The sequence below is a fragment of the Mustela putorius genome, unplaced genomic scaffold (genome assembly GCF_011764305.1).
Source record: "Mustela putorius furo isolate JIRA1106 unplaced genomic scaffold, ASM1176430v1.1 tig00000228_pilon_pilon_pilon, whole genome shotgun sequence".
Classification (NCBI taxonomy): Eukaryota; Metazoa; Chordata; class Mammalia; order Carnivora; family Mustelidae; genus Mustela; species Mustela putorius.
The window spans coordinates 447,430-519,518 of record NW_025421322.1 but is presented as its reverse complement, the minus strand read 5'-3'; the positions used below and the strand labels follow the sequence as shown (position 1 = coordinate 519,518).

Genomic DNA, 72,089 nt, shown 5'->3' with positions numbered 1-72,089 from the left:
AAGGTGGAGAAAAGGCAAATACTGGGAGTGTGGGATCCAAAGTACAACCTGGTGATGAGTTGTCTGGGTTTTCTCTTAGTTTCACATATACCAGACTTATAACTGAAGAACCCAGCAGCCTACAAAGGCCAGCGGGAGCAAAGATTTAAAAATCCCCAATAAAAACCTGTTCTCTCAAAGTCCAGGAAAAGGGCATTTTAACAGAACTAAAAACTTTTAGACAGTAATCACTTACTCCAGTGAAAAATCACAGGAGAGAGGGCCTGGGTGTCTCAGTCAGTAAAGCGTCTGACTCTTGATTTCAGATCAAGCCATGATCTCAGGGTTGTGAGATCAAGCCCTGCATTGGGCTCCACACTGGACATAGAGCCTGCTTAAGATTTTCTCTCTCCCTTTTCTTCTGCCTCCCCCAAAAACACAGGAGAAATGGTGATTGGACTCCCACCCACAGCAGTAAAGAAGGGAGCAGGAGCCCAGAATTCCTGCTTCACCAGGCTTTATCAAAGGACTCCAACTGCACATCACCCCTGCCGCCCACACACATGTGCACATATATGTGCGCACGCATGCACACACACACACTCCAACTGCACATCACCCCTGCCGCCCCCACACATGTGTACATACATGCGCGCACGCGTGCACACACACACACTCCAACTGCACATCACCCCTGCCGCCCACACACATGTGCACATACATGCGCGCACGCGTGCACACACACACGCACTCCAACTGCACATCACCCCTGCCGCCCCCACACATGTGCACATACATGCGCGCACACGTGCACACACACACGCACTCCAACTGCACATCACCCCTGCCGCCCCCACACATGTGCACATACATGCGCGCACACGTGCACACACACACACACACTCCAACTGCACATCACCCCTGCCGCCCCCACACATGTGCACATACATGCGCGCACGCATGCGCACACACACACACCAACTGCACATCACCCCTGCCACCCCCACACATGTGCACATACATGCGCGCACGCATGCGCGCACACACACACACACAAACATATGCTGGGGAGCTATCAGAGCAGACCATGGAAAGCAGGCACTTTATCCCCACGTGACAGTAACAAGGCCTCTGACACCACAGTGTCAGTGGAGACCACATGGGGAATCTGAATTCTACCCACAGACAGCAGTAATAAAGTGCTCCTCCCCCTCCCTGCTAGAGTGGTGTCAAAGGAGGCCTAGTAGAGAGTCAGGACTTTCACCACTGTCCAGGGGTAATGAAGCCCCCTTCCTGTGGTATCAACAGTTAACAAGGCACTTCTGGCCCTCCCAGCAAGGACGGTGTGTATTAGTAGGATCAGCACTCCCATCCCTACCCAGCAGTAAGCAGGAGTCCTTTCCTTCTCCAGTGTGAACAGAGGTCAAGTGGTGAATGTGGCCTCCAACCCCTCTCAGTGGCCCCCCCTCCCTGAACCTGGCAGTAACAAGGCAGTGCTCCTCCCTTCCTCTGTCAGATTGGCATCAGAACAGCCAGTTAAAACAGGAAGTTTAAGTAAGATCAGAGCCTCATAACATAATGTCCAAAATGTCCAGTTTTCAACTGAAAACCACTTGCATGCCAAATATTAGAAAAATATCAGGAGACAAAAGATCATCAATAGAGTCCATCACTAAAATGACAGAAATGTTAGGATTATCTGAAAAAGGTTCTAAAGGAGCCATCTGAAGATGCTTCACAAAGCAATTACAAACATGCTTGAAACATGAAAAAATGGAAAGTTCGATTAAGGAAATAGAGTCCCAGTACAGAAATAGAAGGTAAAAAGAACCAAATGGATACTTCAGGACTTAAAAACACAATAACAAAAGTTAACTCAGTGGATGCGGTGATACAGGGGCCAGAGAAAAAGGAGATCTGTGAGCTGGAATATACAGCAGTAGAAATTGCCCAATCTGAATAATAAAGAGAAAATAGAAAAAAGAAAGAAAGAAAACCAATAAAAGCTCAGGGACCTGTGGGCTCATACCAAAAAATCTAACATTTCTATCATCCAAATCCCAGTACAAGAGGAGAAACAGAGCAAAGCTGAAAAAATACCTGTGGAAATAATGGCTGAAAACTTTCCAAATTTGAGAAAAGACATAAACCTACAGATTCAAGATGTGAGTGAATCACAAACAGGATAAACCAAAGAAATCCATACCAACTCAACAGAGTTATACAAAAACAACCTGAATGATAGCAAATTTCCTGTCAGAAACTATGAAGGCCAGAAGAAAATGGGGCATTTTGCAAGTGATGAAATGAAAAAACTGACAACCCAGAATTCAATGTCCAGTGAAAATACTCTTCAAAAGTCAAAGGAAAATCAAGATATTATCAGCTGAAGAAAAACTAAATGAATTTGTCACCAGCAGACTTCTTAAGAGAATGGCTAAAGAAATGCATAAGGAAAGAATCCTAGAATATTGGGAAGAAAGATAGAATAATAGAAAGAGTAAAAGTTAAAAGTAAACCTATTTCCTTCTCCTCTTAAGCTCCTGAATTATGTTTGATGGTTGAAGTGAAAATTATAACACTGACTGTTGTGCCTCTAAATGTATGTAGATGGAGGGGGCACCTGAGTGGCTCAGTCAGTTAACCAGCTGACTCTTGATCTCAGCTCACTCAGGTCTTGATCTCAGGATCATGAGTTCAAGCTCCACATTGGGTTCCACACTGGGCATGGAGCCTACTTTAAAAAATGTATGTATGTAGAGAAAATATTTAAAATAATTTATAAGTAGGGGAAGACAAAAGGATGTTAAGGGATTTAAGTTTTCTATACTTGAACTGATAAAATATTAACACCATTAGACTATAATCAATTATGCATATAAAGTAATAGCTAGAGCAACCATTAAAAAAGCTACAAAGAGATATACCCCAAACATTATAGTCCTAGGAGAATGTACAAAATAATATTAAAATAAAAATTAAAGTTAAAAAAACCCTCTATAAATAAATAAAAATAGAATTCCAAAAATTGTTCAATTAATCCACAAAAAAATAAACAAGAAAAATAAACAGGAGAATAAGAAATAGAATAAATATAGAACAAAAAATAATATGACAGATTTAAATCCTAATATCAATAATTATATTAAATATAAATGATCTAATCAAAACCACAAGATACCCCCTTATATTTGTCAGAATGGACTAGGATCAAGCATTGGTAAGGATGTGGAGAAAAGGGAACCTTCAAGCACTGGTGGGGGGAATGTAAATTCGGGCAGCCCCTGTGGTAAACAATATGGGGGTTCCTCGAAAAATTAAAAATATGATACCATATGATCTAATACTTCTCCTACTAGGTATTTACCTGAGGAAAACAAAACATTAATTCAGAAAGATATATGCACCCCGATGTTTACCCTAGCATTATATACAATAGCCAAGATATGGAAGCAACCCAAATATTTATCAATAGATGAATGGATAAGAAGATGTGGTATATACATTCGACGGAGTATTACTCAACCATAAAAAAGAATGAGATCTTCCCAGTATGCAACAACATGAATGGACCCAGGAGGTATTATGCTAAGTAAAATAAGTCAGAGGAAGACGAATACTATATAATTTTACTTCCATGTGGAATCTAAAAAAACAAAACAAAACAAAATAAAAACAGAAACAGAATCATAAATACAGGGAACAAACTAGTGGTTTCCAGAGGAGGAGTTGGAGCCAGGTTGGGGAAATCGGTGAAGGGGATTAAGAGTTACAAACTTCAAGTACAGCACAGGGAATAGTGTCAGTAATATCATAATAACATTGTATGGTGACAGATCGTAACTACACTTATCATGGTGAGCATAGCATAATATAAAGAATTGTCAAGTCATGATGTTGTAACCTGAAACTTAAAGAACACTGTATGTCAAGTATCCTTCAGTAAATAAACAAAAATAATTTAAAAATGTAAATGATCTAAATCCATCAGTTGAAAGACAGAGATTAGCAGAAGGGATTAGAAAACAGGACCTCCCCCCACCCAAAAAAAAGAAAAGAAAAGAAAACAGGGCCCAACTGAATGCTGTCTATAAGAAACTCACTTATTCTTTTTCTTCCATATTGAATTGATATTGATTTCAGGACATGCCATGTCAAAATAAAACCAAAGAGTCAACACTCACTTTTAACAATGATATTGTATTCTACAAAAGCACTTTACAACTCCATCCCATCTCTGAGTATAATGTGCTGGTATGTGGGCTCATGATTATCTGCAAGCATTTCTCTATTCAGACCCATAATCCAGGCTCTCTCTGAATATTACAAGGAGCTAATAAGTGGGAATTAGAGAAGGAAGAGGAAAGAGAGGGGAATAAGGTTCTTCCAGTTAAAGGTTTTGTTGCAATGAGGGGATAAAGAAGTATGATTTATTTTTTGGTGTCTTTTCATCTCTATACCTTGCTAAGTAATGTTTACAATGTATATTCAGCAGGCTTTTCCTGAGCTGTAACTCAGAAATTTTTTTCCTGCAAACAATGTATTTACAAATGTGTTTATTAACTTACACAGCCATCTCACAATAACTAGTAAAGATTAAAATTGTGCACTCTTAGTATATTTGTTTACAGTGTTTTAAGGGAAATATATATTGCCATGGTGATGAAGCTCTAAACAGACTGGACAAAACATCTAGAAATTGAAAGTAGTTTAAAAAAAAACAGGCAAAGAAATAAATATCACCAAAGAAAAAAGATTAATTGGAGCTTAAATATAAAACTAAATCATTGGTTAATTAACCAAACGATATGGACCTACTAAAAAGCAAAACCAGACTGAAAGACCCAACATTTTTTAAAAAATGCTAAAAAACAAGGCATAGATCTGCCTAATATTGAGTTTTATTTCCATTCTCTCCTTTCCTTCTTCTATGTGTGTTCTTCCAGATCTGCCTCTAGGGGCTTTTAAGAAAACTGTTTCTATTTTCAATTTGACCTCAAATGTCCTGAGCAAAGTATTTGCTATTCTGCTAGATTCTTTTGTTGGTAAACATTAGATATCATTATTTCTACTGGTTATTATAAGAAACTCACTTACATATAACTATATAGGTAGGTTCAAAGCAAAAAGAGAGAAAAAGACATATCATGCAAACATCAATCGAAAGAAAGCAGAAATGGCTATAATAATATCAATAAAGTATACTTTTGAGTGAAGAAATTTACCTGCATTAGGCTTATTACATAAAGACAAAAGGATTAATCTACCAAGGAAATGTAGCAATCTTAAATATGATGGAGGCACCAAAGAGTGAGCTATAAAATGTATGAAGCAAAAAATGCTAGAATTAAAAGGAGCGGATAAATCCACAGTTAGAGATGAAGACTCCAGTAGCCCCTCTCTCTGCAATTGACAGAACAGCTAGACATAGACTCAGCAAGGATATAGAACATCATCCAGTAACAGGATTTAACTGATATTTATAGAACACTTTGCCCCAAAATAGCAGAATACATAGTCTTTTCAATTTCCTGTGGAATAAATGCCAAGATAAGGCTATAATCAGATTTCATAATTTAAAAAACTATATTAATCAGACCTATTTGCCCTGTAAATTTTTAGATATAACCTTGGGTTTATATTGGAATTAGTTTATGAAAAGCGATGATTTGAAATTTTATTTCACTTTCATTATAAATTGATGTTGGCTGCGCCTTATCCTTCACAACTGAGCACTCCATTCTTCCCTTCTCAAATAGGGGCAGCAACCTGAGACAGGGGAGGCACTCACTGTAAGCAAGTCAAAATTATGAAAATCTGGATTTACAAAGATGTTTTTTCACATTCACAGATGTTTTCATTAAAGATTGTCCAAAATATTGCTTTACTATTTAAGCGTAAATTCTCTTTCCTAAGTAATACCATGTACATTCTACTTCTTTTATTTGTGTGTTCATTTGTTAATTTATTAGAGAGTGCAAGAGAGCGTGAAGGGGGAGGGAGGCAGAGAGACTATCTCAAGCAGGCTCCAGGCTCAGTGTGAAGCCCGAGGCGGGGCTCAGTCTTACGAACCCTGAGATCATGGCCTGAGCCAAAATCAAGAGTTGGACACCCACATGGCTGAGCCACCCAGGTGCCCCTGTACATTCTACTTCTATAGGCAATTCCCACATTAATTAAAGCACCTGTACAGTGGCTAGGACAAAAGTTGGTCATTCACCTTCTCTGGGCCAACAAAGTCCTAGTCACACACTTGATCACCATGATCACACAGCGGCAAGATGATGGTTGGGCCTTTTTTTACTCAGCAAAGGATGTGGCATCTCATTCCTTCAAGCTTTCAGTCACTCTGTTGACCATATTGTTGTGGTTATGAATGACAGAAATTCAACTCAGACTTGCATAAGCAAAAGGGAGGAATTTACTAGAAGGCTCATAAAGCCAAACTGTTGGCAGCACAAGGCATACCGTGGCATCATAGACATCTTTGCTTACTCAGCTCGTAAGAGAGCATCCAGTTTGCTGAATGACTAACTAATACATTTTTTTCTTTTTCTTTTTTAACAAAACTCCCTGGGCATCCTCACTGTAGACAGTGAGGAGTTGAAACCACCAATGGATTCAGTGATGTGCATGAAGTAGTGACTGGTGTAGCACAGGAAATTGCTCATGTTCACCAGGGAGAATGAAGAGTCCTATCCCTAGGATAGGGTCACACCTACCATTTAACTACATTCTCTACTCTCTAGTGTGGTTTCCTTGGTTCAGGGAAGATAAAACTCCAAACAGGAAGTATCAATCAATCTAAATAGTTAAATTATGACTACATAGCAAATGAGTTATGTCCCAGAAATATCATTAGAAAAAAAAAAATCCCATCTGGGGAGTTTGCATCAAGATTGAAAAATTTAAAAATCAACACACACTCAAGGACCTTTCTCCTCCCTTGAACAAAGATAGGAAAAAAATGAAGAGCCAAGTAACTTTTTTTCCCATTTAATTATGGGAGAAAATTTACCAGTGACAAGAAAATGCCCTTTGTCCCAGAAAACAATGTATCCACGCACTAGGCATTCTGGAAGAACCAAGCCCAGGCCTCTCTTTGGACTGCTCTGTGGTCAGGACAGGAGAGTAGCCTTTCCACGAAGCGGTCATCCCTTAGATTTGTGCCTGCCCCAATTTCCTCTTCTCTCCTGCTTCTCCAACCCCCTAAGTGTATCTTCTAGGAACATTCCATGAGCCAAGAGCAGTGCAGCTGCACTGATGATTAGCAGCAATAGTAACTCTTTCTCTGGAGGGAGCAAAATAAGTATCTTGTCTTTGACCTCCAGTTCTCACCAGGACCCAGCTGGGTGGATCCCTCAGAGCCCATAGGCACACACTGCCTGCCATAATTCTGCCTGTGACATTCAGGCAGCACAAGATAAATCTCATCTACTGCTCATCCATTCTCTCTCTCTCTCTCTCTCTCTTACACACACACACACACACCAAGGCACGCACATTAAAAAGTCAGAATAGGAGCTTACCCCCCCCGAACTAGTTTAAGAGGTGAGCTGTATGGGGCGTGTTCAGTCCATATGAACCCATAAACATGACAGGAATGGCAGGTGCCACAAGCTTCTCCTCACATAACCAATAAATGGAAACTGGTCCCACTCCCGCCAAAGACCGTGCCTTGAGTGGGGAAAATGGTCCTTATGGACACCAGCTCCATCCATACCACATGAATCATGACATTTTATTTAAATGATTATTAGTTTGGATGCAGCTAAATTATTAGTCTGCCTCACATTCCTGGGTCAAGCCCAGGACCTACCATGCCATTTCTCTTATGACAGTTCACATCTGAGCTAACACTTCAGGAAACAGAAGAAAAATCCTATTTTCTTTTGTACCTGTCCAAAACAAACAAACAAAAAAGGCCGAGATGATTTAGAACTGTGTAATACGTTGAAAGTCACTGCCCAATTCTCAAAGAGTCTCTTTTTTTTTAACCGAAGGGAGTTAGAACATTTCTTTAAAAAGTGACCTCCTTCAATTGATTTAAAATACCCTTCAGATTCAAATTGGAAATTGACTGTCTGCCCAACATGGCTGGCGGTATTGGTTCAGTTAGGCAACCATCTGTGGATCTTGCATTTCATGTGGGTTTATGTGAAAATCAAAACACAAAAATACTAAGAGAAATTGTGAGAGAAATGTTTTTTTTATAATCTTCCAGTGGGCAAGGAATATAAAAAATTAAAGGATAAACAAATGGTTTTTAAATACATAAAAAGATGTTCAAATTCATCCATAATAAGAGAAAGGCAAATGAAAATATAGGTAGAAGTGATAGAATTCTATAAATCCTGTATTCCATTCTACCCTGGAAATCTTATAAATATTGGCAAAGGTTATTATGCTGGCTTTTCATAGAACATTCCATGGGATGTGGCCTACACCACTTTCTTTGGTTATTCAAGGAAAGGTGGACTTCAGAAGGCTGAGGGCCTTAGGTGTAATTTAGATTATAATTGCAAAATAAGAGAACATTTCTAGTAAATTGATGTTCTATAGAATAAAAATTAAGAATATTTTTCTAGTATCTTTTTATATTGTATTACTAAGCTAATATGCAGACTAAGAAACAGCATATAGAATATAACAATTTTGTATATTTTGTATGCTAAGGAAAAAATGGAAGAACATAGATCAAAATGTTAATGGTGGTCATCTCTTACCTAGTAAAATTATAGTTGATTTTTAAAATACTCCTTCCCAGAAAAGAGTACATGATACCTTTCTCCAACCCAAGACTCAAACAGGTTTCTCACAACCACATGGAATAATTTACAAAGAATGGAGGAAGTGTCTTTATGTTGATTGAGAACTTTCTCAACTTGTTTTCGACTTAGGAGATTAATATAGGATAGAACCACTGCAACAAGAAATTAATATAAGATGTAGTGTAATAGCTTCTCAAATCATTAATGTTGACTTCCTAAGAAATCTTTGTAGCACCAGTAAAAGGGATCCTGTGGTTTTAAACAGCTCTTGAACTTGCTCTCTGAGAAATTTAATCTGTAGGCCTGTGTTTAAACACACAGGATATTGTTATATAACTAAGCAGCTGGGAAGATTAATAGTGATTAAAAATAAAAAGGGAAAACACACAGTACACCAAGGCAGGACTGTTTAATGAGAAAAGGGTAACTGGAAGGAAAATAGTATTTGTACAGGGTAATGAAAAGTCAGCCCACAGACGTATCAAATAAGAATAAAGACATTTTGTCTCATATTCGACTCAAAAGGTACTGCTTATCCAAAGAAATGATTACATTGGAATTAATGGAAATACTATCCATGAGCATATACACTAAATACATGTATTATGGACCATTTGTGAAGTATTTATTTTCAAATTTCATGCCTATTCTTAAAAGCCAAACACCTGAATGTGCCTGTGATTCCTCCTTCCTTCCTCACCCCTCCTTTGCAGGGGTGCCCAACAACCTCGTTTCTTGAACGCCGTGGGCACTGCCCAGCCACCACACCGTCAACACACCTTTCCTGTTCGGCCTGCACATGTGAGCCCCAACGTGTTCACATTTCCTCAGAGCCCAGCCCCCCACCTCACACGACAGCACATCCATTCAGATACAGAGATGCAAGGAGCAGCATCAGGATTTCTGGGAGGTTCCGGGGATGAGTAGAAAGACGATTAACACATTGTCATGCACTCAAACAACTTCAGCTGAGCGAGGGACCCACATATCAGCCATAGTTACAAGCCAGTTGGCTTTGGTGGAGAAAGGGGGGCCATGCTTGGGAAGCCAGCCTCAGACTGGTGACCACTTGTTCTGGACCCACCGCCCACAAATTCTCTAGCAAACGTGAGTGCTTCGAGTGAACGAGAGTAACATGGATGGGTGAGTCAGGCCGGCTGTGGGACGCCCCGCCAGGGCTGAGGCCAGATGGAGAGCATACGTTCTGTCCAGAGCCACTCAATGTCTCCATCCTTTTCAGATGCCAAGCTTGCAAAATAAAATCAACCTGCAGGCCTCTTGGGGTTCAGGCTGCCCATGTGGGACTTCTGTATAATACTGACCCATCATTTAAATGTTTAGTACATCTAAGTCCTTGTTCTAGGAACTTTACGTGTGTTAATTCATGGACTCCCCACGACCATTGAGACTGATGTTATGTTTTGTCCATTTGATAAACAGACCGACTGAGGCACTGGAGGCTCCGTGTCCCTTGCTGCGGTTGCACGGCTAGTCAGATGGTGGAGTGGGGTTCTGACACCAGCCAGCCTCAGGGCCCACGCCCTTAAAAGAAGTGCTCGCAGGCACTCTGCCGCTCTGTATCTAGGCTTTTAACATTTCTTAATTCAGCTTATCATAGTTAATGATTTGGTGAGCCAAATATTATTCCATTTTGTTGTTGAACAAACTCTTTCACCTGGTGTACAGAGTTTTGATGGAAAAAATTCATGTCCATCTACCCACAGTTTCATAAACATAGTAACACTTTCTGCTTATCGCCATCTTTCTGATCTGAAGGGTCCTGATACTGTGTTCCCCAAAGAAGAAAGCAGGCCCAGGGAAGGGTCTGGTGCTTAAAGGATTCCCTCACTCTCCAGCTCCTCCCCCTCATTCCAACCCACTGCCAATATCCTTCCCAATTCTGGGGATTAGTGGTTTCTTGCTCAGTCTTCCTTACAGGTACACACAGGACAATGCTTTCTTTTCAATAGCTGCGTCATGTTTACAACTCTGTGGATCTTTCTGGACGTGGTAATCTGTTATTAGGCCAGTGTCTTCAGAGAAATTCTATTTATGTGAGTTAAAACAAATCCAAGGGCACTTAGGGATTTGGTAAAACAGGCAAAATATAAACTCCCAACTCCTTGATCTTCATTCAAGTGTTTCAGTAGACAAGGGGATGTGGCCACATTTTATTCACAGACTTTTCTAAGAACTCTGGACATTACATTGTGTTTTTACTTATGTTAAAGCCAAAATATTAGGAGTCTTACTATAGGCGATCCTTTTTGCCTCCTGGCCTTTGTTCCTACTGCTCCCTCAGCCTGGACCTCTCTACAGCTACAGCCCCTCCCCAAACTCTGGCTCCTACCCAACCTTCCTAACATTCCTCACATGCCATGTCCCCTGACCTCCAAGGTGGTGACATGTCTCCTCTGTATATACCCCGTGCCTAGCACTCAGTATCTATTTCAGTTGCCTATTTATTTCTCTCTCACCTAATGTATAGTTGGAACTATACTTTTTAACCTAATTCACACCTAAAATGCATACAGTCATACTTACTTCGGAAAAAGGTTGTGCCCTTGAGCTTTTAAATTTGGCGGTTTATTTTACAATCTCAAGAATGGTAAGAATACATGGGTTGTGGGCTTTGGCATTGAAAGAATGTGGGTTTGGCATCCAACTCCAGTTCTAACGGTGATGTGACCTTGAACTTAACATCCATGAGGCAGTTTTATCCTTTGGAAAATTAACTTACTTCTCTGTGAGGGTTAATGCATAAGGGTGCAGAGCTGTTCAAATTCACGCTCAGCTGAGTTGTATTTCTCAAGAGGAATTTAATTTTGTGAAAAAGAGATATTTAATCAAAAAGAGAGGAAGAATATTGCCAGTTGGGTAGGAATTACTCAAATGTATTTTGATTTGCAACTTTACCTACACTGAGATGAATCTATAATTTATATTTAACATGTAATCTGTTGCTTTCCACCTATTCAATACCAAAATACATTAAATGGTCTGAAAATGTATCAGACTCCTTTAAAATGCTCAAATAAAATGAAATTTGAAAAATGAAAAAGAATGTTGGCACCATCTAAGGGAGTGTCTTTTCTGCCATGAAGTTAATTGTATAGTAAATGTCACTAAGACCCCACTTTAATCTTTAGAGATTGGAAACATCAGTTCATCCAAATTTCTAAGCATCAAACTTAAAACAGCTCAGAGAGTATTTTGAAATTATTTACTTAGGGGTGCCTGGGTGGCTCAGGGGGTTAAAGCCTCTGCCTTCGGCTCTGGTCATGATCCCAGGGTCCTGGGATTGAGCCCCCAATTGGGCTCTCTGCTCAGCGGGGAGCCTGCTTCCTCCTCTCTCTCTCTGCCTGCCTCTCTGCCTGCTTGTGATCTCTATCTGTCAAATTAAAAAAAAAAAAAGTTATTTACTTAATAGTAAATTGGCTTCTGAGCAAGTAAAGAATCCAGTAATCCACTTCATGTTTAAACCCTGCTTTTTAAGACCCTTGGACAGGAACCCAGATGCTCAGTAGCTGATTGCTGCCAGATTTAACCTGCAAAGACAAACAGACAATGCTTACCAACGAAGAATGTCACTAATGAACTCAACTCAGATCCCAAGAGGAAATGGGGTCCCATTTCCTTGTACTTGCCTCATTTAGATAAGCTAAAAGTTTCTCTAAAGCCACAGAATTAAACAAGAGGATATTCCTTCAGCATCCGTTATCAACTAAGAGTGTATGAACGTATACAAGCACAGTGCACATTCTCACAGGTCCACGTTCACTAATCTCTCATTTCTCTACTTGCTCTAAGTCAGAAGCCATTCTAGGTGCTGTGGGACCCCAAGATGCATGCACAGTTTTGCCCTCAAGCAGCTCCCAGTTTGAGTTTCATTTGCAAAAATGCAGTATTTTAAGCTATCACTAATTCACCATTCAAGTGGGCACTAACTCGAACCGAAGGCTTAGGAGAGAGGAGATGGGGCAACAGAACACCAGAGGCGTGAGTGGGCAGCAGACAGGACCACTAACAGGGCAGGGAAAGGAAACAGCCATAATCCTGGTGTTGGCAGTCAGAGACTCAGCATCGAGGTGCCCTCGCCCCCCAGCAACGTCTCATTGGTCTGTGAGCCACGTACCCCCAGGGCAGTTCTGCCAACTACCAGCAGTGCACACAGTTGAGTTTTTTTGCAGTGAGTATGTACTTGATGATTGGCAATTTTTTATTTACCAAAAAAAAAATCCTTATTTCTTTTTAAATATCAAATGAGAACACTGATGAAAGTATATAGCACAGAGCTTATCACTGGTTAGCTCAGCTAGTATAACTAGTTTTTAAAAATGTCATATCCCCCCTTAAAAAGATGTTACTTAATTGAGATGGGGAGAGAGAGAGTGAGCATGAGTGCGGGAGGGGCAGAGGGAGAGGGAGAAGCAGACTGAGCAGGAAGCCCCACCTGGGACTCAATCGCAGGACCCTGAGATCACTACCTGAGCCGAAGGTAGACACTTAACCGACTGAGCCACCCAGGCACCACATAGTATCCCCTTTGTGAATGCTCAATACAATTTCGGTAATACACTTTACATTAGCGCAGATTTTGTTAATACCGTTTTGGTCATGATCATGATAATGCCGAAGGACAGTAAAGCAGCAGGGTTAACAAAACAAAGCTTTCAAGTCAGCCAGACCTAAAGTCAAATTCTAGCTTTGGACAGCCATCTACCTTACGTTAAGAAGTTATTTTCTCATCATGGGTAAATTTGCAGAGTTGGGAAGATGAAATGTTTGGGATATGAAGCCATTAACATAGTGACTGACATTCCTCAATATTCACTTCACTCTCCGTGACCCGGAAGGAAAGGTATTTCCTCGCTGGACTGGCCCCGCTGAGTGTGGCTGTTCCACAGCCAGACAATGGTCACCTGAGCTCCCGGCCGGCCTCCAAGAGGGAGGAAGGGAGGAGGCGGGCCTGCTTCCTGCCCCCTGGTGGCTGAAGGGCAGCCTGCAGGCTCAGGACAGCTAAAACCACAGGCCCTCCAGGGCTCCGACTTGACAGAGCGCGCAGCACAATGGGTCTGGGCTGCTGGGGACAGAGGGGGTGCCCCTGGCAGGATCTGAGCAGCATCGAGGTGCCCTCGCCCCCCAGCAACGTCTCATCGGTCTGTGAGCCACGTACCCCCAACCTAAAAATCCGCTTTCTCGTCAAGTAAACAGTCAGCTCCTGTTGTTTGCAAACCAGTATACTTCTGTAAAACTAATAAAACTAAAGAACAGTGCCATAAAATTATTTTAATATCTGTTTCTCCATGACTGAATATACAATGATAATGGAAGTAACGTATTCTTCTGCTGTAAAGATGGGTGAAATATGTCAAAATCCACCCTCTGAATTTTCTTTAAGTAGTCCTCCAGGGCAACCTGGAAAAGGAGAGTAATAGTCATGAGGTCACAGAATGATTAACGTTTTTAAAGAAATTAAAGAAAAGGTCTAAATATTAAGGCTATTTTAGTTTCCCTGAGATGGTCTTCCATGTACTAAGAATCTAAATGAGAATTTTAAAAGGGAGAGAGAAAAGACATCTAAGAAGTTTCTATTAGACCAGTAAAACAGGACCAAAGAGCTAGTACTAGAAATAACAACTCAATTCTGGTCATAACTTATAGAATGTAAATTTATTATAATTTACACCGCCCACCGCCACCACCGCCGCCCCCTTCCTGCCTGCACAAATGCATTGTGCCATGAGGACAAGCTTAAGTTGTTTGTAAAAAAAAAATTACTTTGTGGAAAAGTTTAATGGGTCTCTATGTTCTTGTTAGAAAACAATCTGCAACCTGGGAGAACCACCTCAGGTTCCCTATCCATGTAACCCCATACTTCCCCCATCACACAAAACTTCATTAAGCTTTCGTGAGGGTTGGGGAGCAGGATGGAAAACAGCAGCAACGGGCAATCCTCTTTATTTTATGGTTTTCAGTTATTTTTATTAATCTGTACATTTTAAGTTTATTGCAATAACTTGATTGAAGAGAGAGCCACTTAGTTTTGCCCGGCACAATCCTGAGACCACTCCTGCCTTCTCCGTCCGTGTGCACAGCTCCCCCTAGTGTCCAAGCAGGACAAGCTGGGCGATCCCACAGAAGTCCCGCTAGGGATTCGCCAGAATATACAGATGAGCCAGAAGACAACAAAAGGGATTGTATTTTCTCCCAGACTCTTTTCCGACACACAGACAGACAGGTGTACGTACAAATTTAGCATCTATGTTTTAAACCCTAAACTTATAGATATGTACAACAGGAGACATGTGCACTGTCTGTCTGTACATCTGCTCTGTGTCGTAGTAGCAAAAAATCTGCAATCCAGGTCTTTGACAAAAAAAAAAAAAAAAGCACTATTCACACAATGAAATATACCGCGGTGAAATGTGTGACCTAGACAGAAACAGGTATGACCCATTTTTATAAAGCTCAAAACCAAAAAACTAAACAACATGTTGGTTAGGAATATATAAAACGGGGAAGAACCCTTTCGGAATAAAAGCAACAGAATAATAAATTCAAAATTCAGAGAGCTGTTTGGAGGCAGGCAGAGGCAAGGGGATGAAATGGGGGAAAGAACACAACTGTGGTTTGATGGTGACCGTCTCACTCCTGGACTGGGTGTTGAGCTCATGGGTGTTTGTGGCGTTGTGCTTTATAATGTACACACATACGTAGATAAACCACATTCATTTGTAGATATCAAATATTAAAAATTTTTAAAGAGAATGAAATAAAAAACTTTGAAGATATTTTAGTGTACTTTCATGTTTTCTTTTTTCTTTCTTTTTTTTTTTTTGGAAAAAAGAGCTCAGGTTATTCATAACATTCTGTAACGTTGAGTGACCAATAGTTAATATTTTGTGATCAACCTTCCATCTCTAAGAATTCTACGTTCATTTTAATAGTTTATAATATCTAATTATAAGGAACAGTTAATGAACTTGAGGTACCAGCACATGATAGAATATTATATAGCCATTAAATAGTGTATTTGTGAATATTTTTAACAATGTGGCTAGATGCTTGATAAGTAGGACAATGACATATAAAGAGTGATTTCATCTATACACAAAAATTCATTAAAGAAAAAGCAAAGAGGGCACCTGGGTGGCTCAGTGGGTTAAACCTCTGCCTTTGGCTCAGGTCATGATCTCAGGGTCCTGGGATCGAGTCCTGCACCTCTCTCTCTCTCTCTGCCTGCCTCTCTCTGCCTGCCTCTCTGCCTACTTGTGATTTCTCTCTGTCAAATAAATAAATAAAATATTTGGAAAAAAAAAAAAAAGCAAAGACTAGAATAAGCAGTGGTTATGTTTGGGTCTTCCACCTCTCTCTCTCTGCCTGCCTCTCTGCCTACTTGTGATTTCTCTCTGTCAAATAAATAAATAAAATATTTGGAAAAAAAAAAAAGCAAAGACTAGAATAAGCAGTGGCTATGTTTGGGTCTCGGCATTACAGGGGAGTGTTCTCTCCTTCAGAGAATGTAGTTTTTATAATTAAAAGAAAACCCATTAAAATACAGATGGACACCTGGGTGGCTCAGTTGGTTAATCATCTGCCTTCGGCTCAGGTCATGATCGCAGGGTCCTGGGATTGAGTCCCACATCAGGCTCTTGATCAGTGGGGAACCTGCTTCTCCCTCTGCCTGCTGTTCCCCCTGTTCATGCTCTCTCCCTCTCTGACACTTAAATAAATAAATCTTGGAAAAAAATACAGATGAAATCTGACCTCAAAATCAGAGCTCCACTGGACATTCACAAACTAGGGTTTGACCCAAAGGAAAGTCTGGCTAATGGTGTACACACACACACACACACACACACACACACACCCCTTACAGACCTATGCAGTCTGGTGACTCCCCTCGCATGCCCCAGAATCACAGGCATGGCTGTCACCAAAAGCAGAAAGTAATGAACAACACCCACCAGAAGGGAGGGAAGCAAAACAAAGATCCCATGCTAAAGAACCGCATGGGGAACCTTACAAAATAGAAAAAGAGATCATGCACATCTGTTCCACTAATTAAACAGCCTTCTCTGTGAATCTACTTACCGTCTGAAGAAAAGCAGGAAATGCTTTCACAGGAACACTTTTGTGGAAGGACCTAGCCTACAAAGGAGGACAAAAGGAAACTGGCTTCAAATGTAGATATTTCTGGAAATAAACACTCTGCCTCTGAAAGTGATCACAAAGCAACACTAGAAGTTTAACAACATGGCTACGGCCTCTTTCAAAGGCAAGAAAATAGCTCTCTTGCCAACTAAAATTAATTTCTTAAGCCTAAAGGACTCGGGAAAAAGTACTTTAATAAGAATCCCATTCTTCCTTGAGGACTGGCTTTGGCCTTTTCCAGCTGCCTTATAACATCTTACCACTTTGGCCCCCTAGCTCTCTAGTGAGGGGTGGGGGGAGAAGTACTCGCATCCAGGAGACCCCACACGGCCCTAGCTTAGATCGTGGCATCTCCCGGTTACAGGAATTTAAGAGCCTCCTAAGTGATCTTCTGCCTGCACTCTCAACCTCTCATCAGTTCATACAGTTTGCCAAATGAACTTCCTTAGTTACTGTTTTATTTTTACGTTCTTTATCTTAACTCCCTGATATACCAAGTCTTGTGTCTTCATTTCGGAGTTCCAAGGCCTCCACACTTGGCTCCGTCCTCACCTATCCCACATGGCTCACCAGGACCCCTGACTACGAAGCCGTGACCCACTAACGCCGAGCCCATCATCCTGCGCTCACCAAGCCCACTCCTGTCTACAGGTCTTCGTTTATATTGTCAGACATCACCTCTACTCCCTGACATCTTGACCCCCGCATTCTGGTTTTACCCTCACCTGTCTATTAAAATGGCTCTTTTCAAGATCATTCACAATTTACTTAAAGCACCATACCCATCTTTTCAACCTCTCTACGGCACGCAAAATTTTAATACTCCCCTTTCTTAGAATTTTCTCCTCCCTCGGTTTCCAAGAGATTGACTCTTTTTTTTTTCCAGTTTTCCCAATATCATTTTTTTTAATTTTTTATTTTTTATAAACATATATTTTTATCCCCAGGGGTACAGGTCTGTGAATCGCCAGGTTTACACACTTCACAGCACTCACCAAAGCACATACCCTCCCCAATGTCCGTAACCCTTCCCCCTTCTCCCAACCCTCCTCCCCCCAGCAACCCTCAGTTTGTTTTGTGAGATTAAGTCACTTATGGTTTGTCTCCTTCCCAATCCCATCTTGTTTCATTGATTCTTCTCCTACCCACTTAAGCCCCCATGTTGCTTCACCACTTCCTCATATCAGGGAGATCATATGATAGTTGTCTTTCTCTGCTTGACTTTTTTCGCTAAGCATGATACGCTCTAGTTCCATCCATGTTGTCGCAAATGGCAAGATTTCATTTCTTTTGATGGCTGCATAGTATTCCATTGTGTATATATACCACATCTTCTTTATCCATTCATCTGTTGATGGGCATCTAGGCTCTTTCCATAGTTTGGCTATTGTGGACATTGCTGCTATAAACATTTGGGTGCACGTGCCCCTTTGGATCACTACGTTTGTATCTTTAGGGTAAATACCCAGTAGTGCAATTGCTGGGTCATAGGGCAGTTCTATTTTCAGCATTTTGAGGAACCTCCATGCTGTTTTCCAGAGTGGCTGCACCAGCTTGCATTCCCACCAACAGTGTAGGAGGGTTCCCCTTTCTCCGCATCCTCGCCAGCATCTGTCATTTCCTGACTTGTTGATTTTAGCCATTCTGACTGGTGTGAGGTGATATCTCATTGTGGTTTCGATTTTTATTTCCCTGATGCCGAGTGATATGGAGCACTTTTTCATGTGTCTGTTGGCCATCTGGATGTCTTCTTTGCAGAAATGTCTGTTCATGTCCTCTGCCCATTTCTTGATTGGATTATTTGTTCTTTGTGTGTTGAGTTTGCTAAGTTCTTTATAGATTTTGTACACTAGTCCTTTATCTGATATTCCAAGAGATTGATTCTTAGTGCACCTACTTCTTTGATCACTAGTTCCTTCTCCTTCCAAATAAATGGCCCTTACTCCTTCCACCTGAGAGGCAGAGGTGGGCCTCGGGGTCTGCACCTGGTCCTCATGTCTAGATGTACATTCTCCTGGGACAATACCATCCACACTTAGAGCGTTAACCACAGGCTTTCTATGTGGATGACTTCCAAATCTCTATTTCTAGCTCTGGCCTCCCTTCAAAGTCACAATCCAGCAGTCTTCAATAGCCGCTCTCCCTAAATATTCTTGAATCCCCTTAAATTCAGTGATGACCAACAGCTGGTCCAGAGGCTACTTATCAGCACCAGCTGTCACGGTAGCCTCTGAATGGCACCATCACTACCTAAACTTGAATTCCACAGCCTTCCCTCTCTCCGATCCTGCCACAACCCAGTCTGTCATCGAGTCTAATTGATTCCACCTCTGCTGTGTGTGTATAAATCGGTATACACATCTACCATCTCTAAGTCAGATCCTCTTTCTCTCTGTCCTCAATAAGCCTCCTAACTGATCTCCCACTTCTCAGATTCGTCTCAAACACTGCTGGCCAGGTTCTCTCATGTCCAGCACTATTGTCCCTGCTCTACTTGATGGTGACAATGAGGAAACACGTCACTTATGATATGCCAGGCACAGTTATAAAGTCTTTATACATGCTAACTCTATTTATCCAAATCACATCCCTTTGAGTTCGGTACTGATATGACCTTCTACCCAGAGGAGGCAACTGAGGCACAGGGGTTAAGATCACGTGATTAGTAAACTGCAGGGCTAGGACTGTAAGTTCCCGTTCCAGAGTCTGCCGTCCTGTCTCCCATCCTCCAGTGCCTATCAAAAGCCTCCCAAACTCCATACTCTTTCTTCAGCCGACCTTCCAAACCTGTTTTCCAGGGTCCTAGTTCACATAACCTGCAAACTAGTAGTTTTCAAACGTGGCTGTTTAAAATCATTTGGAAATTTTAATTCCTGGCCCCATCCCAGATTTACTGTATCTCCAGGGTGTGCGGCCTGGGAATCTGTTATTTTTCGGGTGCCTTAAGTGTCCATCAACTGGGACTATTCAGGTTCCAACACAGGGCTTTCCTGCTTTTATGATTCTGTTGTGTTCTCAGATCTTACCTAAAACTCTGCTAATTTTAAGTAATGTCTCACCTAAAGTTCCATGTATTTTATTTAGATCTCTGTCATGGCAGATAATTGTGCTTCAGGAAATTTTTTTTAAAAAGATTAAGATGGACTATCTGCCTTCAGAAAGCTTACAATCTGACCACCTATTTACTATTTCACAAATATTTACTGAGTGCCTATAATGTACCAGGCACTTTAGATGAAGCAATAAGGGCGCCTGGGTGGCTCAGTGGGTTAAGCCGCTGCCTTCAGCTCAGGTCATGATCTCAGGGTCCTGGGACCGAGTCCCGCATTGGGCTCTCTGCTCAGCAGGGAGCCTGCTTCCCTCCCTCTCTCTCTCTCTCTCTCTCTCTCTGCCTGCCTCTCTGTATACTTGTAATCTCTCTCTGTCAAATAAATAAATAAAATCTTTAAAAAAAAAATGAGAAGTATTTAGATGAAGCAATAAGCTTAGAACTAAACAAAGTCACTTACATTCTATGAGGTGGGAAGGCATTAAAGAAACGTTTAGTATGTCAGGCAGTGAAAAGTGCTAAGCAGGTAAAGGGACTGAGGGTGACAGAATGGGAGGATGCTATTTTAGACATGGTGGCCAGGAAAGATCTTTCTGATAAGGTCATATTTAATACTGACTATGGGGTTGGGGGGGTGAAGGAGTTGAAGGGTGGAGAACATCTTCCAGGCAGATAAACAACAAGAACAAAGGCCCTGAGATTTGCAGGTAAATGAGAAGTATTTAGGATCTACTGAAGCTCGAAAAAAAGCAGAGGTAGGAGGTGGTTCACAGGAAGAACCAGGAAGAAATAGCATCATGAGAATCAAGGAAATAGAAATTTCAACCAAGTTTTCAGGAGCCACTAAAATAAAGGAATAGTTTCAGGAGAATCAGGAAGGAATAGCATTGCTGGAATGAAGGACACAGTTTCAAGAAGGCAGGGGGCTGCTGGCTGGCTCAGTCAGTGGAACGTGAGAGTCTCGATCTCGGGGTTGTGAATTCAATCCCCACATTGGGTGCAGAGATAACTTAAAGATAAAATCTTAAAAAAAGAAAAAAAAAAAAAAAGGAGGGGCAAGGGAGTCAACAGAAGACAAATCACCGTGTGAGAAAACATGAAGAACGAACCTTTAGGAAACACCGAAAGTGGTATGCAGGAGAAATCAGGAACCAGTTTAGGAGCCAAGTCAGAGAACCAAGGGGGAAAAGATAGCAGAAAGTTTCAAGGAGAAAAAAATGTGTGTGGTGCCAAAAGCAGAAAGAGTTAACATGAATGAGAATTTTCAGTGCCCATTAAATGTGGCAAGAGGATTATTCAGCAGGGCTTCCTACTGGGGTGGGCAGGAGGGGTGAATGATGGCGCGATGAACAGTGCCACGGTGATGCTGGCCTGGAGGGAACCATGAATGTGAACCACTTACTCACAAAAGTTTCACTGGGAGGGGGAAATGCCATGGAAGGGTCCACAGGCTGCCCAGAAAGGGGGCGAATTATCAGGCCAGCTGCGGATGCTGAGGACATGAGCTCCCGGGAAAGGAGCCACCAGCCCTTGCAAGGCAGAGACACACACCCTGCCCCCTGGAGCGAGAGCTGGCGGGTGCACAGAGCAGACAGGAGCTCAGCGAGGAAGGATGGGTTCAGCCACTGAGAGGGAGAAAGGGGGACCGTAAAAAGCAAGAGCGAGTTCACAACAGGCCCTGAGATAAATCTACTGGGATTTCAGTGAGAAACAGAATAAAGGCTGGGGACAACAACCAGTCCGTAAGAACGGCCATGTCTAGACATGGTCATCTCTTACATGGTTTGGCCGAGAGGCTACTTACATGCTTCAGGTGCAAGTGTGCCTGACTGGCAATGTCATAGATCACATCTCTCACATTTTTATCTTGGTTCTTCCGTAGAAAATCCTCTTGGGAAACACCATGCTGGGTGGGAAAGTACATATCACATTGGGAATCTAAAGGCACACTTTAACTTAGTTCAAGAAAAACAGGTGGTAGAGAGTGTGTTCAGTATAATGCCTATTCTGTTTTGAAAATACATGTATATGCACATGTGTGTGTATACAGACACACATACACACACACACTCCTAGGAAGAATATGCAACAAGATGTTAGTTCACCACTGTTGCAGGTAGAACAAAATTACACAAGCAAGAAAACAAACACATGAATCCATTGTGGACCGAACTGCCTGATTGATAAAATTCTGACTTGCTAACCAGATCCAAAAAGCAATCAGCATTCGTTTCAAAGAGGTTACTTGAATAGATGAAGCAAAGAACCAAGAGGCCATGGCCCTCCCCAAGTTCCCGAGGTAAATCATGAGAGGAAACAAGTAACGGTCTTACCAGCATACAAATATCCATGGGAAGGAACACCCTTCTTCTGCTTCCATGATAGGGCGTTGCTCTTAAGCAAGTCACAATGCCCTGGGCTTTTCCAATGTGACTCGCGGCATGGTCTGCATGAATGTCCTTTACACCTACAAGTTCAGAAATTGAGCGACAGGGCTGCTCTTTACTCCATAAATGCACAACAACACAATAGAAGCAGCTTGGAGAGACCACTTACACATGGAAAAGCAGGTGTTGATCCTGTGTTTTATATCTGAAAAACAGTACTTATTTGAGCAAAATTGGGCATGAAAACAAGCTGACTGTTTACCACTGAACAGGTTTCCAAATCTCAACTTTTAAATAAAAGAGTCTTCGTTGGACTACAGCACACCGAGAACACATTTGGAATTTTAATCAGCTGTCTTGGAAAAACATTACAAGTCTTCCATTTCTTCCTTTCAATGCCATTTCCATATGACCTCGTTTTAAGTATACGCTTGACAAACATTCTGCTCTTTGCTCCCTCCTTTCATTGTGTTGGCAAACATGTCCCTGGGTACACAGGCCGAAGAGGCCTGGGAATCTCAATACGGACTTGTGTTATGCCTTTAGGGTGACAGAAAGATATACGACCTCCTTCAAAAGAGAGGCTATTGTCTTTGGTCAAAATAATTTCCTCATTACAAGAAGACTTCACCAACTTAAAGTCAGATGAGAAGTATCTAAATTCGTTTTTTTTATTTTTAAGAGGAAAGAAAAAGAAAAATCTCATAAAAACTTTGAGAAATGCAGTTTTATATTTTCTACTCTTTTTTTTTTTTTTTAAACGTGGGGAAGTATTATCCACAGGGAAGGAAGAGTCGGGCCCCAGGCCTTTCAAATTGTAGGGGGCGCTTAAAAAAGGAAAATCATCTGCGATTACCAGAGTATTAATTACAGCATTCCCATGAAGGAGCTAAAGTACTTTTATGAGATCCTGAATATTTTGATTAGTCTGTACTCCAAAGAAAGCTACATATTCCCCCTCTTCGGGGAATAAAAGAATAAAGAAAAAACTGTTCATTTATCGGTGGTACAAAGAAAAACTTCGGTGTTACACTGACCAGACTGCCAAATTATGAAAGTCATGTCTGAAGTGTATTTTCTTTGAAAAAGAGAATATAAAAATAGAAAAAAGACTCACCCAATATTTCTAGTGTTAAGTAAAGAAGAGCGCTCTGTGTGTTTTCAGCATAATTTTCCAATTCCTGGATATTACGATATGCTTTGTCATCCAAATTTTTTTCCTATAGTCAAACAAAATGGAAATAAAGTTTGATGAATTGTTACTGTATTTTTTTTTTTAGAAAAAAAAATTTTTTAAGATTTTATTTATTTATTTGACAGAGAGAGAGTATAAGTAGGCAGAGTGGCAGGCAGAAGGAGAGGGAGAAGCATGCTCCCTGCTGAGGGAAGCCCAATGTGGGCTCAATCCCAGGACCTCAGGATCATGACCTGAGCTGAAGGCAGACACTTAACCAACTGAGTCACTCAGGTGCCCCCAAATTGTCAATATTTTATAAAGAAAAGGTACCATTTTTTTGCCTTAAAGAACTAAAAAAAGAACTTTAAAAATTGTTTATTATTTAGTGAACAATAAGATTAAAATAAAATTAAAATATTAAAGTCCTACACATTCAATACTTACAAATCACCCCTCAAAATAATACCTTGGGAATAATGTCAATGCACCAATCACTACAGCCATGTGGTTAGCTTAATTTTTAATTCCTTTGAAAGCCCAAGGAATACTGAGAAACAAACTTAACTGAGTTCTCATTAAGCACTTTAGACATTATCTTCTTAAACCTAAAAACCTCCTCCCAAAAGATATGGGATTAATGCTTTTTCCATGTTGCAGATAAAGAAACCGAGTCACAAATATATTATGCAATATGTCCGAGGTCACATAGCTAGTAAATGGTGGGGTGAGGATTCAAACCCATACATTTTAACTGCCAAGTCAATATTATTAATAAAAAAGATGCCTAGAAAAAGAAAGGAGATCATAACCAGATCCCACCCCAAAGAAACCATGTTCAATAAAGTAACAGGGATGATTATGTTACCTGATCACACTATATTCCAGAAACAGAAAAATGTAAATCTCAGAGCAAGAACATCTGGCTGCTGCTTTTATAATATTTACAAAGACTCTATTGCTAAGGAAATACACCCTTCCCTCCTGTTTTTTGTTGTTGTTTGTTTGTTTGTTTGTTTTAGAAGAAAATGGCACCAGCAATTATCCCAGGGGGAAAAACTTATGTCTAGTCCAATCTTTTACATTTTTTAAAAGTTGAGACTTAATTCACATACCATAAAATATACCCTTTTCAAGTGTATAATTCAGTTTTTAGTACCTTCACAAAGTTGTGCAATTATCACAGAGATCTAATCCCAGAATGTTTTCCCTACCTCAAAAAGAAACCCTGTATCCATTAAGCAGTTACTTCCCATTTCCCCCTTCCCTCATCTGCCAGCAAACCACTCATTTACTTTCTGTCTCCATGGATTTGTTTGTTCTGGACATTTAATAAAAATGCAATGATACATGGGGCACCTGGGTGGCTCAGTTGGTTAAACGTCTCCTTCAACTCGGGTCATGATCTCAGGTTTCTTGGATAGAGCCCTGCACAAGGCTCCCCGCTCTGTGGGAGTCTGCTTCTCCCTCTGCCTGTCCCTCCTGCTTATACACACACACTGTCTCTCTCTCTCTCTCAAATAAATAAATAAAATCCTTTTAAAAAATGCAGGGATGTGATACATAGTTTTTTTTTTTTTTAATCTGGCTTCTTTCAGTTAGTAGATTTAAGGTTCATCTGTGTTGGAGCCATGTATCAGTACCTGATTCTTTATTAAGAATATTCCATTGTATGGATAAAAACATTATGTTTTTATTCATTCATTGACAGACTTTTTCCCACTTTTGGACTATTACGAATAATGCTATGAACATCACATGCAAGTTTTGTACGCACACACATTTCCATTTCTCTTGAGTACAAATACAGGAGTGAACTGCTGGGTCAATGGTAACTGTGTCTGACTTTCTGAAGAACCGCCAAACTGTTCTTCCAAAGCGGTTGCGCCATTTCCCATTCCCATGAGCATTGCATGAAGGTCTCTAATTTCTCTACATCCTCACCAACACTCGTTACTGTTCCTCTCTTTTATTACAGCATCCTAATGAGTGTAAAGGCGTCATTTATTCTGGTTTTGATTTGCATTTCCCTAATGAAAAGATGCTGACATCTTTTAGCTACTTATTAGTCATTTGTAGATCTTCCTTATAGAAATGTTTACTCAGATCCTTTGCCCAAGTTTAAACTGGGTTATTGGTCTTTTTATTGTTGAGTTATAAAAGTTCTTCACATACCCTAGATACTTGTACCTTATCAAATATTATCACTTGCAAATAAATACCTTCTCCAATTCCATGGGCTGCCTTTTCACTTTCTTGAAATTTTTAATTTTGTTAAAGTCAAATGACCTCGGTTTTTTTTCTTTTGTTGCTTATGCTTTTAGTATTGTATCGAAGAAATCACTGCCTAACCTGAAGTCCCAAAGATTTATGCCAATGTTTTTTCCTAAGTGTTTTAGTTTCAACTCTTGCATGTAGGTGTTTGATCTATTTGGAGTTAGTTTCTGTACATGGTGTTAAATAGGCATCCAAATTCATTCTTTTACACGTGGATATCCAGTTGTCCTGGCATTATTTATTGAAATGGTTATTCTTTCCCCATTGGACTGTCTTCACACCCCTGTGAAAGAAATCAATTAACTATAAATATATGGGTTTATTTCTGGGCTCTCAATTCTATGCCATTGATCTATATGTCTATGTCACACCATTACCCCTGAATCTGACTATTAACTTTGGAGCTAACTTCCTTCTTTTTCAAGATTGTTTTAGTGATTCTGGGTCTCTTGCATTTCTATATGGATTTCAGGATGAGCTAGTCAGTTTCTGCCAAAAAGCATCTGGAATTTTTATAGGGACAGCATTGAATTTAAAGATCAATGTGGGAGACTGATTCCAGTCTTTTGTACATCCCTCCCTACAAATGCCAAATGTCATTTTCCATTAAACCAAAAAGTTATCTCTGTCTTGAATTCTCTGTCTTTACCTCATAAAAACAGAAAACACCTTTGGGGCTTGGGTGGCTTAGTTGGTTAGGCCTCTGACTCTGTTTTGGCTCAGGTCATAATCTCATGATCTTAGGGTCATGAGATCAAGCCCCCCTACCCCAAACACACAAACTCCACACTCAGTGGGGAATCTGCTTGAGATTCTCTTCCTTTTTCTCTGCGTTCCCCCCTCAAACGCACTCGTGCATGTGCTCTAAGATAAAAAAATCTTAAAAAAACAAACAAAACAGAAAACACGGGAAAAACAGATCTTTTTAGTGCCAATTAATGCTGTAGGCCAGCTGAGCAATTTTTTTTTAAATGATGAATAATTATCTCCCATTTTGGCTTACAATATAATTACTATAGCCTATGGATATTAATGGGTTGTATCCAAATAAACTAAACATATGTTCATGTCAACAGTATGTGACGAATATCAGGCTGATGAGGACACTGAGCCAGCAATGTGTCAGAAAGATTACGTAAGTTGGCCCAGGACAGACAGCAATTTGCATGCTTCATTGGACCTAGAACTCAGTTCTTAGAATCCAGTATAGTACTCCATTCTGTAGAACCATCAGACTTTCTTTATTTCCTCTACTATCTGGACAGAGATCCAAATACTGGGTGTACATAAAGGTATGTGCATGACTACTTAAGTTTGGATGGTATTAAGGAACTATCTGTCATTTTTTAAGGTATGATCATTTATTGTCGGTACGCTTCCTGAAAGCATTTTTTTAAAAGATTTTATTTATTTATTTGACAGAGAGAGAGATCACAAGTAGGCAGAGAGGCTGGCAGAAGGGGAGGGGGGAAGCAGGCTCCCTGCTGAGCAGAGAGCCCAATGCAGGGCTCTTTCCCAGGACCCTGAGATCATAACCTGAGCCCAAGGCAAAGGCTTAACCCACTGAGCCACCCAGGCGCCCCTGAAAGCATTTTTTAAATCTTTTCAAGATACATATATATTTGCAGATCAACTAATATGCTATCCGGGATTGACTTTACAATAATCCCTAGAGTTTAATGAGAGGAGTTGGTAGAATATAGATGAAACAAGAGTGGACATGTGTTCCTAGCTAAAGCTGGGTTACAGATACATGAAAGTATATTACATTCTTCTCTCTACTTTTGTATAAGTCTGAACATTTCCATTTAAAAAAAAAAAAAAACCTAAAAACCACAAAACAGTAGCACATGGCTGTGCACACATATGCCTCTGCCTGGTGCTTCTGTTTGCCTGTCTGACTCAAGACACGGAGGCAGGGGGCTGAGGTGGGTGATAGGCAGTGAGGGAGAATGGACAAAAGGGAACAGTCCTCTAAAAGTTGCCTTCCTCCAAAATATAACACACATATTATAACATTTCCTCCCTGACGAATTAGCTTACAGATTAAAAAGGAAGAAAACACTTACAACCTGAGCAATTTCAACTTACTCTTTCATCAATGATTTTCATAAGCCATCTTTTGGTCAGATTATGTCTTTTGACAGCCTAAAAAAACAACAGTGTTGTAAATTTTTAGAAAGTACTAGAAATGACTTCAGCAGACCTGAATAAAATAAACATACCAATGAGGAAGTGGAGATGCAACATGGGGTGGTTAAGGGGGTAGGAGAAGAATAAATGAAACAAGATGGGATTGGGAGGGAGACAAACGGTAAGGGACTCTTAATCTCACAAAACAAACAGGGTTGCTGAGGGGAGGGGGGTTGGGAGAGAGGGTGGGGTTATGGACATTGGGGAGGGTATGTGCTATGGTGAGTGCTGTGAAGTGTGTAAACGTGGCGATTCACAGACCTGTACCCCTGGGGATAAAAATAGATTATATGTTTATTAAAATAAATAAATAAACAAATTTATTTTAAAATAAACAAATAAATACATAAACATACCAAGTACAAAACTAGGTAAGGAAACATTTGTAATAACTCATCACCAGATAAACAGCCATATTAAAGAAATATCAGGGGAAAAGAAAATGTCCCTAGAAAACATTTCAAAACATTTCCAAGAACAGATGATACATCCAGAACATTTCCACTAGACTTTTTTTCTTATGCTATTAGTAATTTAACAATTGCACTTTCAAAACAAAAACAAAACATGAATTAAATATGAGCTTCTGTTACATGATGCGTCTTGACTTCTATGCTTCTTTATCTCATGTAAACTTTTTTCCACAGGATGAAAATCCTACTTAGTGAAAATAACCACTTCTCCAAATATGGAAAGTATAACTAAAGGTCTAAAGAAAATAATCCACAGGGCACAGTTTTATCTTAGCAAAGACACTCGGTAGGAAAAAGCACATCTAGTGCTTAGATCATGGTCTCCAGGCCCATCCCTCCCAAAGGAAACGAGGCTTTGGAGAAATGTGTGATTCCAGAGTTGGGGCAAGGGAGATTCAAGGAGATCCCAGAATATTTTACTGTGCTGGAAATAGAAAGTGCCCCCCAAAGTATGGGGTACACATCAAAAGGACACAGGAGCCAGTCTAAAAGGGGTTCTACTGTCCAAATCTGGGCCAGCTTGAACACCAAAATAATTAAATATAGTAATGAATTATAAACTATGGAAAAAATAATTAATGAGTTTGTAGCAATAATTAATAAACAAATGAATAAACAAACATAGGAGGTTGAGGGCTCTTTCTTATGGTAGAATGTGAAGTGCCAATCAGTAATGTTGACAGCATGCTAGAATCTGGAAATTATCATTTTGCAACTGTCACAAGACTGAATCAGCAAGAACCATCCACAAATGCTAAGTTTAGGAAGAAACGGGGGAGGCGCAGGATACATGCATCGTCTTAAAGTCAGTTACTCTGTAAGAGGAATTATAATTATAGATTGGGAAAAACAGGCAACACCTTGACCATGTGATGAAAATTAACAATGCCAATAAAGGACAGACGGACAAAGTGTGCCTCCAGACATGACAACCTGAGAAGAACATGTCACCTTTGCAGTATTATGGCCAAAGACCCATAAACCAAAAACATTACGGAATCCTAATACTGCTTTATTTTTTATGTGTCTAAGTGGAGTGAGGCATGTCTGATCTGTGCAACCACCATCAAGCACCATTCCTGGTACATAAAGTACTCAAGAAATATTTAACCTCTGAAAGTCAGATTCCTGTTTACTCAAGGCTAAACCCATACCAGCTGCAGTTCCTTGACCACAAAATAGAATTCTTCTGTCTAATTCTGGAGGAAATCAGAGAGCAAGGTAAAAAACAGGTATTTAATATGAAGCAGAAAATCTGCTGAATAAAGTATCAACAATTTTGGAAACAGAAGCCAAATAGAATAACAACTTTGGCTATAAATTCAAACTGCAACTAACATTAATACACAGAGAAATGAAAGAGTCCATATGAAACACATATGGAATTATAGCTATGCAACTATTTTGTACCCTTAAAGCACCAATGAATCACTGTGGCAGAAAAGTGCTCTCTGAACAACACACTGTCACTCTTTCCCTATCCGATCTTCCAAAAGAACCTGACCCTCTCCAAAGAACCAACGGAAAGTTTTACTGGACAGTGGTCCCATAAGCATATGCTCCAGCAAGATGGGGAGGGGGAGAGGACATGAATGGGGACCACCGCTCTGTACACTCCCTGCTTCTTTCAAATATTCACATTAACCTCACTACTGATCATATCAGAAAGCTGGCCAACAGCAATCATCCAAAATCAAGCAGCTGTTAAAACTGGACAAATTGGTACGTGTGTAAACATTCTACAATTCAGATACGTCTTCTGGGTTTTTTTTAAGAGAGGCCAAGAACAAGATCAATTTGTGTTGAGGGAAGTTCTGGTCTTCCACGATAATTCCAGGTAAAGGCCAGGACCTTCGATGCAAGTCTTAGCAGGAACCCCCACTGCAGTGACGTTTGCGTGTAAAATCATCGTTTTTCTGGGCTTTCGAGAAACTTTTCTTTAAATGGAGGCACCAAGGTGGAGGTTCTTAAAGTGAGATGAATAGAGGTAAACAACTAATCTAATACTCACAGCTTCCCATCCACTCTTTCTTCTCAGTCCCCGGTTCGGGGGGCCTGGCTTTCCATCCTTACTGAGGCTCTGTGAAGTCAATCGGGGGCCCAGGAACGGGGCCTGCCTCTGCTGGTGCGCAGACCTGAGAAGAGGTGCACCCCTGTCAGGTCTGTTCAGTGGTTCCGTCACAGAACCTATCTTTCCCTACTCATGACACTACAGTGGGAACACAGAGCCATGACAAAAGACACCTAATTCCCTTCCTTCAATCATGGTGTAGCATATTTCCAGACTCTGCAGGGCTGCTCCTGAATGAAGGATCCATGTGAAACTATTCGCTAGATACATCTAACTCTCCAAAGAATTCTCTAGCCCATAGGTTTCCATTCTCTAATACTTCAGATTCATCAGTGAATATGCAACTCTATCAGACTCAAAAAGGCAGTTTTATATTTGGGTGGAGACAATGGTGAGGGCAAGTCTCCCTTCGCCAAAGATCAGTGTGTGTTTTTCAACAGCCCACAGTATGGACTGGAGTACTAGAAAAGGGAGCTGCTGGGCAGACAGAACTATTAACCTGCCACTGCTTCAAAATCTGTGGGGTTTAATTTCTACAGCGAATATGTGGAAAATAAATATATAATTGATAACACAAAGAGACCAGATTCCTCTTTTCTCCTTTAATAAAGAAATTCACTGAAGATCTGTGCAAACTATTAGCAGATATTTTAAATTCCTCTGTCAAAACTAACAGAACTCTGAACATTACATGAGCCTAAGATTATTTTCAGGATAGATTCCCTATCACCACTAGCCAAATTGTATGCATCAAAAGGTATGCTTAAAAAAAATTTTTTTTTTTTTTTGCTCAAATAACACTTAAAAATTAAAAGTAGCATTTTGTTTTTGTTTTTTACCTTCCATAGCTCGAGGGCCACAGGCTGCTGGGGTGGATTGTCACGGTATATGTCGTCCACTGTTTTTTTCCAAAACTCCATTCTCATCAATCCAATTGTTTTCTCAGAGACAGAGTCCTTAACCTGTAAACAGAGTTCAAATACCTTAGTAAAGGCACTCTTCACAGACTCAAAATCAGTATCTGTGACTGCATAATCACAGAATTCAGCCAAAAACCAAGTTTAATTCTATACATTTAATTTTTCTTTGAAACTATATATAAATTAAATTGTTGTCATTAGGGGCACCTGGGTGGCTCAGTGGGTTAAAGCCTCTGCCTTCAGCTCAGGTCATGATCCCAGGGTCCTGGGATGGAGCCCCACATCAGGCTCTCTGCTCAACAGGGAACCTGCTTCCTCCTCTCTCTCTGCTGTCTTTCTGCCTACTTGTGATCTCTGTCTGTCAAATAAATAAAATCTTAAAAAAAAAAAAAAAGAAAGAAAGAAATTGCAAGAAAAAAACATATTCGGGGGGAAACATTAAAAGAAATTTGATAGAGGAACCAGTTGCTGTATGTGGAGTTTATCTGAATCCTGATTTGAAGAGAAAGAAACAACTGGGAAAAATCTGAATACTGGATGTTTAATGATATTAAGGAATTCTTAAATTTTTAATGTATGACAACGGTGTTATAGTTACTTTTTAATGAGTTATCATCTGGAGATACGTACTGTAATATTTACAAAAAAAATTTATCTGAGACTTATTTCAAAAAAACAGAGGTGAGGAGGGGATAGGTGCAGATAGAGATGAAAAATCAAGATTAGCCATAAATTAGTACCTGGTGGAGCTGGGTGATGGGTTTATGGGAGTATATTATACTACTCTCTCTAATTCTACATATGTTCAAAGCTTTCCATAATAGAAAAGTGTTTTAAAATAAGTGGAAGAGAAGAAAAACAATCTTCATTGGATTAGTGATGGTAAAATTATTTCCAAGTCTGGCAATAAACCTAGGAAACAGAACCAGGGGCTTTCTAGATTAAAGCAGGGAAGGAAGTAACATGTATCAAATGTCCAGGAGTGCCAGCCCTTTGCTAGATGTTGTCCCAGAGATTATGTGATCACAGTCCTCACCACAAACCCGCACAAACATACCCATTTACAAACAGAGAAATTGTGGCTTAAAAAAGTGTAGTTTATCTCATGCTCTGCATGCTCAGAGCTCTTATAATGGAACGAGAAGGGTATGCAAAAGACTATGGGAGAGGGAAGCAGCCGACTACAAAGGGGCACATGAGGGAATTTTGGGGGGTTGACTGTTCTTTTTTCATGACTATGGTGGTGAATGCATGACTCAATGCATGTCTGAAAACCTAGAGAACTGTATACCACAAAAATTTAATTTTATTATATGTACATTTAGATAAACTCATTCATTCACTCACTAAGTAATCTCTCTCTCTCTCTCTCTTTTTTCTTGAGAGCGCATGCATGCAAGTGGGGAAGTAAGTAGCTCCACGCTCAGCGAGGCACCCTACCCAGGGGCTCAATCCTACAACCCTGATATCATGATAAACATTAAGTCTGTTAGCTAGTTTATGTCTGGAATTGAATTGGTAAACCTAAATAGTGGGACAAAGAAATCACCAGCAGAGACCTTATGCACATCTAACATATAACTGTATTTCTTTATGGTTCAGCATTAAACACATTATATCACCATTTTTGCAAATAATTTTTTAAGGTATTTTAATACCAGCCTGAGCCAGTTCCACATTGAAGGCCCTCAGTGCAAAAGCAGAGCTTCTGGATTCTGCAGGGAGCAGCAGGGAGCATAAATAGCCTTCATAATCTCGTTTCCTACAACAAACAGGCGAAAAAAAACAAGTCACTTTTCACTTCCTAAACTGTACACACAAAAAATGCTGACTAGAAGTAACTGGAAAAAAAAAAAAAAAAGAGTTTCAATTCAAACTAGGCCTGAAATTTCTTATATTTTATACTTGTTTCTTTAAAATTACAAAAAAAGTAATTGCCCCAATCCCAGAACAGTTAAAAAGAAATAATCTCCATTAATTTATTAGGATTTACATAGTATTTATAATTTTTATTGTTTCAGAATCACTTTTAGTAAGAATTCAAATGACCTACTGAGGTAGAAATCAAGAAAGTAATACCAGCAAATATTGGTATGAACTCACAGTTTTTAATACACAGATAGGACATAAAAACATAAAGTAATATGGAGCATGTGGGTTTGTGTGCCTGGGTATACACTTAGGTTTCCCAGCAGCATCTGCTGACGGAACCTAGGAGCAATGATACTCCCCATGCACCCAGTATCAGAGAACACACCTAACACCTAGATCTTTGGTTTCTAAATATCATTCTTCACTAGAAGAAACTAGGGCTCATTGGAGGAGGGACTAAGTCCAGGTGGGACTAAGTCCAAGATAAGCCAGAAACATCTTCTTGGACAGAAAGTAATGAAATATTCAGAGTGGAGGGACTTTTCAAAATGACAAAGACACTGACATTCTCACTGACAAAGCCTGGGACAATCTGAGTATCAAAAACAAAAAATAAAAACAAAAACAATGAGAGTAACAGAATGTAACAGAATGCCATAAGCCCATACCAATATAAAAGAATGGATGACTAGGAAGAGAAGGAAAAACTTGACAATAGTACAATGCCAAATTGTACTATTTGATGGGACGCCTGGGTGGCTCAGTTGGTTGAGCAGCTGCCTTCGGTTCGGGTCATGATCCCAGCGTCCTGGGATCGAGTCCCACATCGGGCTCCTTGCTCAGCAGGGAGCCTGCTTCTCCCTCTGCCTCTGCCTGCCATTCTGTCTGCCTGTGCTCGCTCTCTCCCCCTCTCTCTCTCTGATAAATAAATAAATAAATAAAAATCTTAAAAAAAACAATTGTACTATTTGATAATTCTGATAAATCTAGAAGACATGCTGAAAAATTTTTAAATAAGCATTTGATAACTATCAATCAGTCAAAAATCATCAATAAATGTCTTAAAATGTTAAAATGGGTGAAAGTTTGACAGAAACAGAATGTTGATATATCCTGTGAAGTATCTCTTCACAAAATACACAAAAATACAAAAAATACTAATTAACATTCTTATGAACTAAATTTATAGGGGAGAAACCCAAAAGATATCTTTTCAACCAAGTAATAAAAGGTTTGCACCACAGAAATAAGATACTCAACATTATGTACTTCCTGAAACGTGACTGAGAAAAACACAGCGTCGCTTCTGTGATATTCCTGCCAAAAATGTATAAATCACAAGGAAACATTAAATAAACCCAACTGAGAAAAATTCTACATAGTAACTGGCCTGTTCTCTTGAAAAAACTGTCAAGGTCAGGAAAGATAAGGAAAGACTGAGAAATTGTTCAAGGCTGGAGAAGACTGAAGAGATTTGACAACTAATATAGCATATGATCCTGCATGTATGAAAGTCATAACTAAAAACCAGTAAAATTTGAATGGAGTCTGTAGATCCAGTGGTAATACTGGATTGATTTTAATGTCCTGATTTTGATGGTTGTACTGTAGTTACGTGAAAGAGGACCCTTGTGCATATTAAAAAATAGCCACCAAGGGGCACCTGGGTGGCTCAGTCAGTTGAGTGACCAACTCTTGCTTTTGGCTCAGGTCATGATCTTGGGATTATGGGATCAAGCCTGATGTCAGGCTCTGCACCTGGTAGAAGACTGCTTGAGAATCTCTCTCTCCCTCTCCCGCTGCCTCTCTCCCACTCACACACACACTCTCTCTCTAGCTTGCTCACTCTAAAATAAATAAATAAATAAATCTTAAAAAAAAATACACACCAACATATTAAGGGGAGGTAATGGGGCATCATGTCTACATCTTTTTCTCAAAGGGATCAGAATGTTAACAATGAGGGAATTTGGATGAAGAGTATATTGGAACTCTGTGTACTATCTCTGTAATTTCTATATCAATTTGAAATTACTTCAAGATATAAAGTTTAAAATAATATCCTTATTGGGATGCCTGGGTGGCTCAGTTGGCTGGGCGGCTGCCTTCGGCTCAGGTCATGATCCCAGCGTCCTGGGATCGAGTCCCACATTGGGCTCCTTGCTCGGTGGGGAGCCTGCTTCTCCCTCTGCCTCTGCCTGCCACTCTGTCTGCCTGTGCTCGCTCTCTCTCTGACAAATAGATAAATAAAATCTTTAAAAAATTAATAGTATCCTGGGGCGCCTGGGTGGCTCAGTGGGTTAAGCCGCTGCCTTCAGCTCAGGTCATGATCTCAGAGTCTTGGGATCGAGTCTCTGCTCAGCAGGGAGCCTGCTTCCCTCTCTCTCTCTCTCTGCCAGCCTCTCTACCTACCTGTGATCTCTCTCTGTCAAATAAAATAAAAATAAAATAAATCTTTTAAAAAAAAATTTAATAGTATCCTTATTCTATACATCATAGGATGACTGCCTATCAACAAGGCTACCTCACTATAATATATTGGAACTTTATTAAAACATTATTTCCTATAAAACAGTAATCTAAATAAAGAGGGTCCAACCTCCTTCTATGGAGTTTAGGTACTGAAATTCACGCTACTCCCACATTTCAATGGTTCACTTTTTTGTCAATTTAATTTTCTTTTTTGAGACAGAGAAGAAGAATGTGAGAAGGAAGGAGGGGCAGAGGGAGAGAGAGAGAGAGAGAATCCCAGACTGGCACCATGCTCAGTGCAGAGCCCAACATGGGACTTGATTTCACCACCCTGAGGTCACCACCTGAGCTGAAATCAGGACTTGGACACTCAATTGACTGAATCACCCAGGGGCTCCTCAACTGGTTCACATTTTGTTGTCTGCCTAACAGAGAAGTTAAACCTCTTCTAGCCACAACCCTCACAATTTCCTCCAACTTCCACATAGACAAAAGGAAGCAATAATGACAAGTAACTGTGCTATCACAAAATAGCTCTACTAAAAAAATTTCACCATAAGTGGCTACAGCTGCAAAATGGACAGTGTGGGCAAAACAGCTCTATAATTTATATTCTTACATACATACAGATATATTTTTAAAAATTAATTTTAATATAAAAAGTCTCTGAACTTCAAAATTGTTTAAAACAGTAGGATGTTAATATGAAACAGTGAGAAAATAGTGACTTGGAATCAAGACCACAATCTTTTATTTCCATTCAAGTAATTGACAGAAATGATAACTGCCATATCTATTTCTTAATTTGCAAAATGAGGCTTGATAACCAACCTGTTTCATATCTCCTAAAAATAATATGTGAAGTTCTTCAGGCTTCTTATAGCAAAATGAAAAATGAAGACATACTAGTATGGTAACAACCTTTGGGAAATAAGATATTCTACGCAGAGAAGTATTTCCCTGTAAGGTTTCTTTTTTTTCTTTCTTTCTCTTTCTTTTTTTTGGGGGGGTGGTGGTGGAAATTTTTCTAAACAATATTACCAACTTCTTTATACTGAGCAAGGTACACTGAATATTTAATCATTTCTTCATCACTCAGGATCACTGTTATAAATTCTGATTATTGGCAGACAAGGGTATCTTAAGTAGCCAAATAAGGTCCAGTTATTGGAGAACTATTCCAGATAGTGAGAAATTCCATACTATGATGGTTTTATACAGCAACGGGGCCAAGAACCTTTCATTTTCATTCATTCATTGTAACATTTATCCAGTCCCCACTATGAGACAGCACTGTGTTAGACACTGAAGATAGGTACAGACTTTCAGGTCTGATAGAGAGACACAGACATATGAAAGATAAGCATATCTGGTGTTACGACTGCTGTGCTAGTTCTAGTTCCATAGACCTGTGCCATCAAGTCACAAAAAGGTGGTTCCCCAGTGAGGCTGCGGGAGAATGAACAGTACACTTTCAGACATCACCACTAACACCTCCTTACCTCCTTGTAGCACTAATCCCAAGGCCTGAGGCAGCCTTGGGGTTCCTCAAAATGATACCCCCAAGAAACCTATGTAAATTAGGTTTGAGATATTCCCAAGAACCTAGCCTCCTAGCAGAGCTCTGGCTGGCTAACCTGAACTTCTGGCCTGGTATCTTTTTCAGTATTTGGAGGCCTTACATAACATACATGCCCCTAACAACCCTACCCAGATCATTTCAGAAGTCAAATCCTGCAAACATTAATGGTCAGTCAGAAGCTAGAAATTGTAATCTTTCTTTCAAGTTTTTGTTTTTATTTTAAAACTACTATTGTGCATATGTTATGTGACAGCATTTTTTGTACATCATTGCATTTAACCCTCATAACCAGGCTATAAAGTAGTAGAAATTTACAAATGAGGAAATAGCTGAAACTTAATGTGAGTAACTTTCTCAAATGATGGACCTAGGATTAATAAACTCAGACGAGGTCTGCCTGTAAAATCCAAGCTTTTTAGTAAATCACTAGAGTCAAAGGTGTCCATCCCACTCAAATACCTATATGGAGAGATTAAGTATCTGCCCATTTGTAAATATATATTTGAGAAAACTATCATGTGATAACCATAGACTATTACTGGAAGAAAAGTATGATCACTATATATACATATATATAAGCACACACTACTGTATATACACAGTGTGTGTGTATATATACACACACACACTATATATGTAGAAATAGATATACCACATACATGTAGTCATATTACAACATACATGTAGTATGTGTATGTAGTATATGTAATATATGACTACATGTATGTAGTATATCTATTTCTACATATATAGTGTGTGTATATAAATACACTAGTATATGTGTAATAATATTTATGTGATATATTATTACATATATGTAGTGATATATATTATATGTAATATAGTGATTGTACTATTACTTATATGTAATAATACATAAGAAATTAGGAAGAGTGAAGGTGCCTGGGTGGCTCAGTCGTTTAAGTGTCTGCCTTCGGCTCAGGTCATGATTCTGGAGTCCTGGGACCAAGCCCCACATCAGGCTCCCTGCTCAGCAGGGAGTCTGCTTCTCCCTCTCCCTCTGCTCCTCACCCCCTCATGCTCTTTTCTCTCGTTCACTCTCTCTCTCTCTCTCAAAGAAAATAAAATCTTAAAAAGAAAAAAGAAGTTAGGAAGAGTGAGTATTCACCTCCAGATAGGGAAGTTAGGATACTACAAGTGTCAAAAACTGCACTGGACGGGGCGCCTGGGTGGCTCAGTGGATTAAAGCCTCTGCCTTTGGCTCAGGTCATGATCCCAGGGTCCTGGGATCGAGCCCCGCATCCTTTCCTCTCTCTCTGCCAGCCTCTCTGCCTACTTGTGATCTCTGTCAAATGAATAAATAAAATCTTTTAAAAAAAATTGCACTGGACAAGTGGATATGGGTGGTAAACATTTTGGCAACTTGTGTCTTTTTATCATGAAAAAATGATTAAATATATAAAAATGAATACAACTTTTTGGCAGTTTTAGCTTTTACAAGTTCTTATTGCTCTGATTTCCACAACTGTTATGTTGTTTCAGTTATAAGTAATAAATAGAGTGGGACTGGAACGTTATTTTTAAAAGTGATTAAAAACAAAATTTTGAAATGCATGGGAATTCTGTTGTGTTATGCAACCTTTTGCTAAAATGAAATTCAAAAACATTGGATTTATTAGCCTAGTCAAATCCAAGGTAGCTTAATTATTCTAGCACTTCTCAGAAGTTAAGACCAGGTACATTGAACATTTCACCACTGTTTTTTTTTTTTTTTTTAATTGCTTTGTGTGTTTTTTTTTTAAGATTTTTTAGAAGATTTTTATTTATTTATTTGACAGAGCACAAGTAGGCAGAGAGGCAGGCAGAGAGAGGAAGAAGCAGGCTCCCCACTGAGCAGAGAGCCCGATGCAGGGCTCAATCCGAGGACCCTGGGATCATGACCTGAGCCAAAGGCAGAGGCTTTAACCCACTGAGCCACCCAGGTGCCCCATTTCACCACTGTTTTAAATGAAAGGCAGCAGAAGGGCAGCAGGTCCTAAGCCACTGGTCTTTGCAATCAGGCCCAATTCCAAGGCAGGAGCCTGCCCAGATCCCCTGGGTCACCTGGTGACCTGATTCCATGTGCCAAGCCATTCCGGTGTTATCAGGGTGAACAAAATTGTCACCAGGCCCTGACTTGATGAGACTATTCTACTGAATCTCAGGCAAATTCCCTAATCTCTCGAAACCTTCATATCCTCACCCATTACATATGATAATAATGGCCTATATTGTACTCACTGGGCCCTTGCTTTGTGCCCTGTTCTAAATGCTTTAATCCTCAAAACCCTCAATGATAAGGTCTACATTTTTGCCTCAATAATTTGTAACGAAGAAAAAAAAAATTTGTAACGAAGATAAGTAAATCTCTTGAACTCTGCATAGTGCCTGACACGTAAGAGCTCACTTAGCTAAAAGTCGTCTGTCAGATTTTTAAGAAGGTATGCATGCAATACGTTTAGGTAAAAATTAAGTTTCAGTCAAGGTGACAGACGAAGGAGTTTTGCCACAATTCTGTGACCGCCGTGAAAGTTCCCGTGGCCTCACTCCCCGCCAACCCGAGCGCAGGAAGGCAATGGGGTCCGCTCGCCCGGGCCAGCCCCGAGTCCCGCCGCGCCCGCCCGGGCCCCCTCGGGCAGACCCCCGACCGCCAGCCGGGGCAAGCCGGGCTCGCTCACCGCAGCAGCTCCATGCAATAGCGGTCGGAACCCAAGGCGCCCGCTCCGCTGGCCGCGGCCACGCTCCGCGAGGACCCCACGAGCCCCGGGAGCCGCCGAGCTCGCGCCCACAGGCTGCGGGGCGGTCGGCGGCGACACAGGCAGGGAACGCCGAGCCGCAGCGGGCCGCAGGCTGAGCGCAGCACGGAGGCCGCCATGACACCGACGCCGCGTGCCCTTCGACCCCGCCACGCCCCCGCAGGTCCACGTGCCCGCCTCTCCGCGGGGGCCGGGAGGCCAGGGGACGCAGCTCCGAGCGGAGCCAGGTGTCGCTGTGGTCCTCTGCATCTGGGCCGCCGCCGCGCTCTTCTGCCTGTGGGTTCCAGAAAAACCCCGCCGAAATCCGGTGGACTCCGCCCCGGCTCTCCGCCTTCCTTCCAGATCCTTCTGAAAATGTATTTATCGAGGTAGGAGGATAGAGAATATGGTATTTGACAGTTTATTAGCTTAATTTACAACTTTTAAGTATTTGTCACATGATATGTGAGCTTTCTTTGGTACTCTTACCCGCGACCTTTCAAATATTAGACCTGGGTCTAGTTGCCAAGACCTGCCCTGGTCCAAGCCGTTCCTGCCTCTGTCTGGATCCCAGTGACACCTGCCAGGACTATTCATGCGGTAGCCAGACAGGTTCTTTCTAAATTAGCCATCTGATCGTGATCCTTGCTTGCTTGACAGCCTTTACTGTGCATTGGATAACACCCCTCCACGATTATGGCCTCTACTTTTCAGCCTCAGCCCTAGCTATTTGCATTTGTGACTCCATCTTCTTAAACCCAAAAGAGTGTACCCTGTTGCCTGGACCTTCGGAACTCCAGTCTGTTCACCCTGCTTTAGTTTTACTCCCTGAGACTGCCTCTCTGCAGCCTGCGCAGGACCTCAGTTCCTGCTGCATCATGTTCTCTTTTCCCTCTGGGCCTCTGTCCTTTAGCTCTGACAGACACACACTAGTGTTTTCAATATTACAATTTAAACCTGATCTGTAAAAAAAAAAAAAAAATCACTCATCTGATATCTCCAGTTCTGAGCTCCTGCCCAGTAGGACGTTTCTATCCTGACGTCTTACCATTACTTCGAAGTCCACCAGCTAAAAACCAAATCAAACTACTGCCCTTCTTAGTCTCTTTATCTGAACAGTATTCCCCGCTCTCACAGCTAGAGGAAACACTTTGGAGTCATCCTTCCCTTTTCCTCTTCTATATCTAATATAATATAGTTGGTCAGGTCCATCAGTTTTGTTTTGTTTCCCTTCACATACATCTGTGGCTTCATAGCTGATGAGAAACCTGGACTCAGATCTTGGCTCCACTTCCTATCTCTGTGACCTTGGGTGACAGATTTACCTTTTCTTATGCCTCAGATTCCTCCCCTATGAAATGGAAATAATAATCCTGCCTCATAAGGTTCTTATGAGAATTAAATAAGTTAATGCATTTAAGGCACCTAGGCTGTGTCTGGCCCATAAACAGCACTTAACACAAGTCAACTATGTAGGGAAAATATTGAGAAAGACTGTTAAAAGGAGCAAAAAGTGGTGCCTCGGTGGCTCAGTCCACTAGATGTCTAACTCTTGATTTCAGCTCAGATCATAGTCTCAGGGTTGTGAAATCAAGCCCTGCAACGGGCTCCATACTGAGTGTGGAGCCTGCTTCAGATTCTCTCTCTCCCCCTCTCCCTCTGCCTCCTTGCCCCCCAGGTGCTCTCTCTCCCTCTCTCTAAAAAAATAAAAGGAGGAAAAGATTGCTGGGTGTCCTAATGGGAAGTTAGACATCGGTCGGGTTATTTGAGTCTATGGGGTCTTTGTGCCTTTCATATCTTTGAGCTGTTTTACACTTCCATAAGCTGCAGGATATTGACAATAATGCAAATAATTCTTGTCCATAAATATGCAAATTATGTGTGTAGGAGATTCTGTTGATTAATAATAATAATGGATATTGACCAGTTTTGCCAGTTTTGTGTCTGTTAAGCAGATATACTTAAGTATTCCTAACTGTCTATTTAGTCTGGTACTGTGATTACTTCTTTGAATTGGTCACAACATCTTCCTGATTCCCACATTAAGTAAAGAGTTAAATGAAAAAACTTTTTTTAAGAGTTTATTTTGGGGTCTCCTGAATGGCATAGGTGGCTAAGTATCTGACTCTTGGTTTCAGCTCAGGTGGTGATCTCAGGGTTGTGAGATTGAGCCCCAGGTCAGGCTCCATACTGAGCATGGCATCTGTTTGAGATTCTCTGTCCCTCTCCCTCTTCCCTCCTGCTCCTGCTCTCTCACTCTCTCTCTCAAATAAATAAATACATCTTTAAAAAAAGATCTTAAGTAATCTCTACACCCAACATGGGGCTCAAACTCACAATCCCAAGATCAAGAGTCTAATGCTCTACTGACTCGCCAGCTGGGTGCCCTTTAAATGAAATTTTTGACCCATGTTCATTTTCAGCTGTATGAGAGTTGTGGTTATACAATCTTGTTAAAAATTATTCTTTAAGAACTACCATTAGGTGTTAGTAACTTCTCTTCCATTTTATTTCCAGTACCTACTTTCACATCTTTCTGACGGACATATTTCATTTACTTACTTATCTTCAGGTCAATCAGTCTATATTGAAAAATTACCATTTCTAGGAATCACAAATTGATACAAATCTAAGTAATGTATACTATGAGCCTATAGATATATAAACCTTAAAGCAGAATTCCAAATAATGGCAATAGAGGAAAAATTAAGAACTTTTAAAATTATGCTATGGATAACACTCTGCTACCAACTAACATTTATAAGAACATCTATTGTTTGCTAATCTTCAAATTACTTTTTTATAATTATGAGCACATAAAATATTTCCTTAGCCTAATTACTTGATATCAAACCAATATATTTGAAATATACATATACTTTTATTCAGTCAAGGTTATAATCAAGGCAGAAGCTTAACCCCAGAATTAACATTTACAAATAAATGACCGCAGAGCACAATTTGTTAACTTGGCCTTTAGCCATGGCATTTGCTCACTATATCCTTTCTGAGTATATGGTGATTATAACTGTTCCATCTGTGTAATTAGGGATGAAATATGATAACATTTCTTTCCAAGTTTTAGCCCAATAAAGATTATCCTATGGTTGATCACTGTATTTTAAAGAGTTATGCCTTACTGTTCCAGAATATTGCTCCCCCTCTTATTTTTTCCATGCCCTCTGTCAAGAAATGAGTTTTGTTCCTTATGTTAAGAGTCAGCCTGGCATTTTGGTTTTAACATGACACCTTGAGCATCTAAACAGTCTGAGAGGGTCTACACCAGATCACAGATGGTTAAATCTTCCAGAATAAGACTACTCCACACACTTTCTCCTCCCTCTCCAAGGCCCTCATTTCTTAGTCCATTTTATTTTGCTACATGTTTTTCGTCATTATATATATATTTTTTTCACACACACACACAACATACATACATTTGCCTGTATTTTTCAGATTTCCTTTAATGATATATATATATAATCATTAAAGAACACATATATATAATAAAGTATATAAAGTTTCCATATATATGTTGGGAAAAAAATCATGCTAAAACCAATAATTCAGCATAACAGTATTCATTGTTTTTTCACCACACCCAGTGCTCCATGCAATCTGTGCCCTCTCTAATACCCACCACCTGGTTCCCCCAACCTCCCACCCCCCCTCCCGCCCCTTCAAAACCCTCAGATTGTTTTTCAGAGTCCATAATCTCTCATGGTTCACCTCCCCTTCCAATTTCCCTCAACTCCCTTCTCCTCTCCATCTCCCCTTGTCCTCCATGCTATTTGTTATGTTCCACAAATAAGTGAAACCATATGATAATTGACTTTCTCTGCTTGACTTATTTCACTCAGCATAATCTCTTCCAGTCCCGTCCATGTTGCTACAAAAGTTGGATATTCATCCTTTCTGATGGAGCCATAATACTCCATAGTGTATATGGACCACATCTTCCAAATATATCATTACCAAATTTAGGAATAAACAAGTGTAGGTGGAGAAGGTTGCATTGTTTTTCACAAATACACAGTTTTTTATGGAATATTTTATTTGGTTTATTTATTTTACATTGTATGCCAGTCACTATTCTAATGACGTTATGTATATTAACTTATTCAAATATATTACACTCTCTGAAACAGAAAAAAAAAACACCAATAATTCAAACAATTACTGTTTACATTTTGGTATTAGCTCTAACCTTTTTTCTATCCATAGGCTTTTTGCTTGTTTTAAAATATTGCCTGTACAGTATTACTTAAATACCCAGATGTGGTTATAAATATTTATTATGCTATTATTTCATTTATTTTAAAACATTTATTGGAAGTCTGCTTTGTTCCTACATGGTACCAGGTGCCCAGATTCCAGAGTGAGCAAATAGACATGATCCATGTCCTCAAAGAGCTTGTTCTTGAGCTGTGGATAAAGACATTTACCCAAAAATCATCATGAATAAATATATGATCATAAAATGTGATAACTGCTATTATGTTAATAAGGGTATAAATGCAGCTGCTCAAATAAAAACACAGAATAACAGTGCTGTAAACAAGATAAACATCTGTCCTTCTGTCCCGTAGCAGTCTCAGATCGCATGGAGATCCCAGAGACTTAAGCTCTTTCATTCTGATCCCTCCACCCCCTGAGCAGTGGCCCCCTCGCCGGTATGTCCAATATGGCTCTCTAATACTTCCACATGGCAGCCAGTACCAAGAGTGAAAGGATAAGGGGCAAGATGCCCTTCTCTTTAAGAGAATAGTCATTTTTGTGCCATGGCATATGACAAAGTATGTGCTTCTTTAAGCATTAACTAATAAACTTGCAGTGAGTCTAATTTCAAATTTTATAGTGGCGATGAACATAAACCATATATTAGATATATACAGGAGTGACTGAGCATATGCTCAGTCATTAAGCATATGCTTTCAGCTCAGGGCATGATCCCAGGGTCCTGGGATGGAGACCTGCATCGGGTTCCCTGCTCCTTCAGGAAGCCTACTTCTCTCTCTCCCACTCTCCCTGCTTGTGTTCCCTCTCTCCCTGTCTGTCTCTCAAATAAATAGGTAAAATCTTTAAAAATCTGATATATGTATATTAGAGATATGCAGAATGATTATGTGATATAAAAATGTCTGTGATTTCATTTGGTGACAGGATCACAGTTATTGCCAATATTTTTGTGCTTCATTGCCTGTATCATAATTGAAGCAAATGCTAATTTCAGTTAGCAGTTCACAAAACACAGATGTACTTTTTTTCCTGTTCTAATTCACAGGCTCTGAGAATTCTATCCACAACTTCTTTAGGTTAAGAACCTCCCTCCCACTTGGGACGCCTAGGGGCATGGCTGGTTGAGCCTCTGACTCCTGGTCTTGGCTCTGGTTGTGATCTCAGGGCCATGAGATCAAGCCCTCAGACTCCACACTCAGTGGAGTTTCTCTCTCCCTCTGCCCCTCCCCACTGTGCACACACTCTCTCTCAAATAAATAAATAAATCTTCAAAAAAAAAACCAAACCCCAAAACGAAAAGCTTCTGTTTTAAGGGAACACCCCAGAATTTACACATATCACATCTCCCCATATCCCATTGGTCAGAATTTAGATTTCTACAAGAGACCTGAGAAATAATTTTTATTCTAGTCAGCCATGTGCCCAGTTAGAAATCAGGGGTCCTATTGTTTTGGGGGGTTTTTTGTGTTTTTTTTTAAATATTTTTATTTATTTATTTGACAGACAGAGATCACAAGTAGGCAGAGAGGCAGGCAGAGAGAGAGGAAGGGAAACAGTCTCCCCGCTGAGCAGAGAGCCCGATGCAGGGCTTGCAGGGCTTGATCCCAGGACCCTGGGATCATGACCTGAGCTGAAGGCAGAGGCTTTAACCCACTGAGCCACCCAGGCACCCCAGGGGTCCTATTGTTATTGAAAATGAGGAGAATGGATATTGGGGTGCCACTAACAAAATAAATTTAAACTGAAAGAATTTAACAGGGAGTCCTAATCCAGATTATGGAGTCAGAAAAATATCTCTGAGAAAGTGACAGTTAAGCTGAGATCTGAAGTGTAATTAATAATAGTAGTGACAATACTTGTTACTTATTGAGTGCTTACTAAGTGCCAGGCATTCTTCTAGTTTGCCACCAGTATTAATTCAGTCTCACAACAACCACACTCACTTTAGGGTGACTGTTGAGGTTTTAGTGCTGAAAGTCCTACATCCTGGGAAAACTCTCAGTCGGGGGCAAACTGGGTGGTTGTCACTGTGTTGGTACTGTTGTTATCGTCTCCATTTTACAGAAAGGGAAACCAAGGCATGAAAAGGTTAAGTAAATTGCCCCGAATGAATCCGCTAATAACTGGCAGAGGCAAGATTTCCATCTAGGAAAGCTGCTCCAGAATCTACCAGCTTCCCTACTGGATCAGTTTGCAAGGGCTGCCCTAATGACATACCACAGACTGGGGGACTTAAACAACAGAAATTTATTTTCGCTCACTTTTAGAGGCTTGATGTCCAAGATCAAAGTGCCAGCAGGATTGATTTCTTCAGAGGCTTCTCTCCTTGACTGGTAAATGGCCCCCTTCTCCCTGTGTCTTTACATGTTCTGTCCTCTGTGTCTGTGTCCTCATATTATTTTTTATAAGGACATCAGTCATGGGATTAGGACCCACCCTAATGACCTCATTTTACCTTAATTACATCTTTGAAAACCCTATCTCTAAATAACAGTCTGAGGTACTGGAGGTCAGGGCTTCAAGATACAAGTTCAGGGAAACACAGTTTGAGCCCATAACAACCACTAGATTCTGCTACCAGGCAAAGTGTTGGGGGGGTGGGTGTTCCAGGAGAGGGAACTCTATGTGCACAAACCCTGAATCACTAGAGTGTCCAGTGCATTCAAAGAGTGAAAGCCTGAGTAGCTAGCATTTACTGCATGTGCAGGAGGGTAGGCCAGGTCAAAGTGGAGAGGTAAGCAGGAACCGAGAGATGTAATGTGTTGGGGGCTAAGTTGAGATGGGAGTATTTTAGTGCCCAAGGAAGCCCCTGGAGGGATTAAAAGCAGGGGTTGGGCATAATCCAACTTAGATTTTAAGACAGCTCTGGTGTCTGTCTGGATACTAGACTGGGAAAAGGAAGACTGGTTAGGAGCTTGTGGCTGGAACCTGGGCCAGCATTGTTGGTGATGGGGACAGGTGCAGTAGTGGAGACAGAAAAGTTGGGTGGGTATCACGTGGGTGAAGGTAGCACCAGCGAAACTTGCCAGTTCACGGGAGAGGTCAGAAAAAGGCTGCATCCTAGCTTCCTCAACCTGGCAGAACCCTTTTTGTACAAGTGTCCACCTTCCTCCCTTCAAGGGGCCAGATACCAACCTCGGCCCATAGAGATACATCTTATGAATGAACCTAAGCATGGTATTTCCACTTCCATCACCAGTGACTAGGCCAGTGCATGGTTCCCTGCTCTGTCCAGTGGCACTTACGAAAAAGTTTACTGTGGGGCTTCTGAGAAATTTGCCTCACTAATAAAGGTACAATAAACCACTTAAGAAATATTATTGCCAAAGATTTAGCATAAATCTAGTTAAGTGCCTGAATCTAATTTTGAAGTTCACCAGAAATACAAAGACGAGAGGAACAAAATAAATGGCATTGTGAGAAAATATATCAGAATGGTTCAAAAGAAAAACACAATGCAACACAATGCAATGAGAATCAAATTGAGGGAATGTTCTAAATGAAAAGGAGCTAAAGAAATATAAAACCAAATGCAGTGTATGAAACTTGATTGGATTCTGGTATAAAAAAGATAAGTTTTAAAATACATTTTAGGGGGGCACCTGGGTGGCTCAGTGGGTTAAAGCCTCTGCCTTCGGCTCAGGTCATGGTCTCAGGGTCCTGGGATCGAGCCCCGCATTGGGCTCTCTGCTCAGCAGGGAGCCTGCTTCCTCCTGTCTCTCTGCCTGCTTCTCTGCCTACTTGTGATCTCTGTCTTTAAAATGAATAAATAAAATCTTTAAAAATAATAAAATAAAATACATTTTAGGACTACTGAGGAAACTTGAACTTGGACTGCATAGTAAGTGATACTAGGGAATTACTGTTAATTTTTCTTAAGTGTGCCATTATTGTGGATCTGTAGGAGACATATTTATTCTCCAAAAATATAGGCTGTTGGGGTGCCTGGGTGGCTCAGTCAGTTAAGTGTCTGACTTTGGCTCAAGTCATGATCTCTGGGTCCTGGAATCAAGCCTGATGTCGGGCATCAGGCATGGAGTTCAGTGGGGAACCTGTTTCTCCCTCTCCCTCTCCCTCCACCCCTCCCCCAAATTGTGCTCACTGTCTCTCTCTCTCTCAAATAAAAAAATAAAATCTCTATAAAAAAGGAAATATAGGCTGAATCGTGCAGGGGTGCAGTGCCGTGATGTCTGCAGGTTACTTTCAAATGATACAGGAAAAAGAGTGAAGAAGAGAGATTGAGCAATTGTGGCATGTAGCAAAATGTTACCAATTGTTGAATCTAGGGGGCTGGTATAGGGTTCCTCTTACTACTCTCAGCTTTTCCCTATGTTTAAGATTTTTCAAAATGAAGAGGTGAGGGGGCAGAGAGACACCAGGAAGACACCTACCTCTTCTCCCTCTGGAGGTCATCTGAACAGGACGCCTGTCACCAAAGCGGCCGCTGTGTGACCCTGATGGAGACTAGCAGGAGCATCTGGCTAAACCGCTGACCCGGCTCTGGGCCCTGCTGACATTAGCAGCTGCTTTTGCAGCCACTGGCCCTGCCTTCCTCCCAGCCCTCTGTTAGTGAAACAAGCCATATTCCTTACGACTTAAGCATTTTGGGTTGAGCCGTTATCTCACATGGAGACAGGGAAAAAAGACCAAACACAGAGGAGTCAGGGAGGCAGCAGGTAAGCCAGAACGCCATGGTGGTACGTGTATAAATCGTAATTTGGGTATAGTTTTGCTCTGTTTATTAAAATATGTCAAAAAATTTTTCCATATCATTAAAATTTACTTCTAGACATTTTTATTTAATATTTTGGAGTAAGTAATATGTTCCTGTGGTAGGTTAAATAATGGCCACAGATTTTTTTTAAGATTAATTATTATTATTTTTTTTTTTTTTTAGAGAGAGACAGCACAAGCAGGAGGGGCAGAGGGGGCGAGAGAGAGAGAATCTCAGGCAAACTCAGGCAAACTCTACCCTGAGTGCAGAGCCCGACTTGCAGCTGAACCCCAGGACCCCAAAATCATGACCCGAGTCAAAACCAAGAGCAGGTTTCTTAACCAGCAACACCACACAGGTGCCCCTAAATATAGCCAGAGGGGTCTTGCAACTACTGTTGTCAAGAGGTAGAGTCTATTCCCCACCCCTTGAAGCTGAGCTGGTTTTTTTGTTTTGGGTTTGTTTGTTTGTTTTTTGAAGCACAGTTAGCTGTCAGTGTTACAGTGGTTTCAGTCGTACAACATCGTAATTCAGCGATTCTATACGTTACTCAGTTATCATCACCGTGTTTGTAGTCTCCATCTGTCACCACACGACATTATAACAATATTTTATCACTGATTTTATTTCCTATGCTGTTCTTTTCATCTCTATGATTCATTTATCTTACACCCGGAAGTTTGTACCTCTTAATCCCCTTTATCTATTCTGCCCATCCCCCTCCACCCACCCCTCCTCTGGTAAACCACCTGTTTGTTTTCAGTATTTAACAGTCTGTTTGTTGGGATGCCTGGGTGGCTCAGTCAATTAAATGTCTGCCTTTGGCTTGGTTATGATCCCGGGTCCTGGGATTGAGCTCCGCATCCCACTCCTTCCTTGCTCGGTGGGAAGCCTGCTTCTCACTCTGCCTCTACCTGCCATTCCCCCTGCTTATGCTTTCTCTCTGACAAATAAAATCTTGAAAAAAAAAAAAAAATCTCTGTTCTGGTGGCTCTCAAAAAAGTCTTTTTTGTTGTTGTTGTTATTGTTTGTTTTGTTTCACCTACAAGTTCTCTTCACTTATAGGTGAAATCATGTGGCTCTTGTCTTTCTCTATCTGAAATCTGAGCTGTCTTTGACATTTGCTTTGACCAAGAGAAGATAACAAAAGTAACATTGTGCAAGTTCCAGAGCGTTTGCCTCAGAAACCTTGCAGCTTCTGCTTTCCCTGTCTTGAACACTTCTCTGTGTCCTCCATGCAAGAAAGTTGGTTTAACCTACCAGAGGCTCAGAGGTCATGGGGAGGAAAGCAAGAGCCAAGACCAACTGACAACCACATGAACAAGGTCAACTTGGACCTTCGGGCCCACCACATCTCCTGGCTGAATGCTACCACATTACGGAGGCCAGGTAAACAAGCAGAGGAACCACCCAGCCAACCCACAGAACCAGGAGAAATAAAAAGTCGTTGTTATGCAGCAACTGATTATTAGCACAATTTCCATGGTTTGAAAATTTTTAATATAAAAATATACAAGTGAGGACTCAGAGATATTTGTACACAGATGTTCATAGCAGTATCATTCATTATAACCAAGGGGTAGAAGCAAACCACATGTTCACTGACTGATGAATGGGTAAAAATAGGGTCTCTCCATACAGTGGAATATTATTCAGCCTTAAAAAGGAAAGAAATTCTGACATGCTATTATGTGAGTGAACCTTGAGGACATCACGCTAGGTGAAATAAGTCAGTCACAAAAGGACATACACTATATTGATTCCTTCTATATATGGTACCCGGAACAGTCAGATTCAGAGCCGGAAGGAATGGTGGTTGCCAGGGCTGTAGGGGAAAGAGGGGGCAGTTATTATCCGATGGGTACAGGGTTTGAGTTTTGACAAGAATTCTGGAGCCAGATGGTGGTGATGGTTGCATGACAATGGGAATGGACTTAATAATCCACAACTCTGCCTTTAAAAATGGTTATGATAATAAATTTTGTTATATATATTTTACCACAATTCAATATACCAGTGAAAGTTTTTCTCTGACCTATTCCATATATGCCCATCTCCTCACTCTCCCATTACTCCTAGGTAACCACTATCATTAGTTAGTATGTATCCGTGGTAGTTTAAAAACCATGTCCACAAATTCTAAAATAACTCCTTTGTTGCAGAGATCAGGCTTAATTTCCTTCCCCATGAGCATGAAGCTATTTGCTTCTAACAAATAGACCAATATTCCTCTTCTGAGATGAGGTGATGAAAGGTCTGCCCTTGCCATCTTGGGATATCTGCCTCCACCCCACCCGTCACTTGCTCTGTGGGAAGCCAGCTGCCATGCATGTGAGCAGCCCTGTGGAGAGGCCCATCTGGCCTCTGACACCTCCTGCCAGCAGTCAGGAGTGAGCTTAGTAGCGGACATTCCAGCCCCTTCAGATGACTGCAGCCCTGAGTGACAACTTCCCTGCAGCTTCACGAGAGACCCTGTCCCAGAGCCACCCAGGGCCACCCAGCAAAGCTGCTTCCTGATCCCCAGCCTTCAAAAGTCCTATGAGGTATTAAATACTGGTGGTTTTAATCCATTAAGGTTTGGGGTAATTTGTTATAGCACCATAAATAATACAGTATCCTTTCCTTTATTTATGCATGTATATGCAAATATGAATATAGATTTTATTCTCTCCCCCACATTTTTACATAAAAGTATATTGTTCACATTATCATAATTTGTCATAGACACTTCCATAGAAGTTCATAATGAGTTTCACCATTTTTTTTGTTTAGATTTTATTTATTTATTTATTTGACAGACAGAGATGACAAGTAGGCAGAAACATAGACATTTTAACAATATTTGTTCTTCCACTCCATGAGCATAAATGTTTTTCCATTTCTTTGTGTCTTCTTCTATTTCTTTCATAGGTGTTCTATAATTTTCAGAGTACAAACAAAGAGTACCTCTTTGGTTAGGTTTATTCCTGGGTATCTTAATAGCCAAAGTACTGTTGAAAAAGAAAACCAAAGCTGGAGGCACCACAATTCTGGACTTCATGCTCTGTTACAAAACTATAATTATCAAGACAGTATGGTACTGGCACAAACACATAGATCAATGGAATGGAATAGAGAACCCAGAAATGGACCTTAAACTCCATAGTCAACTGATCTTTGACAAAGCAGGAAAGAAATCCGATGGAAAAAAGATAGTCTAAAAAATGGTGTTGGGAAAATTGGACAGCAACATGCAGAAGAATGAAACTGGATCACTTTCTTACACCATACACAAAAATAAATTTAAAAGGGATGAAAGATCTAAATGTGAGACAGGAATCTAACAAAACTCTGGAGGAGAACACAGGCAGCAACCTCTTTGACCTCAGCTGCAGCAACTTCTTGCTCTACACGTCTCCAAAGGAAAGGGAAACAAAAACAAAAATGAACTGCTGGGACTTCATCAAGATAAAATCTTTTGCGCAGCAAAGGAAACTGTCAACAGAACTTAAAGGCAACCTATGGAATGGGAGAATATATTTGCAAATGACTTACCAGATAAATGGCTAATACCCAAAATCTATAAAGAACTTATGAAACTCAACAGCCAAAACCAAAAAATGCAGTCATGAAATGGGCAGAGGACATGTACAGACATTTCTCCAAAGAAGATATCCAAATGGCCAACAGACTCATGAAAAAATGTTCAATATCACTGAGCATCAGGGAAATACAAATCAAAACCACAAGAAGATACCACCTCACATCAGTCAGAATAGCTAAAATTAACAGCTCAGAAAATGGCAGATGTTGGTGTGGATGTAGAGAAAGGGGAACCCTCTTACACTGTTGATGGGAATGCAAACTGGAGCAGGCACTCTAGAAAACAGTATGGAGGTTCCTCAAAATGTTAAAAATAGAGCCACCCAATAATCCAGTAACTGCATTATGGGTATTTAACCAAAGGATACAAATACAGTGATTTGCAAGGGTATATGCACCCCAGCGTTTATAGCAGCAGTGTCCACAATAGCCAAAATAAGGGAGGAGCTCACATGTCCATCGACAGATGAATGGGTAAAGAAGTGGTATACATACACCATGGTATATTACTTGGCCATCAAAAAAATGAAATCTTGTCATTGCGATGATGTGGATGGAACTAGAGGGCATTATGCTAAGTGAAGTAAGTCAGAAACAAAACAGATGATCATAGGGGAAGGGAAGGAAAAATAAAATAGGAGGAAAACAGAGAGGGAGGCAAATCACAAGAGACTGTTAACGTAGGAAACAAACTGAAGATTTCTGGAGGGAGGTGGGGGGGGATGGGGTAACTGAGTGATGGGCATTAAGGAGAGCACTGGGCGTAATGAGCACTGGTGTTACATGGAACTGATGAATCACTAAATTCTACCCCAAAACTTAAAAAAAAAAGAAGAAGAAGAAGAAGAAGAAGAATTCTCTATTGGATGTCCTTTTCAAGACTCTAAGATTTCATGCCACTTTAAAGAAGTTGAAATTTGAAATTTTGGATAACACATTATAGGTGCAATTTATGCAAAAAAGAGCAAGGATCCCCAGTTAGGGCACCAGGCTCAAAGAAAAGGCTTTGGCCCTATGTCAAAATATTGGCAAATAGGGGTGCCTGGCTGGTTCATTGGTAGAGTGTGGGACTCTTGATCTTGGGGTTGAATTTAAGCCCCATGTTGGTCACAGAGTTTACTTAAAAGAAAAAAATATATATATTTTTAAAATATTGACAAATAAATGACATGTTTTAAGTTAAATTATTTAAAATATAAAAAAGACAACTTATAGGAAAGGCTATAAGAATAAAAAACATTCTCACTATGAATAAGATTCAAAGGTATGAAAAGATTCTCATTTTCACTTTTCAAGAGGGAGAGGGAGGGAGGAGGGAGGGTGGGAGGAGGGGGCAGAGGGAGATGAAGAATTTTTTAAAAGAGAATTTATTTATTTATTTATTTGAGAGAGAGAGGCGAGTAAGCAGGGTGAGAGGGAGAGAAAATCCTCAAGCAGATTCCCTGCTGTGTGGGGAGCCCAGTGCGGGGGGGTGGGGGGGTGGGGGGAATAGGGTGTGGTAGGGGGGTGCGGTGGGGGGGGATTCGAGGACCCTAAGGTCATGATCTGAACCAAAATCAAGAATCAGTTGCTAAACTGACTGAACCACCCAGATGCCCTTCATCTTCACTCTAAAGAGAAATGCAAATTAAAACTAAACTGAAACACCACTTTTTTACTTACCCAATTAGCAAAAATGTCCAAACTTTCCGCAAGGCTGTGGAGAAATGGGTTCTCTCACAGCTGGTAGGAGTGCAAAATGCCATAAATCCTATGAAGAGAACTTAACAGCATCCATTAAAAATGTAATTTTGACCCAGTAATTCTACTTCTGGGAATTTATGTATGCATTTGCATGCAAAAATAATGTACAAAGCTAATAATTGAAGCACTGGTTGTGACAGGAAGTGAATAGAGGAAAAACAAGTGTCTACCCCTAGAAGAGTAGTTAAATGAACCAGTATGTACTGATAAAAAAATGGTGAGGGGCCACCTGGGTGGCTCAGTGGGTTAAAAGCCTCTGCCTTTGGTTCAGGTCATGATCCCAGGGTCCTGGGATTGAGCCCCACATCGGGCTCTCTGCTTGGCAGGGAGCCTGCTTCCTCTTCTCTCTCTGCCTGCCTGTCTGCCTACTTGTGATCTCTCTCGCTCTCTCTCTCTGTCAAAAAAATAAAATCTTTTTTAAAATAAATAAATAAATAAAAATAAAATGTCTATGCTACCCAAAGCAATCTACATATTCAGTGAAATCCCTATCAAAATACCATCACCATTTTCCACAGAGTTAGAACAAACAATCCTAAAATTTGTAAGGAGCTAAACTGTCATTTCATAAGCTTTGTCCACTTTACTATGGGTTACAGGCCTTCCATATTGATTTATAGGTGTTTGTACACATGAGAGAGATTAGCCCTCTGTCTGGGACATAGATTACAACGTTTTTCCCAGTTTGTTTTGGCTTTGACTTTTCTTGTAGAATCTTCCCATGTAGAAATTTTAGAATATATTTAGAATATATTTTTATATAGTCGGACTTAATATTTATTTTTAAATTCTGGATTTTAAATCATCATTATAAAGACCTTCCCATTTAAAAATGTTTTAATCTTTGTTTTCTTCTAGTACTTCTAGAGTTTTAATTTTTATATTTCTATGTCTTTCTTGGGGGGTCTTTTTTTGGAGGAGATAAATGTTGCAAAGACATGGATCAGCTGTTTTCTTTGTGTCTTTCTAGTTGTCTTGACATCGTTTACCCATGGGTCCACCTTTTCCCCTTTAACTTAAGATGCTTCCTTTTCCATGGAATGAACTAATGTATGTATGTATTTTATGTCTGTACTGTTCCATTTATCTCTCTATTCATATTCTAGTACTGTACTCTCTTAACTCTTGCATAAAACGTGTTTTCATGTATATCTGGTAAAACTGGTCCTTTCTTACTGCTTTTTTCCCTTGCCAGTGTTTTCCTGGCCATTCTTATTTATTTTTCCACTTGACTTTTAGGATCCATTTTTCTATTGAAAAGATTCTCAATGTATTTTTATTAGAATTATGTTAATTTTATATCTAACTTATGGAAAGTAAGTATTTTTAGTACATTGAGACTCATAAACCTTTTTTTAGGATTATTTATTTATTTATTTATTTATTTATTTGAGAGTGAGAGAGAGAAGCGGGCTCCCTGAGCAGAGAGCCTGATGGGGGACTCAGTCCCAGGACCCTGAGATCATAATCTGACTCAAAGGCAGACACTTAACCAACTGCACCACACAGGTGCCCCCAGAAACATTTTTGATGGCACTATTATAATTTACCTTAATGTTAGAAATAATGCCATTTATTTAAATGTGCTCTTATTATTTGATCCTTATGTTTTCTCCAGTTTTTGATTTTATAAATAATTCTTCAATGAACCACTATAATTTAATCTTTGTCCATATCTATAATTTTATTACCTTGTGATAAATTTCTAGAAATAAAATCAGTAGTCAAAGGCTGTGAACTTTTGGGGCATCTGGGTGGCTCAGTCAGTTAAGCGTCTTCCTTTGGTTCAGATCATGATCTCAGGGCCCTGGCATCTAGCCCTGCCTTGGGCTCCCTGCCCAGCCAGGAGGAGTCTGCTTCTCCCTCCACTCTGCACCTCCTCCCATGCTCTTGCACTCTCTCTCTCACTCTCTCTCTCTTAAATAAAATATCTTTTTAAAAGGGGAGGAGACTGTGAACTTTTGAGATATCTGACATTACCAAAATTCTTTTTTTTATAAAAGATTGTATTTATTTGACAGAGAGAGATCACAAGTAGGCAGAGAGAGAGAGGAGGAAGCAGGCTCCCTGCTGAGCAGAGAGCCTGTTGCAGGACTCAGTCCCACGACCCTGACATCATGACCTGAGCCGAAGGCAGAAGCTTAACCCACTGAGCCACCCAGACGCCCACATTGCCAAAATTCTTACCAAAGAAATTATGTATTCTCACAAAATATGGATGAAAGTGAGATTTATTAAATTTTTTTTAAGTCTTGGTATCCTAAAATGTAAAAAGTGTTATCTCACTTTTATTTTTCGTTTAGTTGATTATTAGTGAGATAGGACTTTTTTCTTTACAACATATTTCTATTTTATTTTCAGTGATTTATTGTCAATATCCTTTTTTGGTTAAAAACCTAGTAGTTTATTTCAAAGTATAATTTTTTCTTACCCATTTTTTAAAAGATGTATTTATTCATTTGTGAGAGAAAGTGAGTGTGCACATACATGCACAAGCGGTGAGAGGGTGAGGGGCAGAGGGAGAGAATCTTCGAGCAGACTCACTGCTGAGTGCTCAATCCCTCGACCCATGAAATCATAACCTGAGCTAAAACCCAGAAGTGACTGCTCAATGCACTGAGCCACCCAGAGACCCCTTTCCTTACCCATTTTAAGGCTGATGGTCTTAATGTTCTTCTTTTTGATTTGTATGAGCTTTTATATATTAAGACTATCAAATCTATTAAGTCTTACCATATTTGTGTCAAATACTTTTCCAGTTTGTTGTTTATTTTTAGTTGTTTATCACGTTTTGGTGTGTGCAATTTTCTTTATTTTAAAAGACACATATAGGGATGCCTGGGTGGCTCAGTCAGTTAAGCCACTGCCTTTGGCTCAGGTCATGATCCCAGGGATCAAATCCCGCACTGGGCTCCTTGCTCAGCGGGGAGCCAGCTTCTCTCTCTGCCTAGGCCTGACACTCTGCCTGCTTGTGCGCTCTCTCTCTCTCTGTCTCTGACAAATAATAAATAAATATAGTCTTTAAAAAATAAAGAATAAAAAATAAAAGACACATATATGCACTAACTAAATTAAAGAATACAGAAACATGCATAGTGGAAATTGAAATTTCTCTTTGCTCCAACCCTCTCACTTCTGCTAAGGGATATGTGTGGTGATATTTTTTTTTTTTAAAGATTTTATTTATTTATTTGACAGATCACAAGTAGGCAGAGAGGCAGGCAGAGAGAGAGAGAGGAGGAAGCAGGCTCCCTGCCGAGCAGAAAGCCCGATACGGGGCTCGATCCCAGGACCCTGAGACCATGACCTGAGCCGAAAGCAGAGGCTTTAACCCACTGAGCCACCCAGGCGCCCTGTGGTGATATTTTTTTGACATTCAGAATTTTAAGCTTTCTTTGTTGTCAAATATATGTAACTCACCCTTTCTTAATTTCTTCGATCGGTTTATGCTTAGAAAGACCTTTCCATACTGAAATCAGAGATGGAGGGGAGCCAAAGTGAGTATAAAGAAACCAGTCCATGGGATATTGAGGTTGTCTGGGCAAGAGATTATTGTGGCTTGGAGTGGGATGGTAGTCGTGGACATAAAAAGAAGAGGACAAATCAATATATAATTTGGAGGTCGGCTTGCTGACAGAGTGATGGGAGGAAAGTAGTGGAGAAAAGAGAGAGAAATAAATGATGGCTCCTGGATTTTTGGCATATGCGCCAGATAGAATGGGGTATGTTTTTCATTCCTGAGCTGAAGAATGTGAAGCCTTTATAGGGTGATTGAAGACATTTTGGAGCATGATACTTTCCCAGTGCTATTCATTGACATGTGATCCCTTTTGCAGGATCCTTAAATACAAGCTGACATACCCTTCAGCTCTCTCTGGCTGCCCTTGGTCTTTTTTATTTCATTTTATTTTGTTATTTTTTTTTACCTGCCATGTTTTAATGGGCCTGCCTACTTTGCAGGAATGTTCTTTTGTGTTTACAAAGTGTTCTTGAGTTTGTCTCGTGTCCTCATTGATGACTCCTACCTGGGTACTAAGATAGGCCAAGGTTTTCCATTCCCTAATCAGTGGGAGCCTCCAGAGGAGTGTTTCGGGCACTGGAGGATCACAAACATGGGTGGGGAGGTACTGCCTAGTTCTTGTTGCTGTTATCAGATTGTTGCAATGAGGGCCCTCAGGCAGTTCCTGAGGGCTGGTGCTGCATAACTCACCACCTCCTTTTATTTCAACATACAGGTCATCAAAGGAGAGCCTAGTTTATGAGTGTGTGGCCTGGAATAGCTAGTTTGCAACTAATCAGTAAAAACACAGTCAGCAGGTTTGTTGTTGTTGTCCTTATTGTGCTGAACAGTGCCCAGTGAAGCTTCCAGTCCTCCTTGAACTCCACAAACAGGTTCAGAGGACACCGTCATTGCTGGACATCACAGCAAAGTCAGAGTACCTACATAGGGGCCAAAAGAGAAGTCATTGCCACTGATCCCCAATCCTCTACAGTCAGTCGGATGCCTGCTTCTGACCACTCTCCCTTACTGACCCAGGGAAGCGCTCTCTAGCTCTCTAGCTCCCTGCGGAGAGGACACACACATCCTTGTTTTTCTGACAAGTGATGGTGGCTTCTGTGCAGCTCTGCTGTGCACACGCCTCCTCCTGATTCTTCTAGCAACCAGTAGAACATGCCAACAGAGGGGAAGGTTCATTAGAGTCAGAAATGGGAGTCCGTGGTCTTTGAACAGCTTTACTGGGCAAAACTAACTGATCCTTCTAGGGAAATAAGCAACCTGGGTCTTTCAAAATTTACATTCCAGCTGATCCACAATTCTATTGCATAATCAAAGGTCATACCTGCAGCCAAATTAAATGTTTGTCACTAAGGATATTTCCATCTGGCAAACAAAATACTATGTATTATACTGCCCCCTCTTCCTGGAATGTCCTTGTGTGCTGTATCTTCAAGGAGGCCGTTTGGCCATGTTCCCAACTCCCTGGCCTTTGACCAGCCACCTCCTGCCTCCGCAGACTCCCAAGAGAGCTATGTGGGGGACAGTGCTGGCAAGTGAACACTGTTTTTTCACGCTGTTTATACGAGCCCCGCTGCTGAGCTTGTCTAGATCACTTCAAAGACAAAAAGAGACATAGACAAACCCAACAAAAATGGTGGGACCCAAAACCTAGATCAAAGTGTTGGAGCTGCCGCCCGGGCTTTTCCTGAAGCTACAGGAAGAGACTCCCAAGCTTATCCTTGTTATCAAAAGCCCAAGTGCCCTTTTCCCAGCTCACGAACTTCTACTCATTCTATGAACCCCAATTCAGAAGCCTCTTCCTCTGAAGTTTCCTTGACCACAGCCCCATCCGAGAAAAATGAGTGGCTCCTTCGTTTGTGATTCTGTTTGTGTTTCTCTTTGATCACTTTACTAGGTCTTATTGGGGTAATCTGTTTCTATGGCCCTCTTCCCAGACACCAAAGGTAGACTCTGTCTTATTCTTCTTTTTATTTCCGGCACCTGGCCAAGTTCCTGGCACTAGGAGGTGTTTGGTGTAGTGTGCCATGTTTTTTTGGCACCGGCAACAAGGCACCTGGTTGTTCGGTGGGTGCAGTGCACAAACGGGCCGGGCGAAGTGGGTGAGTGGGACTGGTGTGGGGTGGTTTGGGGCTGTCTCTGAGGAAAGGGAACCTATGTTTTCCCATAGAGGCACAAGCTCCCAGGGGTGTATGAGCCCAAGGGGGCACCTCCTAAATTGCACCAAGATACTACATAGATTTGCAATCTTCTTGATTGCAGACCCAGACAAACCAGACCCAGCAGAATGGCAGAATGTGAAGAAATTCAAGCTTGAAAAGAATAGTTTCCCTTGCAAAAAGTTTCCACTCCTCATCTAATAGGCAAGCCTTAGAGTTATCTGATTTTAGAGAACTTACCGTCAATTATGAATAAGAGGAATTTGAATACATTATGCTTTTCAATGTAGTATACTAATCCTCAGTTACAATTTAAAAAATGTATGCAGTTGTACAACTTTATTTTTTTTTATTTTTTTTTTTTTAAGATTTTATTTATTTATTTGACAGAGAGAAATCACAAGTAGATGGAGAGGCAGGCAAAGAGAGAGAGAGGGAAGCAGGCTCTCTGCTGAGCAGGGAGCCCGATGTGGGACTCGATCCCAGGACTCTGAGATCATGACCTGAGCCGAAGGCAGCGGCTTAACCCACTGAGCCACCCAGGCACCCAGTTGTACAACTTTAGACCTGGAAATTATCTATTGGGGTTTTTTTTTTTTCAGCATTTAATACTGTCTATATGATCAGTACAGACTAGGTATTAGAAACTATAATAAAAATTGACTAATGTCATATATCTATTTAATAGCAGGTTTTTCATTTGCTAAAAGGGCATCTACTGTACAACTTTATCAGAAACAAGAAGAGGCAAAGTGGTCACTATGTTAGCAATTGGGGTTTTATCCATCTCGCTCTTTGGTTTCCACTATGATCTTATATTGCCAATTTTTCAATGCAGAAGCTGTCATTTCTTTAGTTTTTCTCCCTGCTTTTGTATGTTCACACCCACTCACTGAAAATAGGCAATCAACTGTTTCAGGGATATCATTGCTAGATTGGGAACATCTTGAGAAAAGGAAGTAAGTCTCAATCTTATTGTTTTTATCCCGTGGCTTTTATAGCATACTAAGTAGTTGTTCAATAAATGTTTTTAAATGAAAGTAATGAATGAATAAACAGAGGAGGTAATGATAGTAATAAGAAGGCTTACACTCTGTGATTTTTTTTTTTTTTTTTTTTAATTCAGAAACAGGGATGCCTGGGTGGCTCAGTCGTTAAGCGTCTGCCTTCAGCTCAGGTCATGAAGTGGGAAGCCTGCTTCTTCCTCTCCCACTCCCCCTGCTTGTGTCCCTCTCTCGCTGTCTCTCTGTCAAATAAATAAATAAAATCTTAAAATAAAATAAAAATAAAAATTCAGAAACGGATGTCAAAATATTAACATTTTCTTAATCTGTGTGGTAGTGGGTATATGAGTACACATTATATTACTCTCCACACTGTTTTCATATTTGAAAACTCCTATAATATTTTGAAAAACCAAGATGAGTGATAGGATGATAGCAGTATGACAAAAGTGCCTTTCTTCAAATATCTCATCCTTAATTAGGGAATTATTCCAAGTATACACCATTGTAGAGGTCTATGGGGCTGTACATTTTTAGGAATTGAATGGGTAGGGGGGGAAAAAAGCAGTAAATAACTCTGAAACTAGAAAAGTAAGAATTGATACTACTTGTCCAATTGTCAGGGCATCTAGGAATCAGCAGATGAATACTTATATATGTTTAAATATATATCCAGCCTCTATGAATTATGAAATATGGTCAAAAAGAACTGGATCAATCTAGGCAACGTAGTGTTAGCTAGCTGAATGCCTGGGGATTGGTAGAAATCCTGTAGAGAATTCTGGCAAAGTCTCTTGTGATTCTTCAGGTCATATCTACTCTTCCTTCTCCATCATACTCTCTTCCTGGAAGGTTGACCTGTATGGACCACATCAGTGAATGCTCATGACTTCTGCCTCCTAGTTGGGTTCAGTTAGAAGTCAAGGAGAAGGAAGAAAAAGAAGGAGGTCAGGTTGTTTGATCCCTTTGTTCCGTTGCTTTTTTTTTTTTTAAAGATTATTTATTTGAGAGAGAGCATATATGTGAGTGGGGGGAGGGGCAGAGAGAGAGAATCTTCAAGTAGACTCCTCACTGCACATGTCACTTGACACAGGGCTGGCTCTCACAACCCTGAGGTCATGACCTGAGCCGAAACCAAGAGTGGGACACTTGGCCACCTGAGCCATCTGGGCGCCACCCTCTCATCGTTCCCTTTCTATAAAGTTGCCTCCCGCTGACTGTGTCTCTCTCTCTTTTTTTTTTTTTTTTAACATTTTAAAAAATATTTTATTTATCTGTTTGACAGAGAGAGAGAGATCACAAGTAGGCAGAGAGGCAGACAGAGAGAGAGGGGGAAGCAGGCTCCCTGCTGAGTAGAGAGCCTGATGCGGGCTCAATCCCAAGACTTTGGGATCATGACCCGAGCCGAAGGCAGAGGCTTTAACCCACTGAGCCACCGAGGTGCCCCCTGACTGTGTCTCTTGACTGAAGGTCATTGCTCCTCTCTGATACAGAATAGCAACTCTAGATGACTCTATATGACTCTCTGTAGATAGATAGTTATCTTGTCTCTTCTCTTGGGTCTAATAACCATCTTTTCTCATCCCTGTGCACTTATGTATTAAGAGCTCATACATACACACACACACCTTTGAGAACAGTCCTTTCATATTTAAGACACCCCAAATTAGCCCTTTCTGAGTGTGACATCTATTTTCTCTTTGGACCTTGATTGATCAAAGGCCTGGACTATGACATCCAAGTTTTTCCTCCTCCGCAGTAGTTAGCACCCAGGCTTCTGTCACTTAGCAGATGCCAGAAGAGAACTTTAGAGAATTACCTATAAATACTAACCTCCTCTCCATAGGTGGTATCCTCAGCTCTTTCTAAGTCCTTTTGTCCTCTTCTTTCCTACCATGAAGTTATGGAAACAGAAGTGGTAAATGACTGAAAACATTTGAAAATATACTGCCAGCATGAAATAATTATAATACTCCTTTCATCAATTCCATTTTTTGATCACTTTTGGTCACTTTGCCATCTTCGTATACCAATACATTAATATATATAAATCATAATCAGTGGGGGAAAATCTAAACATTCCATCTACTATGTAATGATGTGAGGGAATGTGTATGATTTAGTTAATTTGAAATATCATGGAAAGCAGTGAACAATAGAAATGGTAAGCATCTGGAATAATGTCTCTGGGCCTGGGCAGGGATGTCTGGTGATATTGGAAACTCTTTAACGCCTTCGCACATACTATTCCTTCTGCCTGGAATACTCTCCCTTCCTCTCCCACTCTTCTGGCTAATTCCTATTTATCCCTCAGTATTCTGCCTAAATGGCACAACTTCAGATAAATCCCTGATCCCAATCTAAATTAACCCCCAACCTCCTGTTAATTTTCTGTGACAGAACCCAGTTCTTGTCCTTCTTCATACTTATCACAATATAAGTATGTATCTATTTGTGTGTTCATTGTCCAATGTCCGTCTCATCCATGAGGACAGGAACCAGGTTTGTTTGGTTCCACCTTATTTGTAATTCCTGATGTAATAACCTGTCAATATTAGGGGCCAATCTATAGTTGTGAAGTAAATTAGTGCTCAAAGTTCTTAGGAAGAGCCATGCATTTGTGAACCATAACTCCATTTATGCTACTGTCATCAAAGGCAAATTATTTGCTTGCCTTACGCTCAAGAGTGTGCCGTAATTAGGACTATGGGGTATCATTCTTTAGATAAAATATACGTATGTATATTTCTGCTCTAGATTTGCATTTTATGAGTCATATTTTGTTCTAGGAAGCGAAATGTCCAGCCAACTTTGCATAAAGAGACTTTTTTTTAAAAAAGAGTTCTTTCTTAAAGTTATAAATGATTAGTTTTGTAATTAGATGTACTTGAGGATGCCTGTTGTGTTTGCCTGCACAACTTCTTTTCCGTCTTCCTTAGGTTAGAGAACCAGGGACCACCATGTATGGTCTCTTAGGGATTGTACACTGCAGTGGGTCCTGTTCATATAGACGTTAACATGAATCAGAGTTCTGAAGCTGAACAACTTTGTGGTCCTGACATAACACTTTTCTTTTGGTGAATGCTCCTCACCCACCTAGATAGTCCAACCTGTAGGTCTGCTTCCTTGACCCAGAAGCAGACATGTGATCTAAGCCAATTAGTCAAAGAACTGTCTCTAGAAACGACCATTGATTATTGTAGAACTAGGCTCATGACCAAGGGAGCCAACCAGTATTATTTGGGGGATTATGTGAATGGTCGGAGAGAAAGAATCTCTAATACTAAGAAGCATGAAATCTAGGGCTGCTAGTGGTCCTTTTGCTATATTAATAAAAGCTTACCTGCAAATAAAGTCAACATAGAAGAAAGGAGAACTGAAAAAAGGAGAAAAGGAGACAGATTATTGATGATATGGATTCATCCCCAGCTCTGCCTAAATTACTCATGGGCTTTTTAGTTATGGAAGCTAATAAGTTCCCTCCCTTGCATAGGAGAGTTTGAGCTGAATCTCTGTCCCTTGCAACCCCAAGAGTCCTGGATAAAACAGATGCATAAGCGAAACTATAAATCAGAAACTCAGAACTTGTTCTCTGCTTGACAGAAACATAAACATGCTACTTTTGACAATGATTTCATTTCTCTGCCTACAGCCCTCCAATGGCTTCTCATCTTACCCAAGGAAGAAGACAACTATCCACACATGACCAGTTGGTCCCTACATGGTCTGACCTTCTCTCCCCCCCTCCACTTTCCTTCACTTTGCTCACTGTACTTCAGGAACCCTGACCTTGGCAGTCCTTACCCTTGCCACTCCTGTGCTCCCACCAGAAGATATTTGCACTTGTTTATCCCTCTGCCTGGCCTCTGCTTCTCCCAGTGTGCCTCTCGCCAACATTCTGTTCTCTTTTCATACGCAAACTTCCCTCATCACCCCATCTAAAATCTTACTTTCCCCTTTTGGTATTAGTTTCCTAGGGTAGTCATAACAAAGTGTTACAATCTAGGAGGCTTACACAACAGAAATTTATTGTCTCACAGTTCTTAAAGCCAGAAGTCTGAGGTCAAGGTGTTGACAGTTGATTTGTTCTGGAGGCCATGAGAGAGAATCTATTCCATGTTTCACTCCTAGCTCCTGGCCGTTTGCTGGCAATCTTTGATGTTCCTTGGCTTGTAGAAGCATCACCCAGATCTCTGCCTTTATCTCCATATGATGTTCTCCTTTGTGCATGTCTCTTGTGTCCCATTTCTCCTTTTTTATAAGGACACTAGTCATTGGATTACGGCCTGCTCGGAGGGCCTCATCATGACTTGATCATATGCAAAGATCCTATTTCCAAGTGAAGTCACACATTCGCAGGTACTGGGACTTCAGTTTTGGAGGGGACACAGGTCAACCCATGATACCCTTCTTATCTTGCCTTATTTTCCTTTATGGTATATATTACTTTCTGACATATTATAAACTTACATTTATGCCATTTAATGTCTCTCTCTCTCTCTCCAAACTAGGATGTAAATTCCATGAACATGCAGATATAATGTTACTTAAAGCAGTGCCTAAGTGTATAGAAGGTATGCAATCAAATATTTGGTAAATGAGTGAATACTGAACAGGAAAATAGATTCTATAGTTTTAAAATAGTAAAGTCTGAAACTTCTGTTTGCATAGTCAAGAATTTGAAGAAACTGGGGTGCCCGGGTTGTGCTGTCAGTTAGGCGTCCAACTCTTTCTTGGTTTGGGCTCAGGTCGTAATTCCAGGGTCCAAGTTCAGTGTGGAATCTGCTTAAGACTCTCTCTCTGCCCCTCCCCCCTCACGTTCTCTCTCTAAAATAAAATAAATAAATATTTTTTTAAAAAATGATTTGAAGAAACTAAGACTTCTCCTGTTTCTTTAATGTACATATTTGGAGTCTAAAACTCACTAGAGATCTATCCTAAATCTCTATCACAATCTAATAATTACCATTACTTTGAAAATAGAAGACTGGCTAGAAACACTCAGGAAGAATGGAATTTGGGAGTGGTAGGTTGAGAGAGGACATGGGAGAAGCAGTAGAAGTTGAATGAGGTCAAAAGTGGTCAAGTTGGGGCACCTGGGTGGCTCATTGGGGTAAGCCTCTGCCTTCGGCTCAGGTCATGATCTTGGGGTCCTGGGATCAAGTCCCACATCGGGCTCCCTGCTCTACGGGGAGCCTGCTTCCTCCTCTCTCTCTCTCTGCTTGCCTCTTTGCCCACTTGTGATCTCTCTCTATCAAATAAATAAAATCTTTAAAAAAAAAAAAAGTGGTCAAGTTAAGGCAAAATCTAAAAGTAGTGTTCTTTATGCCTGACTTCATGATGAAAGTATGCCAGGGGACTTCAGTGGAGTTACACTGAGTTTGTTACACATTAAAAAGCATTTTTTTTAAGTGCACCTGGGTGGCACAGTCAGTTAAGCATCTGACTCTTGATTTCGGGTCAGGTCATGATCTCAGGCTCGTGGGATTGAGCCTCACATGGGGCTCTGCATTCAGCAAGGAGTCGCTTGTCGCTCTCCCTCTGCTCCAACCCCCACTCTCTTTCTCTTGCTCTCTCTATCTCTAAAATAAATAAAATCTTCTAAAAAATAAAAAGCATTTTTAATATGAAACCAAATTTTGCCTGCTGCAGATATGAGAAGTGGCCCCTGGGGCATTTATTGTGATGTATCATCTGTAGATAATTTCATCAAGTTGTCTTATTATTATTATCTGTCTTTCATCTGATGCCCCCACTAGACTGTGAGTTGAGGGGCAAGAAACTCTGTCTTTGCTGGTCCATAGGCAGTCAAAACACAAGTAGTGAATTAAAGGAAAATATTTGCAGCAAATACACATACAAAAGAGTTAAGAGCCCTGGGGCACCTGGGTGGCTCAGTGGGGTAAAACCTCTGCCTTCAGCTCAGGTAGTGATCTCAGGGTCCTGGGATCAAGCCTGGCATTGGGCTCTCTGCTCGGCGGGGAGCCTGCTTCCTCCTCTCTCTCTGCCTGCCTCTCTGCCTACTTGTGATCTCTCTCTGTCAAATAAATAAATAAAACCTTTAAAAAAAAAAAAAAAAGAGTTAAGAGCCCTTACTTACATAAGGCTTCCCTAAATCAGTAAGAAGACAAATGGCCCAGTGGATCAAAGAAAGTGCAGGTGCCATATACACATTAAAAGTTGCTCAATCTTGCCAGTAGCCAGGGAAATGCAAATTAAAATAATAACAAAATTGAATTTTTGCCCATCTGCTTGGCAGAAGTTGAAAAGATTGGTAACTTCCAGGCTGGTGAGGATGTGGGTGACCAGACACTTTGAAACTTTTGGGTGTGGGACAGTATGTGGAACTGTATTGTTTAGATTTGAAATACATTGACCTTCTGACCCAAAAATCTCATGTTTAGGAATCTGTCCTATAAAAGAGTCAGCCTTCAAAATGATAAAGATCAGTAAGACGACAGAATTTCAATATAGGAAAGATCTAGGGGTGCTCATTTGGTTTTAAACAAATCAAGAATATGATATTTCTTGTACTTTCAAATTTATGGAGTAAAATTCCTGCTCCCTACAGAATTCATTATGAATTAAATAGCATAATCGGCATTTATCAAATGGCAAGTCGTGCGTGGCAAGGGATGTAGTCAGTTTCCTTGAAATGCTGTGCTGGGGATTTGGTTGTGAATATTTAAGACAGTAATTCTTCAGCTTCTGCCATTCCCTCCCTTACCCAGTCTCTCACCCAAAGGTGAACTTACATGAGAAGTGGGAAGTGCAGGCACGTACCGGGGGAAGGAAATCTCTCAGCCTTTTCCCCAAATGTCACTTTCTGCTCTCACCCCCCCTGGTTGTTTCTGTTTGTAATGAGAAGGGGAAAGTGCGACTTAGAGCAAGAATTTGCCACAACCCCTTTGTCATATTAAGGGAGTGGCTTCATGTTTTATATTTTTAGCCAGGGAAAAGACCGGTGGTGGGCCTCTTTGAATAGAAAAGAGGAGACTCCTCTGACTAGGAAGGAAGCTATTTTTACCCTGTTAACTGCCCTGCATAACAAAGTGAGAAGCGCCTGGACTTTAGCATGAGGAGGGAGAGGAGGGTCAGGGAAATGGGTGAGATTTGAGGGGGTTTGAGAGCAAACGGGAGACTCAGCCAGCGCAGGGCACTGGAGGCCTGGGGAGCAGAGCTCCTCTAAGGCTCCCTCCGCATTTCGGCAGCCCAGCTGGGAGCCGCATGGTGCGTGGTTGGCCAACAACCTCCAGCTTCTACCTCCTTCAGTAGCCACTCCAGCGGGGCTTTATTGTTTTTTAGGAGGCGGGGAGGCATCCCTCTCTTTTTAGGGTAGCCCCCAAAATTGACTGAGGCAGGCCATGGACAACGCCTAGACGTTTCTGCTTTACTGGGCAAGCTGTGCTTTAAATGTCCCTGATTCGGGCCCAGCGTTTGTCAGGTGGGCCTGGGTTGGAGGGCGCCTGCCCCCTGCCCAAGCTGGCTTGCCTCCCCTTTGTTGTCACAGCTTTTACCTCCCCAGAAGACTTTCCCACCCTTTCCCGTCTCAGCACCCGTTCCTGGGAGAGCCCACCTGGCTCAGCCAAAGCCCCCAGATTTGCAACTGCAGACGTTTCCCACCAGTGGGGATTCATTAAGACACCAGAAGGAACGTTTTCTCATTTTAATTTCAAGTTCAGAATTTAAAACTGAATAATTGCCAATCTGTTCTTTGCCACAGAGTCACTGTTTAACCTTGACTGATGACCGATTTTGTCTGAGCAAACAATCACAAACTCCCTCTGGAATATATTCTTTTTCTTTTCTTTTCTTTTCTTTTTTTTTTTTGTTGTTGTTGTTGTTATTGTTGTTAAAAAGAAATGAAAGAAGTTCTGGAGGGAAAAGACCTAACAAATATTGCAACAAAACTTTCTAACTTTTATGAACAATTGATTCGTAGCTTTAGAATAAGAGAAGAGCTTGAAATTCTGTTGCTTTGCATGGGAGCATTCATCCACAGAGCCCTTGAAAATTGTCATCTAGATCTCCAGTTACAGAAGCAGACAATAAACAACACAACTTTGCAACCATGTTAGTAAAAAGAGTTAACGTTCCAAATAATTATAACGAGGTTTGCATTATTCAGGATTAACTGTCATACTTGGTGGTAACAACCTAGAGAAAGTAGCACTTAAGTTACTCAAGGAGAACAAAAAGTTCCATCTTTAGCATCTTTTCTTCCTGTTGGATAGTTTTCCCTTTCCATTGTTTTCAGTTAACTAATTGTAGTCTTAAAAAGACGACCCAGTTTCTTTTTCAGAAAAGCAATACATAAGGCCATTTGGACTTCTGATTTTTCTATGTGCTAGGGGAATTGGTAATCATTAACTCAATACAGTATATTTTTGTGGGGAGGGGCATTCTTTTTTTGTTGTTGTTAGGAAGAAAAAGGTTACTTTAAAAATGTGTAACTTTGAAAATAACATTGATAAATAGTTATTACTTGTTTAATAAGCTTTTGAATACGTTAGGGGGGAGGTTGACATTCAAAATTATTTTTCTGGGTGTTTAATTAGGGGAATATCTTTGTCAATTCCTTTTATTCTCTAAATGCTCAGTTCTCTGCCCTCTTTAGTGATCTCTGCTGAAATTACATCTGTGCTTGGCACTTTCACCTTTGTGAAAAGGAAAAGCTCAACTTCAGACCCAGGTTGCTTATCCACTTTCCACCCCAGCTGGCCTAGAGTAGATGAGGTTACAGGGAGATTTCTCAGCCTCCTAGGAAGACCTTGGTCCCTAGACCTTTCTCTGCTGCTGCTTTGATGAGCTCTGCTGCACCATCCACCCTCCCTCTCCTGTGACCCACTGACCCTGGAGTTCCCACGGCAAGATGGCTAATGATCTAAGTCGAGCTCTACCTGGTTTCTGTTGACACCATGGAATAGCCAACTTGTCTGTAGGAAAGGGTACTTTCAGCTACAAATTATACACAGATGGTTGCTATCTTTTCTGTGCTACTAAAACTGAGACAGGGTGTTCCCAGGAGGCAGTCCTTTGAGCGAAGGGTATTTGCTTATGTGTCCTTGTATGTATGTATTATATATTGGCTAAGAGTGATGGGGTGTGTGTTCATAAGCATAGAGTTCAGGATATTTCCACAACTCTAATATGTATGTGTAAATGTTAGTATAGCCCATATCATAAATGGAAAATTGTTTTCCTGCTTAAATCTTAAAATAGTGTAAATGGAAACTACCCAATGAGATTAATTACTGTTTTTAGTAATAGCCTGGGATAAATAGAGTTCCTTTGTAAGGAGCTTGTGATCTAAACAAGACTTATCAAACCAATACCTATAAAAATTGGCTAAGAAAAGCCTATTTGTTACACTTCTCCAAGCTAGGATTATTTCAGAATTTTGAAATAGATAAGACCCAATGGTTATCATCTTTAATTCATTATGTGTTACTAAATGATAATCTAGTTTCCCGCTTATTAACTAAATATTTTTGGCTTATGGTAAGGGAAAGGAAGAGGAAGAGGAGTAGGCACAGAGTTGGAAGGCTATCTGGCCGGGTCCTTGCACTTATAAAGGGCCTTGAATTTAGGCTTTTGACTTTATCTCCAAAGGAGATTACACAAAAATATGCTGATGGGATTGAAAGAAGACTACCTCATCGAAATTTAAAATTGAGATCCCTGACTAAAATATATCACCTTTAGTGTACTATAGATTTAAAAAATTAAATCTTGAAATTATCTTCTGACAAGCACAACTGTTTTGTGTTGTGATTTTATTGTGTTACAGTCATCAGTTGTTTAAAATGTGAACATTCAAAGCACAATTTTTTTTTAAATACTTATTTTTGAGAGAGAGAGAGAAAATGAGCTGGGGGGAGGGGCAGAGTGAGAAGCAGACTTCCCGATGAATAGGAAGCCCGATGCAGGACTCGATCCCAGGACCTTGAGATCATGACCTGAGCCAAAGGCAGATGCCCAAACAACTGAGCCACCCAGGCGCCCTTAACACCATAATTTTTAATCCTTTTAGCAATTTTTAAAAACTTAATATACTGGGAACCTCGGGGCGCCTGGGGCTCAGTGGGTTAAAGCCTCTGCCTTCAGCTCAGGTCATGATCCCAGAGTCCTGGGATTGAGCCCCAAGTTGGGGCTCCGCAGGGAGCCTGTTCCCTCCTCTCTCTCTCTCTGCCTGCTTCTCTACCTACTTGTGATCTCTCTCTCTGTCAAATAAATAAAATCTTTAAAATACACACACACACACACACACACACACACACACATATACTGGGAACCTCAAAAATAATGGAGGTAGCCTGGATCTCTCTCAGCCTCTGAGAAGTTCAGCAATTATTAGGTGAGAATGCAAGAATTCCCATGAGGTAGCAGGAGACTTTTCATATAAACCTAAGAAACCATAGACTAAGCAATCTAGAAAATAGGAAATTACAGGAAAGAATAAATTGTGTGTTTCAAATAAAAAGTCATTGTGTGGGCGCCTAAGTGGCTCAGTGGGTTAAACCTCTGCCTTCGGCTCAGGTCATGATCTCAGGGTCCTGGGATCGAGTCCCGTATAGGGCTCTCTGCTTGGCAGGGAGCCTGCTTCCTCCTCTCTTTCTGCCTACTTGTGATCTCTATCAAATAAATAAATAAAAACTTTTTTTAAAAAGTCATTGTGTATTCTTTTTTTGAATGTTTATATTGGATTTTATGGACTTTGAGTATTTCAGTCTTACCATTCCAACATATTAATACATATTTACGATATAGAATGTCTGCACTTTGAAAGCAGATTTTCTCAGTATAAAGTCACTTACTGGCTTTGGTAAACTTATAGAACTCGCATGTGTGTGAAGCCGTGACTATTCAACCAGGGTAAGCTGTATGCTGAACAAGAATTCTTGGACACCCGAGGCTTGGAATGCTAAAGTAAAACCTGATCGATAGAGGGTCTTTGAAAGACAGGTCTCCCAGTGATGTCTTAAAGGAGAAAGGAGGGACAACTAAAATCAAAAGAAA

General features: G+C 40.6%; 1 protein-coding gene across 5 annotated transcripts; it reads right to left on the bottom strand.

The window, feature by feature from the left end:
- Positions 1–14,024: 14,024 nt before the first annotated feature.
- NDUFAF6 (NADH:ubiquinone oxidoreductase complex assembly factor 6) lies at positions 14,025–40,291 on the bottom strand. Of its 5 annotated transcripts, none has more exons than XM_013064528.2 (9): positions 40,056–40,290; positions 33,114–33,213; positions 31,371–31,493; positions 27,886–27,942; positions 23,461–23,563; positions 22,290–22,423; positions 21,761–21,862; positions 16,848–16,904; positions 14,025–14,168 (listed from the first exon to the last, which is right to left on the bottom strand). In XM_013064528.2, the coding sequence occupies exons 1-9, from the start codon at positions 40,250–40,252 to the stop codon at positions 14,040–14,042; spliced, it is 1,002 nt and encodes a 333-aa protein (XP_012919982.2). In that variant the 5' UTR covers positions 40,253–40,290; the 3' UTR covers positions 14,025–14,039. The 5 variants fall into 5 exon arrangements, with proteins under 5 accessions (XP_012919982.2, XP_044933889.1, XP_044933887.1 ...); XM_045077954.1 differs by having other exon boundaries at positions 33,110–33,213; positions 40,056–40,191; XM_045077952.1 differs by lacking the exon at positions 27,886–27,942 and having other exon boundaries at positions 40,056–40,291.
- Between the last annotated feature and the right edge of the window lie 31,798 nt (positions 40,292–72,089).

Coding starts and splice junctions, on each gene's coding strand:
- NDUFAF6 (XM_013064528.2), bottom strand. CDS start 40,252: ATGGCGGCCTCCGTGCTGCGCTCAGCCTGCGGCCCGCTGCGGCTCGGC. Junction 23,564..27,885: donor TGAAAATCATTGATGAAAGA/GTAAGTTGAAAT, acceptor GTTTGACTATAG/GAAAAAAATTTGGATGACAA. Junction 21,863..22,289: donor CCATGGATATTTGTATGCTG/GTAAGACCGTTA, acceptor TTTCCCACCCAG/CATGGTGTTTCCCAAGAGGA.